General features: G+C 44.3%; 2 protein-coding genes and 1 long non-coding RNA gene across 4 annotated transcripts; 1 reads left to right on the top strand and 2 right to left on the bottom strand.

Moving 5' to 3' along the window:
- Positions 1-7,807: 7,807 nt before the first annotated feature.
- Positions 7,808-44,622, top strand: LOC102413537 (C-C motif chemokine 3). Of its 2 annotated transcripts, XM_006048054.4 has the most exons (5): positions 7,808-7,963; positions 12,693-12,794; positions 14,258-14,359; positions 43,620-43,734; positions 44,137-44,622. In XM_006048054.4, the coding sequence occupies exons 1-5, from the start codon at positions 7,897-7,899 to the stop codon at positions 44,225-44,227; spliced, it is 477 nt and encodes a 158-aa protein (XP_006048116.1). In that variant the 5' UTR covers positions 7,808-7,896; the 3' UTR covers positions 44,228-44,622. The 2 variants fall into 2 exon arrangements, with proteins under 2 accessions (XP_006048116.1, XP_025136893.3); XM_025281108.3 differs by lacking the exons at positions 43,620-43,734; positions 44,137-44,622 and adding an exon at positions 17,640-20,594.
- LOC112583796 lies at positions 18,412-43,744 on the bottom strand. Its single transcript, XR_003108037.2, has 3 exons — positions 43,618-43,744; positions 27,681-27,689; positions 18,412-18,424 (listed from the first exon to the last, which is right to left on the bottom strand). It is a non-coding gene; the product is annotated as an uncharacterized LOC112583796 (long non-coding RNA).
- Positions 44,623-53,841: 9,219 nt separating the features above from the next.
- Positions 53,842-56,483, bottom strand: LOC102414053 (WAP four-disulfide core domain protein 18-like). The gene is made up of 3 exons (XM_006048056.3): positions 56,327-56,483; positions 55,315-55,463; positions 53,842-54,077 (listed from the first exon to the last, which is right to left on the bottom strand). Exons 1-3 carry the CDS (start codon positions 56,415-56,417, stop codon positions 54,030-54,032), a joined length of 288 nt encoding a protein of 95 aa, XP_006048118.2. The 5' UTR covers positions 56,418-56,483; the 3' UTR covers positions 53,842-54,029.
- Positions 56,484-61,536: the final 5,053 nt, after the last annotated feature.

Here is a 61,536-nt window from a genome sequence, read left to right as displayed (position 1 = left end):
AAATTAGACTAAGGTAAGGAGGATACCTTGACATATTACTTGTACAATTAACAATGAAAGATGGAAGAAAGAAAAACTCCCTAAAATAGGAAGACTAGATTGGAGAGTTGCAGGACTAGTGTCATGAAGTGCTGTTAGGAGGGCTTATTAAACATATCATATTGCAACATAGAGAAACATATCTATCCAATCCGTCTCCCATACCCCTGACTTCCCCTAAACTCTCTGATACTGTGTTTACCCTACAGGACTTAAGAATCCACCAATCAGAGCTCTTCGTGATGCTGGGAGAGAGATGAGCAAACTTGTCCCTGGTTGCCAAGCCCTCTTTCTTCAGTCTGGGTGCCACTGAAAGGCATTTACTCTCTCTTCTCACCTTCACAAATTCTGAAGAAATAAAATTGGAATCCTTCTTGTGCAATCAGTTGAAAAAATAGCTGAGCCAAGTCTCATGCATAAACAAGTTTTGGCTCTCCCCTCTTGCCCCAGCTGTCCTGCACAGAAAGTACCACGATAGGGTCAGAATGCCTCAGCTTTTGCTTTCTTTATCTGGGAAGATGGGACACTGGGGAGATGAAAACCCAGATGCTCGTTCTAGTAAATCACATGGTTGTAAATCAGGGCAAACTCCTCTCCGCTTTCGATTTCTCTTTCTAACCCCTTCAATACCTTGAAGTACCCTCACTCTGATCTCTGTCAACAGCATTTACTGGCAAAACCTGCACTGTTGGAGACACCTATGGACTTTATGCTTCCCTGCACCAAAGTACCACCCAGCAGGGATGGGTTCCACCATAAATTCCTGATCAACAGCTTCAACGATGCCCTGCAATTTTAGTACAATTTCAACACAAGCTCCCACTCTTCATAAAGTGAAGTGAAGTGAAAGTCACTCAGTCGTGTCCAACTCTTTGTGACCCCATGGACTATATAGTCCATGGAATTCTCCAGACCAGAATACTGGAGAGGATAGCCTTTCCCTTCTCCAGGGGATCTTCCCAACCCAGGGATTGAACCTAGGTCTACTGCATTGCAGGTGGATTCCTTACCAGCTGAGCCACAAGGGAAGCCCATTCTTTATCAGGATTATTGAAAGTCTTGTCCATGGTTCTCAAACCTCAGTCTCTTCCAGTCCTTCATACTCAGAAGTTGACCTTGACTCCTCCTTTACAGGAAAAAAATTCAAACTACTAAATCAATTTCTTTAAGAGATATAGGACACTTAGTAGCAAAGTGCCTCTGTTAAGATACGTTTTGGTGAACAATTTCCCCATCCCTATAGGGTGGATTTCTGTGGGTTCTGTGGGTGCAGCACCCAACTGACCATGATCCCATGAATCTGATCTTGTCTTCTCCAAGAAGGTTCACATCTCATCCCTGGGGGTAAGGATGCCTTGGGCACTCTATCTTAGTCCTAGATTTAGTGGCTGTTTCTTATATCTGCCACCCTCATACTCTTTAGAATTCTCTTTACTCCTGCTAGTCAATCCCTCAGTCAACAAAAGAGTCCAAAATGCAGTACTTGGGTGCAGTCTCAAAAACAACAGAATGATATTGGTTTGTTTCCAGGCAAACCATTCAACATCAGAGTAACCTAAGTCAATGCCTCAACTACTGATGCCAAAGAAGCTGACGCTGACCAGTTCTATGAAGACCTACAGCACCTTCTAGAGCTAACACACACACACACACACAAAATGTCCTTTTCATCACAGGAGATTGGAATGCAAAAGTAGGAAGTCAAGAGATACCTGGGATAACAGGCAAGTTTGGCCTTGGAGTACAAAATGAAGCAGGGCAAAGGCCAACAGTTTTGTCAAGAGACCATGATGATCATACCAAACACAATTTTCCAACAACACAAGAGATGACTGTACATATGCACCTCACCAGATATCTGGTCAACATGAAAATCAGATTGACTATCTTCTTTGTAGTCAAAGATGGAGAAACTCCACACGATGAATAAATACAAGACCTGGAGCTAACTGTGGCTCAGATCATCATTTCCTTATTGCAAAATTCAGGCTTAACTTGAAGAAAGTGGGGAAAACCACTAGGCCATTCAGGTGTGATCTAAATTAAATCCCTTATGATATGCAGTGGAGGTGATGAATAGATTCAAAAGATTAGATCTGATAGACAGAATGTCTGAAGAACTATGGACCAAGGTTCATAACACTGAACAGGAGGCAGTGACCAAAACCATCTCAAAGAAAAAGATGTACAAGAAGGTGAAGTGGTTGTCTGAGTAGGCTTTGCAAATAGTTGAGGAAAGAAGAGAAGTGAAAGGCAAGGAAAAAATGGAAAGATATACCCAACTGAATGTGAAGATCCAGAGAATAGCAAGGAGAGATAAGAAAGCCTTTTTAAGTGAATAATGCAAACAAATAGAGGAAAAAAATAGAATGGGAAAGACCAGAGATCTCTTCAAGAAATTGGAGATATCAAGGGAACATTTCATATAAGGATGGGCACAATAAAGGACAGAAAAGGTAAGGACCTAACAGAAGCAGAAGAGATTAAGAAGAGGTGGCAAAAATATTCAGAACAACTGTACAAGAAAGGTCTTAATGACCCAGATAAACTCAATGGTGTGGTCACTCACCTAGAACCAGACATCCTGCAATGTGAAGTCAAGTGGGCCTTTGGAAGTACTACTACAAACAGAGCTAATGGAAGTGATGAAATTCCAGCTGAGCTATTTAAAATTCTAAAAGATGATGCTGTTAATGTGCTGCACTCAATAAGTCAGCAAATTTGGAAAACTCAGCAGTGGCCACAACTGGAAAAGTTCAGTTTTCATTCCAATTCCAAAGAAAGGCAATGTCAAAGACTATTCAAACTACCATACAATTTTTCTCATTTCAATGCTAACAAGGTAATGCTCAAAATCCTTCTAGCTAGGCTTTAGTAGGACATGAACTGAGACCTTTCATATGTACAAGGTGGATTTAGGACCTAACGGAAGCAGAAGAGATTAAGAAGAGGTGGCAAAAATATTCAGAACAACTGTACAAGAAAGGTCTTAATGACCCAGATAAACTCAATGGTGTGGTCACTCACCTAAAACCAGACATCCTGCAGTGTGAAGTCAAGTGGGCCTTTGAAGTCAAGTGTTAGAGGGACCAGAGATCAAATTGTCAAAATTTGTTGGATCATGGAGAAAGCAAGGAAATTCCAGAAAAACATCTACTTCTGCTTCATTTACTACACTAGATCCTTTGACTGTGAGGATCACAACAAACTGTGGAAAATTCTTTAAAGAGATGGAAATATCAGACCACTTTACCTGTCTCATGAGAAACTTGTATGGGGCTCAAGAAGCAACAGTCAGAACAAGACATGGAACAAGTAAATGACTGGTTCAAAATTGGGAAAGGAGTACATCAAGATTGTATATTGTCACCCTGCTTATTTAACTTAGATGAAGAGTAAAGCATGCAAAATGCTGGGCTGGATGAATCACAAGTTAGAATCAAGATTGCTGGGAGAAATATCAACAACCTCTAATACACAGTTGATACCACTCTAATGGCAGAAAATGAAGAGGCACTAAAAAGCCTCTTGACGAGGGTGAAATAGGAGAGTGAAAAAGTTGGCTTGAAATTCAATATTAAAAAGAAAATTAAAATCATGGCATCTAGTCCCATCACTTCATGGCAAATAGAAGGGGAAAAGTGGAAACAGTGACATGTTTTGTTTTCCTGGGCTCCAAAATCACTGTGTATGGTAACTGCAGCCAGGAAATTAAAAGATGCTTGCTCCTTGGAAGAAAGGCTATGATGAACCTAGACAGCATACTAAAAAGCAGACATATCACTGCCCAGAAAGGTTCATATAGTCAAGTTCAGTTCAGTTGCTCAGTTGTGTCTGACTCTGCGACCCCATGGACTGCAGCACGCCAGGCTTCCCTGTCCATCACCAACTCCCAGAGTTTACTCAAACTCATGTCCATCGAGTTGGTGATGCCAACTCATCCATCTCATCCTCTGTTGTCCCCTCCTCCTTCTGCCCTCAATCTTTCCCAGCATCAGGGTCTTTTCAAATGAGTCAGTTCTTTGCCTCAGGTGGCCAAAGTATTGGAGTTTCAGTTTCAGCATCAGTCCTTCCAATGAATATTCAGGACTGATTTCCTTTAGGATGGACTATGGTTTTACCAGTAGTCATGTATGAATGTGACAGTTGGACTATAAAGAATGCTAAGCACCAAAGAATTGATGCTTTCAAAATGTGGCATTAGAGAAGACTCTTGAGAGTCCCTTGGACTTCAAGGAGATCAAACTAGTCAATACTAAAATGTATCAATCCTTAATACTCATTGGAAGGGCTGATGCTGAAGCTGAAGCTCCAATACTTCGGCCACCTGAGGGGAAGAGCTGACTCATTGGAAAAGACCCTGATGCTGGGAAATATTGAGGGTAGAAAGAGAAGTGGGCAGCAAAGGAGGAGATGATTAGATAGCATCACTGACTCAATGGACATGAGTTTGAGCAAACTCTTGGAGGGAGAAAGTGGAGGACAGAGGAGCCTGGTGTGTTGCAATCCATGGGGTCGAAAAGAGTTGGACACAACTTAGTGTCTGAACAACAACAAAGTAAATCCTTTGTTACTCTAATCCCTCTTGCAGTTAGTCATTCTTTATATTAAAGTTACTCTGTTCAAGTGACAGAATGGTCCCTTTCTCCTGGTTGAATCCAGATTGGTACCCTACCAAAGCTAACTCAAGAAGAACTAAATAACCTGATAGCCCTATATTTCTTTGAAAATTGTACCAGTAGCTTAAATGTTGTTGTTTTTTTTTTTTTTTTCTGTAAAGGGGGAGGCAAGTGTGAGGGACTGAAAGAGATTGATGTTTGAGAAACACAGACAAGATTTTCAATAGTCCTTTGCAAGAGTGAGAGTTTGTGTTGAAATTGTACTAAAATTGCAGGGCAAAGTTGAAGTCCTATATGAAGCTGTTGATCATGAATTTATGATGGAATCCATCCCTGCTGGGTGGTACTTTGGTGCAGGGAATCATAAAGTCCATAGTTAGGGGTCTCCAACAGTGAGGTTTTACCAATAGGTGCTATTGACAGAGGCCAGAGTTAGGCAACTTCAAGGTAAAGAGGTTAGAAAGAGAAATAGAAAGCAAAGAAGAGTTTACATTGATTTTCAACCACATGATTTACTTGAATGAGCATCTGAGTTTTAATTCATCACCCTAGAGCCTTGTCTTCCCGGAGAAAGTGAAAGTTTGGGCATTCTAACCCCACTGTGGTACATTCTGTGCAGGACAGCTGGGGCAGGGAAGGAAAGCCAAAACTTGTTTACACATGAGAGCTGGAATAGATATCTTTTTGACTGATTGCACAAGAAGAATTCCAATGAAGCTTGGAAGAGTGAGTAAATGCCTTTAAGTGGCACCCAGACTGCAGAAAGAGGGCTGCCATTCAGGGACAGGTTTTTTCATCTCTCTCCCAGCAACGAAAGGAGTACCAGTTGATGGATTCATAAGTCCTGTAGGGTAAACACAGTATCAGAGAGTTTAGGGCAAGTCAGGGGTATGAGAGACAGATTGGATAGATATGTTTCTCTATGTTGCATTATGATAAGTTTAATAAGCCCTCCTAAGCTGAGCACCAAAGAACTGATGCTTTTGAACTGTGGTGTTGGAGAAGACTCTTGAGAGTTCCTTGGACTGCAAGGAGATCCAACAGTCCACTCTAAAGGAGATCAGCCCTGGGTGTTCTTTGGAAGGACTGAAGCTAAAGCTGAAATTCCAATACTTTGGCCACCTCATGCGAAGAGCTGACTCATTGGAAAAGACTTTGATGCTGGGAGGGATTGGGGGCAGGAGGAGAAGGGGACGACAGAGGATGAGATGGCTGGATGGCATCACTGACTCGATGGATGTGAGTCTGAGTGAACTCCGGGAGTTGGTGATGGACAGGGAGGCCTGGCGTGCTGCAATTCATGGGGTCGCAAAGAATCGGACACGACTGAGCAATTGAACTGAACTGAACTGTACTTCCTGACCCTAATTGTGCAACTCTTCAACCTAGTCTCCACATTTTAGGGAGTTTTTCTCTCTTTTATCATTAACTGTTAATTATGCAAGTGATATATGAATGTCTCTTCCTTACCTAAGTCTTATTTCAGTTGAAATTAAAGACCTCTTGATTACCTAAAGCCCCCAACTCACTCAGTTATTCCTAAGAGGTAGTAAGTGGTGTTACTACTTGAGAGGTTATTGTTCCAGAATTTTTCTGCTACATGCATATAGATGCACAAATATTTAGCACCGCCTTAGGAAAGAGAGAGAACAAATGTGACCCCTAACAGTATCATACGATGCAATACAATATTTAGACCCAAGTGCTGATGCAGAGACAGAGGGTTACAGGAAAGGAGTCATGAAATATGAAGCCAATAATATCTGAGTCTGAACCCCATTTTGTAGCTTTGTAACCTCAAACAAAAGAGTTGGGGATACCAGACCACCTTACCTGTCTCCTGAGAAACCTGTATGGGGCTCAAGAAGCAACATTCAGAACCAGACATGGAACAACTGAGTTATTCAAAATTGGGAAAAGAGTATGTTAAGGCTGCATATTGTCACCCTGCTTATTTAACTTATATGAAGAGTACATCATGAGAAATGCCAGGCTGAATGAGTCACAAACTGGAATCAAGATTTCTGGGAGAAATATCAACAACCTCAGATATACAGATGATACCCTTCTAATGGCAAAAAGTGAAGAGAAACTAGAGAGCGTCTTGATGAGGGTGAAAGAGGGGAGTGAAAAAGTTGGCTTAAAACTCAACATTCAACCAGTTGAGTTTGGTTGGCAACCAGTCCCATCACTTCATGGCAAATACATGGGGAAAAAATGGAATCAGTGACAGGTTTTATTTTCTTGGGCTCCAAAATCACTGTGGATGGTGACTGCAGCCATGAAATTAAAAGATACTAGCTCCTTGGAAGAAAAGCTATGACCAACCTAGACAGCATATTAAAAAGCAGAGACGTCACTTGGTCAACAAAGTTCATCTAGTCAAAACTATGGTTTTTCCAGTAGTCATGTACAGATGTGAGAGACCATAAAGAAGATTCAGCACCAAAGAATTGATGCTTTGGAATCGTGACGCTGGAGAAGACTCTTGAGAGTCCATTGGATTGCAAGGAGATCAAACCAGAGGAAATCAACCCTGAATATTCATTGGAAGGACTGATGCTGAAGCTGGAGCTCCAATATTTTGGCCACTTGACACAATAAGCAGACTCATTGGAAAAGATCCTGATGTTGGGAAAGACTGAGGACAGGAAGAGATGGGGTGGGGGGCAGATGATGAGATGGTTGGATGTCATCACTGACTCAATGGACACAAATCTGAGCATACTCCAGGAGACAGTGAAGGACAGGGAAGCCTGGTGTGCTGCAGTTCACAAAGAATTGGACACAGCTTAGTGACTGAACAACAACCTCAAGCAAGCTATTTAATCTTGTCATACCTCAGTCGTGATGCTTAAAGAGGAAAGCATTTTGCACACAGAGGTTGTTGAGTTACCTCTTCTATATATCATCTGTCTATCTTCTCTTCTCTCCTTGTCTTTCCCTTTCTCCCTCTCTTACTTTCTCTCTCTCACCTGATATATTTATTTATTACTAAGGAGATATAGTCCCCTTGTCTCAAAAACTGGTTTGGAAAACAAACATTGCCCAGCACCACAAAGTTTATGAGTTTGTTTTTTCCCAGAAAAGTTCACTGCTTGACAAAGTCCAGGATTCAAGTTACCTAAATGTTGACGGTGGCCATGAACTCTGGCCCAGCCCTCTGTTTAGGAGGGTATAAATCTCAGCTGCTTGGGTCTTGCTCCATCATCAGCACACAAAGGCCTCAACTAGCAACATGAAGTTGGGTGGTCTCTTCCTCCTGGCCGGTCTCCTCACCCTCAACACAAGGCTCCAGGCAATTGGTAAGTCTTGTCCCACCTTTCAGAACAAGAGAGTCAGGAAGTGGGGAATCTAGGACTGTCCTGTGCAGTCTAAAGAGGGGATGGAGCGGGGATGGGTAAACATGGAGAACAGTCCACACAAGAAGACCCTGAGGCACGCTTTAATTTTCCCCACGAGTCCCCATGCCAGCATCCCTCTGTGTCTGCCGACCTCCTCTCTTCCTTTCTCCAAAGGCCAATGTCTCCATTTGTACTGCCCTCACCTCCTCCTCTGACTCTGCTTCATCAGCTTCTGGGTCTCTCCCCAGTATTTCTAACCCTCTTCTCTCCATTTGATTCTGCTGCTGCTGCTGCTAAGTCACTTCAGTCATATCTGACTCTGTGCGACCCCATAGACGGCAGCCCATCAGGCTCCCCCGTCCCTGGGATTCTCCAGGCAAGAACACTGGAGTGGGTTGCCATTTCCTTCTCCAATGCATGAAAGTGAAAAGTCAAAGTGAAGTCGCTCAGTCGTGTCTGACTCTTAGCGACCCCATGGACTGCAGCCCACCAGGCTCCTCCATCCATGGGATTTTCCAGGCAAGAGTACTGGAGTGGGGTGCCATTGCCTTCTCCGCCATTTGATTCTACCTACAAGCAAATAAATTCCCGCATTGCTGAGACAACATTTTTCTGAACCCTCTTCTGTGTTCTCTTTCTTTCTTCCAAACCACTGAGCCCTGAGCCTTTCCAATGTATCTTCAACTACCACCATTACAGTCAGCCCTGATACCAACCCCCCCCAACTCCACTCTCCAAAGGCACCAGTACCTTCTTGGTTGACAATCTAATAATTTTTCTCAGTTGTCAATCTCTTTGGTATCTCTGCAGAACTGACGCTGTTCAGGATCTATTCAGTCAGAAACTCTCTTTGCTTTCTGATGGCTTCTCTCTTTGCTCCTCCTTTCCTGTGCCTTTGGCTTTCTTTTCTTTCTACCAACACCACCCCCCCCCACCCCCAACCTTACAGACTTACAGTCAAACATGATTTCTCTGGTTGCCTTGCTCCTGCCTTGAGCTCAGTCACTAAGTCGTGTCCCACTCTTTGAGACTCCATGGACTGTAACCCACCAGGCTCCTCTGTCCATGGGATTTTCCAGGCAAAAGTACTGGAGTGGGTTGCCATTTCCTCCTCCAGTGGATCTTCCTGACCCAGGGATCAAATCCATGTCTCCTGCATTGGCAGGTGGATTCTCCACTATTGCGCCATCTGGGAAGCCTGCTCCTCCCACTCCGATGTAATCAATGACCAGTCTTTGTGAAATCTTCTTTCACAACTTCTCTTCCAGCCTTTCCAAACTGACCTGTACCACCCTAGTTACATACCTGGACCCTTGCAATACTCTTGGAACTCTCTCTCATCCAAAACACGTATTGTGTGTTGAATTCCAGCCAACTCTATGCATGAATGTGAGATTGTTCTTCCCAAAGTGAAGCTCTAATCAGGTGACTGATTTCCTCAAAATGCAAATGTGTTCTCTTATGTGACGACCTCCCCAACTCCTGCCTGTGGAAATCTCCTTAATCCTTGAAAGCCCCACTGTACTGGCTATTTCCACCATAAGCATAATGGACATACTCATTCCTTCTAGATTAGGGCAGTAGTTCTCAAAGTTTAATATGACAAGAATCATCCAAGGGGCCTGTTAAATTGCAGACTGTGATTCAGGTCTGGAGTGGGGCCCAAGATTATGAATTTTTAACAAGCTTCACGGTGATGCTAATAACCCTGGCCAACAGACTACATTTTAAGTAGAAGAGACTCTGCCAGCACTTTTGAATCACCCCAAAAAGCTTGTTAAAAGAGACCAATGCCAACATCCTCTGCTCAGGCTCTCTGAGGTCTCTAGCTTTCTCTGTGTGGGGTGTGTGTGCTTACTGAGATAAAATTTACCATTTTAAGGTGTACCACTCAGTAGTTTTCGTATATTCACATTGTTGGGCAGCCATCTAGCTATCATCTAGCTGTAGCTCATTTTCATCACCCCCAAAAGAGATCCCATGCCATTATCCAACTCCCTGTTCTGAACTTCCCCCACCCCTGACAACTTCTAATCTACTTTCCATCTCTAAGCATTTTTCTATTCTAGATATTTCATATAAAGGAAGTCATTTAATAATGTGATCTTTTGTGTCTGGCTTCTTTCACTATTTTCAAGGTTCGTTTAAGTTGTAGCAGCTATCAGTACTCCACTCCTTTTCATGGTTGGATTGTGTGGATCTACCAGATATGATTTATATATTCATCAGTTGATGGACACGAGTTATTTCTACTTTGTGGCTAGTATGAAGTTAATGCTACTACGAGCATTTGTGTGCGAATTTTTGTGTGAACATATTTTCAATTCTCTAGGGTAAAATTCGGAGAAGGCAATGGCAATCCACTCCAGTACTCTTGCCTGGAAAATCCCATAGACAGAGGAGCCTGGTAGGCTGCAGTCCATGGGGTCGCTAAGAGTCGGACACGACTGAGCGACTTCACTTTGACTTTTCACTTTCATGCATTGGAGAAGGAAATGGCAACCCACTCCAGTGTTCTTGCCTGGAGAATCCCAGGGGCGGGGGAGCCTGGTGGGCTGCCATCTCTGGGGTTGCATAGAGTCAGACACGACTGAAGCGACTTAGTAGTAGTAGGGTAAAATTGCTAGGAGAGGACAAAAAATTGCTAGGAGTGGACATAGTTACATAGCACGTCTATATTTAATTTTTTGAGGAGCTGCCAAGCTGTTTTTCACAAAGCCTGCACCAATTTAACCGCGATCAACCATCGAGAGTTCCAATTGCTCCCATATCCTTGCCAAAGCTTGACACCTGACGTTTGATTATTGCCATCATAGTGATTGTGAAGTGGTATCCCACTGTGGCTTCAATTCACATTTCCCCAGTGACTAATGATGTTGGACACTTTTTCATATGCTTAATGATCATTTGCATATGATGTATTCAAGAAATAGCTATTCAAGTCCTCCTTTTGCAAAATACAAGTGTTTGTCCTTTTCTTGCTGAGTTGTAGGAATTCATGATATATTCTGGATATTAGACTGTTATTAGATATATGATTTGCAAAGATTTTCTCCTAGTCTATGATTTGTCCTTTCATTTACTCGATAGTGCTCTTTAACGGAAAAAAAGTCATTAATTTTATGAAGTGCAATTTCTTTACCGCTTTTGTTGCTTGTGTTTTGGGTGTCATTTCTAAGAAATCATTGCCCAATTCAAGGTCACAAAGATTCACACTGATGGTTCCTTCTAAGAGTTTTAAGTTTTAGCTCTTATAGTCAGGTCTTTGAGCCATTTTGAGTGAATTTTTGTGTATGTAGGTATATACTATGTATGCATGCATTTATGGTTTGAGGTAGTAATCCAAATTTACTTTTTTGTATGTGGATGTCCATTTGTCCCAGCATCGTTTGTTGAAAAAAAAAATCCCATTCTTTCCCCATTGAATGGTCTTTGTCAGTGTGTGTGTGTGTGTGTGTGTTTAAATCCCAGCTAATTCTCTAGCACAGTAATGGTTAAACCACTTCTCTCCACTCTTTTCAGTACCTCTTTCATGCCACTTTCTATCAAACATGTTTAATGTTGTGAATTCAGTCTGTTGAGAGCAAACTTTGATTTCCCATCCTGATTATTTCTGCCTTGCTGATAGGAAACCTGACTCATACCTCTATTACTGCAAATATCTAGTCCCTGTTCTTTACATATGGTAGGTATTTTTTAAAGAATAAGTTGATGAATTAGAAACAAGAGAATGAATGAGTAAATAAACTATGAACGAATGAATAAATGGCTGACTGTTAATAAAGGGTTATGATCCCCAGCCTTCCTCCACAAATTGGCAACAGCTTATGAAATCCTAAAATGTCAGAGACATGATGTCTCTGGAAGAATCTCTAGTCCAGCTCAGCATCCGCGTCATCTGGAGCCCTCATTAAAATATACACATATAGGATCAACCCTGGAGAACCTGAGTAATCAAGTCTGGACCAAGTCCTACTCTCTGTAGTTCATTTGAAAGCTCCCAGATGATTCTGATCATCAGCCACATTTGAGAGACTCACTCATCTAGTCCAACCTCTCTTTGCTTGCTCAAGCCACACACCAGACAACCCCCATTTACAGATGATAACAGGGAAAGTGAATGAGATTCATGGTGAGGGTGGCAGAAGCAGGTCAGTCACTGGCAGGACCCACAGTGAGAATCCTCTTGTAGATGGTGATGTGCTTGTTGGTTGAGATGTTCTTTTGCCCAAGACTTTGAAGCAGCTTTGAGGATCTGCCTCCGTCTTTCAACTCTATCTCTATGAGTATCAAGACTAAAATCCAATAAGTGCTTCCATCAGAAATAATTTCTTTGTTGATGTATGGCAGAAACACAATATTGTAAAGCAGTTAACCTTCAATTAAAAATAAATATTAAAAAAAAATAGTTTCTTGACCTCTAGGAGCTCAACTCTGTATTCAAGGTTAATTTCACTGAGTTGCATAACACAAGGGACCTGTGTGTTAATGGTAAACAACCCTGAATTCAGATCCGAATAACCCAGATCTTATTTACTGGAAGGGTCAGATGAGGTTCTATTGGAGCTCGTGTTTACACAGTGAAAGTCCTAGATCAAAGTGTATCCTGATGTTATTAGGACATGGTCATTCACAACATAAATAATCATGGTATTTAAGTGTCTCAACCCAGTCTTTTCTGATTGTGAAGGTGTCTGTGTGGAGCAGTGCCAAGAAGACTGGGACTGCACGGCAGGAGAGAAGTGCGTCAGCAATGGCTGTGGCCACGTGTGCTCACCAGCCCCACAAGCAAGTAAGGCTGAGCGCCCTGCCCGAATTCCTCAGCTCCACAGGAATATGCTTGGTCCCGCCCAACCTTTCAACTGCTTAACATACACACACCCGAATAGTTCAAACAGTTACCTTATACTAAGTTCTTTGAGTACTACCCACTACTCTGTGTGCTAAGCCTCTTCAGTCATGTCCCACTCTGTGCGATCCTATGCTCTGTAACCTGCCAGGCTCCTCTGTCCGTGGGATTCACCAGGCAAGAATACTGGAGAGGGTTGCCATGCCTTACTAGTCCTCATTTTGCTATCTCTCCAGTACTTGGGTTAGCTGACAATCCATTCTTAGTAGATTCCTCAGGAAGTTCCCATGGAAACAATGTCCCCAGTCTTCTCCATCAGTCACTGCATTGCTTCCCACAGATTTCTGCAGAGGCAGACACCTCACTGCTCTGGAGAATTTAGTGTTGTGTCTCCTTTCATCCACTCATATTTTGGAATTTGAGGGGATACCTTATTCTGCAGTTTTGTCGTCTGTGTGTTTTAAATGTGGCTATTTTGATAGCTTTGTGTGTGTGTTTATGGGGAGATTTTAGAAAATTCAAAAATGTATGCAATCTACACAATTAAAACCATTTTTCCAGAATCTGGCATTATTTTTGTTGAACAACTTCTTTTGCCTTTATGAAGTGTTTGCTTGATCCTTTTGCTCATTTTTCTGTTATGTTATCAGTTGGTGCTATTGATTTATGAGGAATTCTGGATGCAAGTTGTTTGTTGTATGCATGGATTATAAACAGTTTCTACTAATGTGGCTTTATTTTCACTCTCTTAATGCTCTCATTCAATGAAGAAACATTACTAATTTTAATGAGATTCCATCTGCCTATCTGTTTTAATGGTCAGTAATACTTCTGTGATATTTAAGAAATAATTGCCTATCCCAAGATCATAAAGCTGTTATAGTATCTTCTAGAAGCTTTATTGCTTTACCTTTTAATTAGGTCTATAACCTATTTGGAACAGATTTTGTTGTGTGGTATGAGGTAAGAGACAAGATTCCTTTAAAAAATATATATATATATACATATATATGAACAATCCAGTTAACCCCATTGCATTTCAGTTCTGCAGCTTTGCTTAAAATTATCTTATTTTCTTGATTATTGTTGGTTTGGGGGAAGCCATATAAACTTTTAGAATAAGCTTACCCATTTTTGTGAAAAATTCTTCTATGATTTTGACTGGGATAGTATTAACTTTATTGGGGTGGGAGAAATGATATGTTTATAACACAATCTTTTCATCCATAAACATGGCATCTCTCTCCATTTATAAAATAGCTAATTTTTTTTCTTAGTAGTATCACATACATTTCTGCACATAATTGGTTAGATTTATTTTTTGAATGTTATTGTAAAGGCATTTAAATTATTTATTTTCAAACTCAAGACTTCAACGTTTTTAACTGCATCTTTCCTCTTGTCAGGCACCTGTATTAATGAGTGCAGAGAAGACAGGGACTGTGGGGTAAAAAAAGAGTGCCTCCAAGTGGGCTGTCGGCATGTCTGCCTGCCTCTAGCTACAGCAGGTGAGTCCTGACTTTCTCCACCACCGTCTGTCCTGCGAGAGTTAGGAGCTTGGGGTTATCTACAGTTGCACAACTGTGTGGTCTCCCAGAGAAACACTGGAATGCCTGAGGAGTCTCTCTGTTCTTGCCCTTTGAGCAAAAGACTGGTCACCGCACCCTTTCTCCCTACATTGTGAAGTCTGGGAATGCTGGAAAAAAAAAAATCTCATTTAATTTTGCACAAGGAATGTTTACTTATTACAGAAAAGTCAGGAAGTACGGGACAAATTGATGGCAAGATGTGCCTATAAACATAGTTATGTGTATGCTCATATCCTTCCACATATATATTCTGAGGGTAAGGCCTTTGCACCACAATGAAGATCCCACGTACTGCAATTACCAACAGACGCAGCCAGAAAGAAAAAAAGAATGGAAGGAAGGAAAGAAGATTTTTAAAAAAGAGCAAGAGAAGAACTGGATGGGAGTTGGCAAAGTAAGAATGGGTGGAATAGAAGCCCTAAGAAAGAGAATAGCATATGCAAAGGTCCTGAGGCAAAAATGAGGATCATACATTTGAGATGAGAAAAGAAGATTGGTGTGGCTGGAGCTTCAAAACAAGGGAGAAGGCTGAGCCTCAGGAGACAGGCAGGGACCCAATTATGGGGCATTTGGCAGGACATGCTCCAAGGATTTTGGATTTTATTCTGGGTATAATGGGAAGCTTTGGAGGGTTTTCAGGTGGCTGCAGTGGAGAATAGATGGGATGCGGGAAGAATGGAAGTGGAGAGACCTAGTGGAGCATATTGTGGTTGTCAGGGCAGGAGATAAGCACGATTTCTATTGGCGTGAGTTTTTTCATGTCTGCAGGTAAAGTTTGTGTGTAGGAATCTGTTGCAGTTACTTCAATTTTTAAATGAATATTCAGTAAAGCAACAAATTAAAAATACAGCTTACCAGTGGATAAAGAAGATGTGGTACATATATACAACAGAATATTACTCAGTCATAAAAATGAATGAACTGATACCATTTGCACCAACATAGATGGACCCAAAGTCTGTCATACCGAGTAAAGTAAGTCAGACACAGAATCAGAAACATCATATGGCATCCCTTAGATGTGAGATCTAAAAAGACATGATGCAAATGAGCCTATTTACAAAACAGAAACTGCCTCACAGACTGAGAGAATGAACTTACAGCTTCTGGGTGGAAGGGGGAAAGGGATAGTTAGGGAGTTTGGGATGAATAGGTACATACTGCTATATTTTAAAAGCGTAACCAACAAGGACCTATGGTATAGCACAGGGAACTGTGCTCAATGTATGTGGCAAGCTGGATGGGAGGGAGGGGAGTTTGGAGGAGAATGGATACATGTGTTTGTATATGTATGGCTGAGTCCCTTTGCTGACCTCCTAAAACTATCACAACATGGTTAATGGGCTATACTTCAATATAAAATAAAAAGTTTTTAAAAAGGAAGAAAAAATATAGCTTCCCATGTTTCACCCATCTTAGCCTACTTATAGCAAAATTTAAGAAGTCCTTAATGAGTGCTTAATCAAGTAGAACAGATCAGTCTTGAACAGATCAGTCTTAAACCATCAGTCCCATTTAAATTTTTTTCGATTAAATTTTGATAAACAATTTAAGCTGCTTTAATTAATTTATTCAATTTTAAAAAGTACTTTCCACACCCGATCTAACACTCAGAACCTTCCAAAGTACTGCACTCCTGTAATAACAAATTAAACTTATGACTATAGAAAAATCAAGTTGTGTTAGACATGTCAATGTTCTCTGTTAACTTAGCCAAGTTCTCTTACATCTCTCAACTCAAAAATCACAAGCACAAAATAAATTGTTTAATTACACATTTTATATTAGAATTACAAGGATTATCTGTTATATACCCCAAGAGGCCATTAAAAAATGTAAGTGCTCTAAGTTCAAAATTATATACATGATTCCAGTGATTACAAATTTATGGCAATTCCCTGGTGGTTCAGTGGTTAGGACTCAGCACTTTCACTGCAGAGAGCTGGGGTTCAATCCCTGATTGGGTAACTAAGATCCAGCAACCTGCATAGAGCTGCCAAAAAAAACAAAAACCTTTTAATTAATCTCTGTGTCTGAATATTAATATTTTGGACCTGATTTATATATTTTTAAAATTAATTAATGAATTGTTTATTAACTTATTTGGCTGAGTTGAGTCTTAGTTGGTCCGCAGGATCTTCCTTGTATCACGCGGGATCTTTCCTTCAGCGCACAGACTCTAGTTGGGTCATGCGGGCTTAGTTGTTCCAAGGCATGTGGAATCTTAGCTTGCCACCCAGGGATTGAACCTGCGTTCCCTGCGTTACAAGGTGGATTCTTAACCACTGGACCATCAGGGAAGTCCCCACATCTTTTTAGGTTTAATTACCACCTTTGTGAGGCTTACCCACTAAGGTGCAGCGTTACTGTCTTATGCAAATTGAGATTACTGGGCCAATTTTATACGGTCTCCACCAGTTCATCATCCCAGCACTGGAGGATGCTTAGTAGACAGAAGCCAGCACCTCCACTGAGGGTGTAGCAAACATTCCTAATGGCTATGCTAGATTTTTCTCCTGTCTTTAGCTCTTTCAGGACTTCCCTGGTGGCTCAGATGGTTAAGCATCTGTCTACAATGCGGGAGACCTGGGTTCGATCCCTGGGATGGGAAGATCCCCTGGAGAAGGAAATGGCAATCCACTCCAGTACTACTGCCTGGAAAATCCCATGGACAGAGGAGCCTGGTAGGCTACAGTCCACAGGGTCACAAAGAGTTGGACACGACTGAGTGACTTCACTTCACTTAGCTCTTTCAGGACGTTCATTACCCTCCCCTCTGGCACTAAGGACACTTTAAGCCAATCCATCAGCCCTTTAGATCCTTCTGTAATTCTCTGTGTTCTGTGTGGATGGAATCTTGCATCTCCTTCTAAGGTTACAGCTGACGCCCTGCAGCAATTTCTTCCCACGTAATTCAGTTCTGAATGCCTGTGGTCTTCCTGGTGCTCCGCCTTGACTCCGGGTGCCTTGTTGGATTCTGCGCACAGGCCAAGCTCTCACTCGCTTCTGAGGCACATCAGGAGGTCATGCGGATGAGAGCTTGGATGAGGGTGGTGGTGGAGAAGCCAAAGTGGCTGGAATTGAGAGAGGTTTTGAGAGAGTTGACAGGATTTGTTGATAGACAGGGTTTGTTGATAGATTGGATGGATGGATCAGGGAGAGTGTTTCAAGGGTGACTTCCTGTTTTCATCTTGAGCAGCTTGGAGGATGGAGGTTCCATTCCTGAGGAGCGGGGCTCAGAGAAGGAGTGCAGCCGCGGTAGTTATAGCTCCACATTCAGGGGACGCTCGGTATCCACCCAGCTCCCCGCAGGCCCGAGCACCCCAGTGACTCAGGAGGAGAGCCGACCTGCCTGGCAGCGGGGGTGAACGGCCACGGCATGCCACTTGTGGAGCCTGTTCTGCAGAGGTCGTCAGTGGCCCCTGCCGTGCCCACCTCCTCCCTGCCCTTCGCCCCTGCACTCCCGCCCGTCCTTCCCGGAGACCCCAGGTCTCCCCACCTCCTCACTCATTCTAGTCTCTTTGCCTTTGAGATTTGAGCTTCCATCCCACTTTAGTGTGGATGGAGGTGCAGAAAACTGGTTTTCCAATGGGATTTGTGTGAGCCCAAGAGCACAGGGGCGCTGAGGACTGGAGTTTGGAAGAGGAGGGGGCCGTCCAGTGAGGAAATGGCCTTGGCCAGGGCAGCCGTGGGCTCCGAGGATAGACTGTGCTCTTTTCCTGACTTTGCCCCTGACAGTAGGTGGTCGTCCGCTCCCCACCACTAAACTCATGGATGGACAGAGACCTCTGACCTCTGGGGTCGAAGAGCATCCTTCCTGCACAGGAGTTTAGGGTTGAGGCCGACAGCCATGGCGTGCCTTCCCCAAGGACTGAGTTGGAGGGCATGTGCTGGGCCACACTGGTGTCCTTGAGGCCCTTCTGCAGTCTGTGTCCAGTGGCACACGGCCAGACTGGCATCAGCCTCTGCCTCCTGCCTGCCTCCCTTTCTTCCTCACCCCACAGAGCACTGCCCTGTACTTGCCTCTGTCTTTAGTTGAGGAGGTGGTGAGGAGGATGGCCACATTTCCAAGGTCACTTTTACCCCAGGTGTCAAGGATAAGGGTCAGGCAGCATCTAAAGAGACTGTAGGACTTCAGTGTTGGGGTGCATAGTTTGGGGACGGAGCACGGATTTGGGGGAGAGCACAGATGTGATTGAGGGATTGGGGGCAGGAGGAGAAGGGGACGACAGAGGATGAGATGGCTGGATGGCATCACCGACTCGATGGATGTGAGTTTGAGTCAACTTCGGGAGTTGGTGATGGACAGGGTGGCCCGGCGTGCTGCGATTCATGGGGTCGCAAAGAGTCCACACGACTGAGCAACTGAACTGAACTGAACTGAACAGATCTGATGAGCGAGCACAAGGGGGCGCTATTTATAGGCGGTAGAGGAGGGCACAGAGAAGTAAATGTTTTGAATGGCAGAGACCTGGGGAAGAGCTTTCTAGGAAGGGTGAGCCGCTCTGCCCACTTGGACGAGGGAGTGACCAGGTGTGTTTGCTGTGCACCTGAGCTCTGCACATGCAGACAGATGGTCTCCCCAGGGTCGTCTGCATTCACACTGTTCGCCTTGTCTAAGGACCCTGAACTGGGGTCACAGTTCGTCCTCCTCCTGGTCCACTATTTACATCTACTCCTATTGAAATGTTTACAAGGCCCCAGATACGCAGTAAATACCATAGAAGTGTCTGGAAAATCAAAGAAATGACCAGGCTGTCTGTGAGAGAACCAATTTAAGCCACCAGTCCCTTTCTGCAGCACGGATTTATTTCAAGACCTGAGCGCCTGCAAGGGGACAACAGATGCTGTCTGGGGGCCACAGTCTCCTCTGGCCCCAGAAGGCGGAGCTTCACGGCAAAGCTTCAGGAGAGCGCAGACCATCAGAGCAGGAGCACGGAAACGCGAGCATGGGCTTTCATGCGGGCAGGACTCGCCCAAGGCCCATCTCGGGTGAGGGAGCTGGTTGGGGAGGGGGGGGTGGCTCTGTGGCCTCTTCTCATGGTCCCTCGACTGTGAAGGTCCCACTGCTCCCAGCTTCCTTGGACGTTTGGTCCAGGTATTGGATGTACTTCTGCACCCAGGCCTGGCCTGGGTCGGCACAGATGGATCGCCCACTTCTGGTCTGGAAGCTGAGGAGCAAGAAGGAGAAGATGAGAAACGGAGAGTCAGCAGGCAAAGAGTCCGTCCCACCACCCCAGCCTCTCCCTCGACCCCCACCAGCAGCTGCCTCCTGTATCACCCCCATCCCAACCCACTCTTGTCACTGTTCCTAGAGAGTCCCGCCCCCTTCCCTCTCCCAGCCCTACTGGTTCTTGAGATTGCACCCTTTCCATTGTTGGGGGCTGTACTTACATGATCCCTGGCTGGGGGCACTGGTCCTTAGATAATTTTCCACACGAGAGTGGGATTGCCATTGACATGTAGGAGAAACAGGAGATTATCAGCTGGTTCTGCCACACCTAGGGCTGTAAGATGCTGGAAACTTCTCCATGAGAACGCTTAGATCTCTATCTGCACCCCCACAGCCCCTGAGGAGGGGAGCGGGAGTGTAGGGCGGGAGACATGAGACAGGAGCATCTGGCAGGAAATGTTCTGATCTTCCTCCTCCCCACCCCACCCCCTTTTTAAAAATCTTTTGGCTGCACTCCCAGGCATGTGGGATCTTAGTTCCACAGCCAGGGGGGAACCAGTGGCTCTGGCAGGACAGAGTCTTAACCACTGGACCACCAGGGAAGCCCCCTCCCAGCCCTTAAATTGTCCTCCTCTGAGACATCTCCTCCCTCCCACTGCCAGCCCCTCCCAGCCTCATCTCCCAGACCCTCTCCAGGGCTGGGATGAGATTCTGTGGTCCTAGTGTTTCAAATTTCTAATTGTCCTCAGGTTTCAGAAATAAGAAATCAGAATTCTTAGAAAATCTGAAATCATACATTATTTCATATTTGTCTTTTTTGAGATATAAATGGATGTATAACATTGTATTCATTTTAGGTATACTGTATGTTTAAATTAAAAATTTTTTCATTTTATTTGAAATTACTTTATTTAAATTTTATTTTATTTTGAAGTATGGTTTCTTTACAATGTTGTGTTAGTTTGTATATTTTTTGCAGCACTTTATTCTCACTTTTTAAAAATAATGTAACTACATAGTAAACAATGAATATTTTTTGCTGATAGGTTTTTTTTTTTTTAAGTTTCAGGGGTTTTCTGTAAAAATAAATAAATCCAAGGTAATAATAAATGATGTTTCTATGTATAGTGACAAGATGATAAACTTGGTAACACATTGAATGTTCTCTAGCAGATAGAGACAGTTGATAATAAAAAACATGAAGAGAGAGTCCATTAACACATAGTAAAGGGTTAATGAAAATCATTTAAAAATTGAAAAAAGTGCTTTAACTATTTGATATTTAAAATATTTAAAATTTATCATTCAAAAGTAAAAATTTTAAACATAGGAAGCATTGAGACTTCTCTGGTGATTCAGTGGTTAAGATGCCACACTCCCAATGGGGCCCAGGTTCGATCCCTAGTCAAGGAACTAGATCCCACATGCTGAAATGAAGACCTACTGCAGCAAACAAAAAACCCTAAACAAACAAAATAAAACACAGGGAACGTTAGGTGCAAGCTATTTGCAGTCTTTACTTACCTTTGTTTAGCCTCAAATATTTCAGACATAGAACATTTTTTTCATATTGGGTTAGCCAAATTGTTGAAAGTATGTCTAAATGCATTTTCAAGTTGGAGTTTGAATACTAAATGCTTCATATAATCTCATTTCCTATTTTAACGATGGACATGTCTGCTTGTCCTGAATTTAGTTTCTCCTTTCAAATTGGTGTTGCTTTGGAAAATTTAAATTTTACAGAAAAATTAGCCAATGTTTCTGCTGTCGTGTTTAGTATTCTGTGACATTTACACATTGACTCTGTGTATTTCTTCTGTCAAAGCATTTATAAAGAACTATCATATCACCTTCAGCAATTATTCAAACCCTGGGCAATTGAACATTATGGGCAATGTCAGTGAATATTATTATTCAAATAACATAATATCCACATCTCTGAGCAAGAATCACAGCTGGAGTTGCCCAGTTAAGGACATAATTTGCTTCTCCCAACTTGTTCTTTCTTGAAACACCACTTATATGATTGTGAAAGTATATGAGTTTTACAAACTCATTAGCATTTCTTAGCTGTGAACTCACAATTTTACCAGTGCAATGGTCTCAAGCTACCAGATGGGGACGACCTCTCCCCTAACTGCTCCCAGTCGCTCCACGTGCTGATCTTAGCCTTGAACCTTGAATCTTAACTTACCGCTTTTGTTCTTGATGTCAGCAAATTCCTTTAAGTCAGTAACATCTCTCTGTTGAGTGTCATGCGAATTCTATCAGAAAATTAGAATATTTTTTCCCATTTTCCCAATTGTTCTACTGGGTTTTGGGGGGACTTGTAATTTAGAAAAAAGCATATAATTTCCTGAGAAATATAATTTCCCACATGAAGATGTTAGTGGATGCCTAGGGTGGGCCACAGCAGGGCGGGACCGTTCCCCTGCATCTGAGAGGACCCTCCCTCACAGGTCTGGCAGTGGTGGGGACTGTTTAAAGTGGGAGGTTTGCTCGGCTCAGAGGAGCAGGGCCTTGGCTAGGAGGCAGGAAAGCTCCATTAGTCCTTGTTTCTTCTCCTGAAAGCTGTGTCACTCCAGGCAGGGCACCTACCCTTTTTGAGCCTTTGTCCTTAAAATGGCAAATAGTAGCCTTAGGGCAATTACTGTGCAAACTGATATTCATACTGATGATTGTTTTGTGCAAAAAAGGCCTTATTATCCCCACGGAACAGATGAGGAAGCTGTGGGTCAGGAAAACTAGACAAGACACAGAAGGTCACAAGCTGGCCAGAGCAGAGTTTCCAGACCCAGGCTCCCAGAGGGAGAGATGATCTGCTTCTGCCCCCAGTGCATTCCATCGTGTTGCCTGAGCGAGTGGCACAGAGTCATCTTTTTATGTATATACGGGATAGATCCTCTCTCATGCTGCTGGGCAGAGCAGCTGCAGCTCCAGGTTGGGCTTGGGGTCACCAGGTCAACACTGACACACTTACCACCACTCTGGACCCAGACAACCATTCTGTGGGTCATTTTTAGTAGTGTTCAAAAACATTACCTGTGTTAGACAGCATTCCATCATAAAATAGGCCTGTGTTGGATGATGTTCCCTGACTGTCGGCTAAGGTGAGTTCTGAGCACCTTTGAGATGGGCGAGGCTAAGCTATAGTGTCTGGGAGGTTAGGTGCATTATATGCATTTTCAAATTCTGGTATTTTCCGTTTCCGGTGTGTTTATAGGGAGGTAACCCCCTCGTGAGTCAACGAACATGTGCGCTGAGACTCTACTACAGGCCTGGTGCCTGGCTTAGTTCCTGAGGTGGCTCATCTCCCTTCCTCACAACCACCCTTTGAGAAGTTATCACTGATCCCATTTGCAGATGAGAAGTCATATGACAATAACTGAAATTATTGGAAAGCAGTGAAAAGCTCTTTTGCAGTCAAAATTCCTGGAAAATAACTGTCAAATATGCCATTTGACATAGTAGGGTGTCAAATGATAGTCCTAGCGTGGAGTGTTGTTCAGTCTTCGATTTTGGCTGACATTCATCTCAGGAGAGTTGTTTCCTGGGAAGCCTCCTCCCAGGTCCCTCTGTGCCACCTTCTCCCCTGGCTCCAGCCCCCCGCAGTGAGGCAAGCAGGCCTGCTGAGGGCAGTGAGCTGGGGGTCAGGACACTGGGGTTTAGCCCTGCCTCCTCTTCCTGTAGCACAGGTATTTACTGAGAGCTCAGTACACGGCTCTGTGCTGTGTACACACTGGATAGGTCTTGCAGGGAGAGGAGGGAAGCTGACCCTGGTGTCTCAGGCTCAAATTCCCCCGAGACCACGCAGACCACAGCTGGGTGTGGCAGGCAGTGGGGACCCTGAGGCCTGGGCAGCGCCCCCTGTCTAAGGGACAGCACCTCCACCTCAGTCCCATTTGGAGGTGAGCTTGTGGAAACTCGGGCTCATGTCTGCTTGGTCTTCCATATTTGTGAAAGAAATGGGCAATAGGGATTTTTAACGTTTCCAGTTTTTCAATGTTGGCAACCATCCAAAGATGGTCAAACCCCATCTAAGCCGTGAAGAGAACGTGATCCTTTGTGGTTTCCTCTCGCCCAGACTCTGCTCCTGCCCGGAGGCAGCTGAGCAGACACCTGGAGGGCTCTGGGTCAGCTTCTCGAGGCTGGGGACCAAAGGCCAGGAAGGCTGTTTTCAGAGGCAGGTTTTCCCTACCCCAGGGGAGGCAGAAGTGAGCCTCAACCAGAAATAGGGAGACACCCTAGGGAAAGATGCTGTTTTGCAGGAACCCCAGACCGGTTTTCTAGACCACCCACAGCTCCTCACTGCAGCCCCGCACCCTGCCCACCCCTACTTTCAGTCTCCAGCCCCTGTGTTCTCTTTGTTCAGAGCAGTGAGAGTAGCAGGTCTCACCTTAATTAGCCTCCGAGTGCAGGACAGCAAGAGTGAGGAGGAAGGCCAGGGTGGCCAGGTTGAACCTCATCATTCTGGGTGCCGACCAGCAACAGAAACAGGGCTGGGCTGAGGACTACTGGATTTTCTGGCTCCTTGAAAGCTGGGCTCTGATCCTCCTTTATAAAAAGTTGCTGCTCAGGAAGTCAAAACATACAAAAATTTGAGATTGCATGGCAGTTTTGATTCCTTGGAGTTATAATCAATGCTGCTGTGCAGTGCATGTGCTCTGTGACCCCGTGGACTGTAGCCCATCAGGTTCCTCTGTCCATGGAATCTTCCAGGCAAGAATACTGGAGTGGGTTGCCATTTCCTCAACCAGGGGATCTTCCTGATCCAGGGATTGAACCAGCGTCTCTTATGTCTCCTGAACTGGCAGGCAGTTTTTTTTTCTTTTTCTTTTTAATATAAATTTATTTATTTTAATTGGAAGCTAATTACTTTACAATATTGTAGTGGTTTTGCCATACAGTGACATGAATACCAACAATGAGAAAACAGAAAGAGAAATTAAGGAAACAATCCCATTCACCATTGCAACAAAAAGAATAAAATACTTAGGAATATATCTACCTAAAGAAACAAAAGATCTATGTATAGAAAACTATAAAACACTGATGAAAGAAATCAAAGAGGACACAAACAGATGGAGAAATATACCATGTTCATGGATTGGAAGAATCAATATAGTGAAAATGAGTATACTACCCAAAGCAATTTATAGATTCAATGCAATCCCTATCAAGCTACCAACGGTATTTTTCACAGAACTAGAACAAATAATTTCACAGTTTGTATGGAAATACAAAAAACCTTGAATAGCCAAAGCAATCTTGAGAAAGAAGAACGAAACTGGAGGAATCAACCTGCCTGACTTCAGGCTCTACTACAAAGCTACAGTCATCAAGACAGTATGGTACTGTCTTGATGTTCCATACTGATAGATCTTGATAGATCAATGGAACAAAATAGAAAGCTGAGAGATAAATCCATGCACCTGTGGACACCTTATCTTCGACAAAGGAGGCAAGAATATACAATGGAGGAAAGACAATCTCTTTAACAAGTGGTGCTGGGAAAACTGGTCAACCACTTGTAAAAGAAAGAAAACAGGTAGATTATTTACCAACTGTGCCACCTGGGAAGCCCTGTGACCAATGATATACCTAAAATATGAGAACTCAGTCAATTTAGACAAAGAAAAGAGGAAGGCAGAGAGTGACCCTGGCTTTCACGTTTGGCTGATGTCTTGAGGGTGGTGGTGGGGGAGGCCCAGAGACCAGGAACTGTGTCAGAAACAGCCCCCCTCTCCCGGTCTCCCCTGGGACCCTGGTTAAGCCCCCTCGGTGAGCCTGACCTCAGGTGTGGACCATGAGCTCAGAGGCCGGGTGACTGTCTCAGGATCAGCAGCTCCAGCCCAATGCTGGAGACAGATGTGGGGGTGAATGCAGGGTTCATCCTGAGCACAATGTCTAGGCCTGATGGGGGCTGGTGGGGATCAGGGTCCAGGGGGTTCCTGGAACAGCTGGGCCTCACCAGCCAGGGTGGACTGGAAACCTTCACCTACATGGAACAGAAGGGCCCTGCCCCCTGCCCAGCCCAGGGAGCTTTCATCAGACTCTTAGCTACCCAGGCAGGGGCTCCGGCTCTCTGCTCAGCTAGGCCAGCCTCCAGGACAAGACTGACTGACAGTTTCTTCTGGACAGAGCTGAGGGAGCCAGAGGCAGGGCAGTGTTGTCCACAGAATACAGTTGTGTCTTGTCACCCTAAGTGTGTGCTGCAGGGGCCATGCTCAGGATGCCAGGATGGTTTAGTGACCAAAATGGAAGATGCCAACCATCCTGGGTGCCTGGGACCAAGGAGGTTCCTGGGATGTGGGACTTTCAGTGCTGACACAGGGATGATTGGTTATCCTACTAGGAGGTCAGGCAGGGGTGACTGTCCCCACCTCCAATCCCACCAAATTCAGATCAGGCACCTGTGTGGTTTTTTCCCATTTCTTTTCATTGTGATTACAATACATGTAATGTAGAATTTGCCATCATAAACATTTCTAAGGGTACAGTTCAGTGGTGTACATTCAGTGGTGTTAAGTACATTCATACGTTGTACAGCCTACCCCCATCCATCCACAGAACTTTTTTCATCTTGCAAAACAGAAACTCTATTCCATTCAACAGTGACTTCTCATTCTCCCTCCCCAAGCCACTGGCAATCACTATTCTACTTTCTGTTTCCATGAATTCGACTATTCTAGGTATCTCACACATGAGTGGAATCATACAGAGTTAGTCTCTTGGTGACTGGCTTTTTTTCTCTTAGTATAATGTCTTCAAGGTCGTCCATTTTGGAGCACATGTCAGAATTTCCTTTCTAAGCCTGAATATTACTGCACTGTCTATATACCATGTTTTGCATGTCCATCCATCTGTTCATGGACACGGAATGCTTCCACCTTTTAGCTATTGTAAATAAATGTTGCTATGAATGTGGCCATACAAATACCTCTTTAATATCCTGTTTTCAATTTTTTTAAATTTTGAATTTATTCATTTTTTAATTGAAGGATAATTGCTTTACAGAACTGTGTTGGCTTCTGCCAAACAGCAACATGAATCAGACATAGGTATACATATGTCCCCTCCCTCTTGACCCTCTCTCCCACCATCCTCCCCATCCCACCCCTCTAGGTTGTTACAGAGCCCTGGTTTGAGTTCCCTGAGTCATACAGCAAATTCTCCCTGGCTATCTATTTTACATATGGTAATGTAAGTTTCCATGTTACTCTCTCCATACATCCCACCCTCTCCTTCTTCCCCCTGTTTTCAATTTTTTTAGCCTATACACCCAGAACTGGGACTGTTGGGTCATATGGTAAATACATTTTAAATTTTTTCAGGAACTACCACACTGTTCGACAGGCATTGCATCATTTTATATCCCCAACAACATTGTACAAGAGTTCCAATTCCTCCACATCCTCACTAACATTTGTTATTTTCTGTATCTTTGAGAGTAGCCATACTAATGGTGTGGGGTGATATCTTGTGGTGTTAAGTATCTGTGTTTTTACCAGTTTTACATAGTAGGGTTCCAGTTTGTTTGCAAAGAAAATGTTCCCTACTAATAGGAAAAATGTCAACCCCCTGTTCTTATGCAAAAAGCAGGAACTTTTGATCTAGTCAGAGGCATTGTTTCAAGCCCAGGAATTCACCACTTACAAGCTATGGGACCTTTTGGGTAATTTTGTTAAGCTGTTAAGCTTTTAGAGATTTGCATGCTTACTGAAAGGTGTATGTGTTACGGACAGTGAGGTTCAGCTGCTTGCCACTCAAAAGCCAATGAAGAGGCCAGGTTGGTGGAAAGTAAAATTTGCTTTGTTTCGGATGCCAGCAACCAGCAAGAATGGACATCTGTTCAAAGGCCACCTCCCCACCACTGACAATCAGTGAACAAGAGCTTTTATAGACAGAGGAAGGCAGATACATGCAGAAATAGCACAGGCAGCTCTGACAGTCATGTTGAAATTGTCCTCAGTGGTCTGACCTGCGTCATCTTGATTATTTTATGTACTGTTAATCTTCAGTTCCAGGGTTGAGTCTGGTTCTCAGAATTGTGGCAGCTTATGTCACAGCTACAGCCTGGTCATCACGTAGTTCACGTCTTCCACCTGGTGAGAGTTTCAGTATCTATTAATAAAAGACAACTCACAGGATATGGATCATAATATTATCTATGGCCCTTGAGAAGGAGCTAAAGGTCCTTGACTATGCTTAATGAACACACTATTATTACATAGTCTCCTGTGACTATTTTCCTTTGTTTCTGCATGTTCTTACTTCTTTAAACTTATTCTTTGGCAAAAGTTTTTCCACAGACAAATGGTAGGTAGAAGATATGGGGGACAAGAACCATAGGTCCTGCCCCATTGCATATGTACCCTAACAATCTAAGTGAGTGAAATTTTCCCATGTGCCCATATTGAGACCTTCCTTAGGGCTGAGGTTCATTCATTCAGTAGGGTTTTTTTTTTTTTAATGTTACTTTATTTTTAATTTTTAAAATTATTTTATAATTTAATTTTTTTTAACCTATGTTTATTGAACTGCTACTGTGTTCCAGGCACTTTCTAGAACTTGAGGATACAGCAGCAGACAAGAAAAGCAAGGCTTTTGCTCTTCAGGTGCTCAAATTCCAGAGGGGAATCAGACAAGCAACGGAGAGGGAGATGGAGGTATAAGCTAGGAAGAGAATGAGCCAAGGTGTTGCGATGGAACCTGAAGGTTGAGTGAAGGTTACTTAGTAAGCCAGTTAGGGGAAGCTCTTCAGGGGGGCTGTCATTTCAGCTGGGACTGGCTTGTTGAGAAGGAGCTGGGCTTGCAAAGATCAGGGGAGGTGTGTCCTGGGAGTGGGAACAGCAAGGCCAAGACTTAGAGGTGGAAATAGGTTTGGGACATTTGAGGAATAGATGAGCAGGTGACTGAAGAGAAGGGAGGTGAGGCCATTGTCCAGGTCCTTTCTGTCTGGTCACTCTACAGTTTACTTTCCCTTGTATCCATGTGGGCCCTGAAGGTAGCTGCATCCTGGAGAACAGGTGGGTGGATGTAACAAGAGCTCTTGTCAGCTGCTTTAAGGGAAAACAGGAAGAGAAGACTGTGGATTCCTCCCCCTGAGACTTCAGTCTCCCCGCTGTAGGTGGATGGAGAGGGTCTGAGCTGCCTGATTTCTCCCAGCAAACCAGAGCCCAGCGGGGAGCAGGGCCTCTCCCAGTTCTTTTTAAGTTCAGAGAGATGGAGAGACATGTGGTGGATGCCTCTGATGGCTGCCTTTGTCCTCCCTGCTGACTGTGGGTTCCTGGGTGTGCACCAGGAAGGGGCAGGTGGCCGACACTGGCCTTTGTCCCTTGGTGAGCAGAGCATCAGATGTGGGGGAAGTGGGGGACACACGTGGGCAGAAGGAGGGGAGAAGCTGATTCGTTCGTACCATCTCTTGCGTTCCTGTGCCAACTTCTGGACTCTTGAATCTAAGTTCCTGGTAACACTCAGGTATCTGCCTTCCATGCTTTTGTAAGCAGCATGCATCCGTATCCTTAAGCTTTATTCTTGCATAAGTGACCCTACTTATCTACTTAAAAAAGAAGGGTTGGAGTAAGAGAGGGGTCTTGAGGAGGATTAAGGCGCCAAGAGATTTGAAGTTGGGGGTAAAGTTGCTGTTTTTGTTTTTACGCTAGCACAAAGGATAATATGCCAGCCCACAATAGACTGTACGTGAGTTTCCTGAACTTTACTGTTTTTCCAGCTGGTTCTGGGTTACTTTTGTTAAATGCTAGAGATCAGAGCCTTTGTTCACAGCTTTTTCCAGCTCACATTTCCTCAGATGTCCACTGCTGCCAGAGATGGAAGTAGAGTTAGTCCAGCTTCACTTGCCCTAGCTTCACCCGTGCTGACTTGCAGTGAACACTTCCTTTTCAAAGTGCCAACAAAGGATTTCTCACCAAGAATTGCATAGACATAGAATCTTGCCCTTAATGAGATGGGGTGGATGACCCCTCTCAAGTTCATGGAATCCATCTTCTTTACTATTCCTTTTTTGGAAAGTCAAAAAAGCACTGAAGACGGAAACTGAGGGTGACAGGAGGGGAATATTTTAATGACAGTGTTGATGTCATGGTGTCAGTTGCACAACCCAGGGCTGTCAACACCCTTTGGTTAACAGAGGGGTGTTCAGAGTATCTGTATGAATATCTCAGTTTCTCCGTTGGTTGGAAATACTTCTGATGAAATTGCTTGTTCTTTGAGGTCCTTCTCAAGAAATGATTTCCTAGTTAGGGGGTGGCCAGGAGCTGGTATTGCAGCAGGCTTCCTTCCAGGACAGATAGATCTGTGAAGTGTGTGCTAAGTGCTGCTCCCCACAGAGCAGAAGGTGCTGATGTTCTTTCACAGCTGATCTGACCACACAGATGTGGTATCAGCGATGATGCCACCAGCGGTCCAGGTCAGAAATAGACCTCACCATCTGGGCTGGAAGATCCACTTCTAAGACGGCTTCTTCAGTCACATGCAGTGCCTGGGCTGGGACTTTCACTGGAGCTGTGTACATATGGCCCTTCTAGATGGCAGTCTTAGGGGTCAAAGATGAGTGTTCCAGGTGAATAAGGAAGAATCTGCCTGGCTTTTTATGACTTAATCACAGAAGTCCTATTATATCTCTTGCATCATAACCTATTGGTCAAAGCTGTCACAAGCCTGATCAGATTCAAGGAGAGGGGACCTAGATCCCTGCCTCTTCTTGGGAGGAGTGTCAAAGAAATCATGGCCATGTTTTAAAATCACTATAGTATCATTTTATCTGTAAATGTGTCTATAAGCTTCTTACTTTTTATTTATTTAAAAAATTTAATTTAATACAGTTGATTTACAATATCATGTAAGTTTCAGGTGTTCAGCACAGTGTTTCAGTTGTATTAGCTTCTTTTGCTGCTGTAACAAATGAACCTCAATCTTAATGGCCTAAAACAGCACAGATGTATTCTCTTACCTTTCTGGAGGTCAGAAGTCTGAAATGAGTCTCTACTGGGTTGAAATCAAGGTATCTGCAAGGCTGCCTTCCTTTTTTGGAGGCTCTAAGGGAAGATCCATTTTCTTGTCTTTTTTGACTTCTAGAGGTTGTTCCACATTCCTTATCTGTAGCCAGCAATGGACAGTCAAATCTTTCTCACATTGCATCACTCAGACACTGACGGTCTTGCTACCCTTATGAGAATCCTGATAATGACACTGGCTCATGCAGATAATCCAGGATAATCTCCCTATTTCAAAATCAGTTGATGTCTATCTTGATCCCTCTTTTCTGTGTAATGTAATATATTCACAGGTTACAGTGATTAGGACATGGCCTCTGAGAGAAGGGTCGTTATTCTGCCTGCTTCAGTCTATATCTTAAAAAAAAAAAAGAATTAAAAAAATACAGTCACAGTACCATTGCTTATTGGCCATCTGTATGTACTCTTCCCTGAAATGTCTGTTCATGGCTTTGGTCCACTTTTTAATTGAATCGTTCATTCATTTGTTTAAGGTTGAATTTTGAGAGTTCTTTATATATTCCAAATACAAGAGCTTTGTCAAATAAGTCTTTTGAAGAGCAAAACTTTAAAATTGATGTGCTCCAATTTTATCAATTTTTCCTTTTATGGGTTGTGCTTTGGGTATCAAATTTGAGAACTTTTTTTTCCTTGTCTTAGGTCTAGAAGATGTTGCTCTTATTTTTTTTCCCAAAAGTTTTGTCATTTTATGTTTTATGTTTAGGTTCATGATGTATTTTGAGTTATTTTTTGGGGGTAAGGTATGAAATTAAGGTCAAGTTTTCTTGGTTTTGTTTGTTTTTTTTTGTTTGTTTGTTTTTGGTCTATAGATGTCCACTTACTTTGGTACCATTTCTTAAAAAGTTTATTCTTTCTCCATTACCCCTTCTATAAATGTTTGCTAGAATTTGCTTTTGAAGGCTATGAGAATTTTGGTAGGGAGGAGGACTTAAATTACTTAATAGAAATAATTCCTTAATAGATATAAGACCATTCATATATTCCATATATTTTTGTTACATAGTCTTCTCATGTCAGTAAATTATATTTCTGATAAGGGCGAAAGAGACTATACTCCAAAGAAACAACAAAATTTAGCAAGCACGTACCAGCCTGAGCTGGGAGAGAAACGTGGGTCTGGATTTTGAGGGTGATTTGATCAAGGACGAAGCACAAGCAGGAATCAAGATTGCCAGGATAAATATCAATAACCTCAGATATGCAGATAACACCACCCTTATGGCAGAAAACAAAGAGGAAGTAAAGACTCCCTTGATGAAAGTGAAAGAGGAGAGTGAAAAAGCTGCTTTAAAACTCAGCATTCGAAAAGCAAATATCATAGCATCTGGGGCCATCACTTCATGGCAAATAGATGGGGAAACAATGGAAACAGTGACAGACTTTATTTTCTTGGGCTCCAAAATCACTGCAGATGGTGACGGCAGCCATAACATTAAAAGACGCTTGCTCCTTAAAAGAAAATCTATGACCAACCTAGACAGCATATTAAAAGGCAGAAATATTACTTTGCCAACAAAGGTCTGTCTAGTCAAAGCTATGGTTTTTCCAGTAGTCATATATGGATGTGAGAGGTGGACCATAAAAAAAGCTGAGTGCCAAAGAACTGATGCTTTTGAACTGTGGTGTTGGAGAAGACTCTTGAGAGTCCCTTGGACTGCAAGGAGATCCAACCAGTCAATCCTAAAGGAAATCAGTCCTGATCATTCATTAGAAGGACTGATGTTGAAGCTGAAGCTCCAATACTTTGGCCACCTGATGCAAAGAACTGACCCATTGGAAAAGACCTTGATGCTGGGAAAGATTGAAGGCAGAAGGAGAAGTGGACGACACAGGACAAAATGGTTGGATAGCATCACCAGCTCAATGGACATGAGTTTGAGCAAGCTCCAGGAGTTGGTGATGGATAGGGACGCCTGGCGTGCTACAATCCATGGCGTCACAAAGTCAGACACGGTTGTGCGACTGAACTGAACTAAACTGATCAAGGAAGCTGGAACACAAGAATGGATTAGGAGGAATTTATTGACTTGGGGGCACTCTTTCTGGATATAGGCTATAACTTCCTGGCAAGGATCGCAGAGGTTGGTGCGATTTTGCAGCCAGGAAATCTCCAGAATGCTGGAGAAGGCAATGGCTCATGCTGAGTGAAGTTAAAATACTTGAATTGCCATGACAGGTGGAGAAGAAAGGGATAAAAATGACTATGGAAGTGGGCATGACGGAGTAGATAAACCATGTGAGGCTGAAAGATCCTCCAGATTATATTCTATGAAAAGTCCCAGAAAACGCATTATTCATCAAAGCCATCAGGATTGGCTGGTGAGACAGGGACCAGCATCAGTGGTATTTCTCCTTTTCCAGCTAGTACTGAGAGTAGGAGTGGCTGATACAAAACTTGGCCCATTGATAGCAATGGGGATAATGCCCTCTGTCCTTGAATCTTCAGAATTACATCTCTCACCATTTTGTAAAACTGTTAGCCATTATCTCTTCAGATCTGTTTGCTGTCTCATTCTCTCTTTCCTCTTATTTTGAGATTCTAATTAACTAGATGGTTAATTAACCAAATAGATGCCCTGCTCTATTCTCTATGTGCTCTTATCCGCTCTTTTGTATTTTTCATTCTCCTGTTTCCCCTTGGTTCATTTTGGTATGTTTGAACTTGACCAATATTTCTTCAGTTGAGTTTAGTCTACTCCGAGGTTTTATTTCAGTTTTTGCATTTTTTGGACCCAAAATTTGTATTTTTACTTTTACAAATTTGCAACAATATTCGTGGTAGTTTCCAGTTCCTCACCAAAAAGCTCAAGCTTCTTCTCAAGGCATTTGTGGCATCAGCATCTGGGATCATGTTTAAAAATGTTTTAGAGTTTGAGATTTTCTAAACCACCCGGGTGATGGGGCCTGGCCTCCACTTTGTTCAAGGAATGGTTTTCTTCTCATTTACTTTTCCTCCTATAAGCCCAGACAGAGGATGGTTTCTTGCAGTCCCTTCACTTGGGCAGCACTGGACTTTGCTTTCCTCTAGCCGAGAAAGGCTGTGAAAGGTTCAGTTCATCTTCTCAGCCACCTCTTCTGAATTGCAAACATCCTCAATCTAGAAGAGACTGCACTGCCAGGCTCAAATTTCTGGATTTCTATCATCTCTGGATAGAGAAAGCCTCTTGATGAGGGTGCAAGAGGAGAGTGGAAAAGCTGACTTAAAACTCAAAATTCAAAATACTAAGATCATGGCATCCAGTCCCATCATTTCATGGCAAATAGATGGAGAAAAAGTAGAAACAGTGCTTGGGCTCCAAAATCACTGTAGATGGTGACTGTAGCCTTGAAATTAAAAGATGCATGCTCCTTGGAAGAAAAGCTATGACAAACCTAGATAGCATACTAAAAAGCAGAGACATCACTTTGCCAACAAAGGTCCATATAGTCAAAACTATGGTTTTTCCAGTAGCCATGTATGGATGTGAGAGTTGAGCTATAAAGAAAGCTGAGGGCCAAAGAATTGATGCTTCTGAACTGTGGAGCTGGATAAGACTCTTGAGAGTCCCTTGGACTGCAAGGAGATCAAACCATTCAATCGTAAAGGAAACCAGTTCTGAATATTCATTGGAAGGACTGATGCTGAAGCTCCAATACTTTGGCCACCTGATGTGACGAGCCGACTCATTGGAAAAGACCCTGATGCTGGAAAAGATTGAAGGCAAGAGGAAAAGGGGACGACAGAGGAAGAGAGGGTTGGATGGCATCACCAACTTGAAGGACATGAGTTTGAGCAAACTCTGGGAGGTAGTGAAGGACAAGGAAGCCTGGCGTTCTGCAGTCTATGGGCTCGCAAAGAGTCGGACACAACTTAGTGACCGATAGCAACAACATCCTTTCTGGGGTCTTTAAGCAACAATTCCTTACTTCTGACTTGCTGAGGTAGGTTGTCTCTTGACAGAGAATTCTACATTCCTGGTAAATCTGCTTCATGTGGAACACTGAGGAACAAATTCCTAGTGTTTAATTAAGAGTGTGGGGCTTGCTCTAGTCTGCAGTTTTGATCACAACATTACCAATTGTGTGACCTTGGACAATCTCACTGAAACTCTGTTTTCTCATTTCTCAGAGTACACACAACACAGTGATTTTGAAGAATAGACCATGCATGTAAATCCCTTAGTTACCAGAGAGGTTTAGGGTGTACATAAGAATCGTTCAGTTGCCAATTTGCGTGGTTGCTTATGAGGAAAGAGGAGAGTGAAAGAGTTGGCTTAAAACTCAACATTCAAAAAACAAGGATCACGGCATCTGGTCTCATCACTCCATGGCAAATAGATGGAAAAACAATGGAAACAGTGACTGACTTTATTTTCTTGGGCTCCATAATCACTGCAGATGGTGATGGCAGCCATGAAATTAAAAGACACTCGCTCCTTGGAAGAAAAGCTATGATAAACCTAGACAGCATATTAAAAAGCAGAGACATTACTTTGCCAACAAATGTCCAACTAGTCAAAGCTATGGTTTTTCCAGTAGTCATGTATGGATGTGAGAGTTGGACTATAAAGAAAACTGAGCACTGAAGAATTGATACTCTTGAACTGTGGTGTTAGAGAAGACTCTTGAGAGTCTCTTGGACTGCAGAGAGATCCAACCAGTCCATCCTAAAGGAGATCAGTCCTGGGTGTTCATTGGAAGGACTGATATTGAAGCTGAAAATCCAATACTTTGGCCACCTGATGCAAAGAACTGACTCCTTGGAAAAGACCCTGATGCTTGGAAAGATTGAAGGCAGGAGGAGAAGGGGACGACAGAGGGTGAGATGGTTGTATGGCATCACTGACTCAATGAACATGAGTTTGAGCAAGCTCCAGGAGTTGGTGATGGACAGGGAAGCCTGGCTTGCTGCAGTCCATGGGGTTGCAAAGAGTTGGACATGACTGAGAGACTGAACTGAGCTGAACTGACTTATGAGGAAATTGTTTCTCCAGATGTGGGGCCAGGAGTTGGCATCACCCAGGGATCAGCTTGGGCTTCCCTGGTGGTTCAGATGACAAAGAATTTGCCTGCAGTGTGGGAGACCTGGGCTCGATCCCTGGATTGGGAAGATCTCCTGGAGGAGGGCATGGCAACCCAGTATTCCTCCAATATTCTTGCCAGGAAAATCCCCATGGACAGTGGAGCCTGGCAGGCTACAGTACATGGGGTCACAAAGAATCAGACACGACTGAGTAATGAAGCACAGTACACAGAGCAGGGATCAGGCTTAGCTGTTTCCTTTCCATGTGACAGATTTCTCTCTAAAGTGAATGATCACAGCCTTCTTCCATAGAGCCGGAGGCCCTGATGGACTCCCACAATTGTCCTAACTGTATAAACGTGACATGCAAAAACACCAAAAAGGATAAGCCTAGCTTAACCACGCCCTAGATGGAAAGAACGGAATTGGAAAGCCTGGAGGTACAAGGATGGTGAAACTCAGGATTATCTTTCCAGTAATTTGTCTATTTGTTGAATACTCACCATAGACCTACAAGTCTGGATTTAACGCTTTAGGAGGGTCAGCAGCTGTAAACATGGCCATACTCTTTGATCCAGAAATTCTATTTTTCAGAACCTATTTTATGGAAATTAACTTACAAATGGGGAAAATTTTAAGCACAGTGGTTTCTTTGTGGTAGTTTATCTATGATCATATAATTGATAGCCAACTATATAGTCTACATTGCTAGACTGGTAAACTGACAGACATAGTGGTTAATGTTTAAGAGCCTAATGCCAGCCTCTTACACAAATAGAATGACATGGAAAGACTTGATTTTTAATATTATATATGAATAAGCAAGATGCAAAAAATGCAATCCTGGGAAGAAGAGAAAAACAGAAAGAAATAAACCACCTTTTTTTGCCGATCCACTCCTCACCCCATGTCCCATGGGCTGTCTCCTCTCCACAAGCCCAGCCTGTCACTAGAAAGGAGGAATGATTCTGATATTACACCAGGATAAGAACACATGATCATCAACAAATTTTTGACAGGTCTGGAGAGAAATGAGAGAAACAGCAGGCTCTGAGGTGTCTGCCCTAACCATGAGGAAGTGGCAATCAAAAACCCCAGAAAAGCCAGGTCAATTTCTTCCCCCCTTGGAGGATGGCTGGCCAGAAGTTGGTGATGTTAGTGCTCAGGGCTGCGGAGTAGGGCACAAAATGAACCAAGTAAATTGAGCATTTCTTCTTGACCGTGAATTACTGTTTTGAATCTCTGCCTATCTTGCTCTCAGTCTCTGTCTCCCTCTTCAGAGAATATAGCTATTGGGTCAGGGAGCCCTTGTTCCATCTCTTTTGGGGAAATTCATCTGGTCCACAGAGACAATCACCAGCAAGATGCCACCTTCTGTACATCACCCAAAGGGTGGAGCTCCTTGGGAGAGCCAAGGGACTCTGTCATTTTGTTCATCCTAGGAACCAACTGGACCTGGCATTTGCATCTTATTAGTGAATGCTGGAGAAGGCAATGGCACCCCACTCCAGTACTCTTGCCTGGAAAATCCCATGGACAGAGGAGCCTGGTAGGCTGCAGTCCATGGGGTCGCAAAGAGTTGGACACGACTGAGCGACTTCACTTTCACTTTTCACTTTCATGCATTGGAGAAGGAAATGGCAACCCACTCCAGTGTTCTTGCCTGGAGAGTCCCAGGGATGGGGGAGCCTGGTGGGCTGCCGTCTATGGGGTCGCACAGTCGGACACGATTGAAGCGACTTAGTAGTAGTAGTGAATGCATTAGACCTCAATTTTCCCCACTAACAATGGGTCTACCAGATCCAGAGACAAGATAGTTAAAACTTCCTGAGAAGTTTGGGAAATAGCTCAGAATGTTTTAAAACCTTCTGTGAAGTTCTTTGCTTTCATGTGAGAAATCTCAACCATAGAGTTTAAATGATGTGGTTTAGACATCCATCCAGAGCATTGAGAAACAATTCTAAGAGAAAGGAAGGATGAGAGTCTTGTGATACAGACAAAACTCATGAGCTGAGGGATGTAGTGAGGAGATGGTTGACCAGAGCAGCATGGGAACTCATCAATGATAGGCAGGAAGAGGGCAAAGTCAAGATAGAATGGGGCAAGTGCTGCTGCCTCCATCCTTTGGGAGTCCATCCTGTATCCTTGTCCCTTTATAGGCAACTCTAGAGCATGAGAAACTGGAGGCTGGGCATGATCAGAGGGGAAGTTGCTGCATGGTGTCTTGTTATGAATTGCACATGTTGGGGTCCCTGGGGGTCACACAGAGGTTCAGAGCATCCAAGAAGAGCCCAGTTGCTCATTTGTTGGGGCTGATTGGCTGGAAAGGTTTTGCCAGTGACAGGAGGTGAGATGATGCTAGTGTCAGAGCCGTGAGGACATGGAAAGATCTACAGATTAATAGTTCCTCCCACAGAGCACATCTGATGCTCTGCTGCAGCTGTTCCGATCACAGAGGGTGACACCTACGGGTGATACCACAGCACCCCGAGCACACAAGTCCCACTGGAAACCGCATCCTGGGTGAAAAGGACCATGACATCATGTTGCTCGGACTGCTTCTGAGGAAATGATTCACGAACAAGGAGGTGGGGGAGCCAGGAGTTGCCGTCACTAGGGGACCAAGCTTAGCTGGTCTTCTACCACGAACAGAGCTTTATGGATCATACCATTACCTTTTGCTTTTCTCAGAGCAGACATTTCTAATGTTCTTCAAGGTGTTTTGACTGTGGCATATCTACTGATGCTGTAGAGTCTTCAGTAGCCTGAGCTGTGTTTGATCAAAACTCAGAGGGACAGAATGAAATTGGGGAAGTCTGGGACATGACAGATTTGATGTGATAGATAAATCTGGCTTTTAAATCACTATTTCATTCATCAAACATTCACCAGTCCCTACAATATACCATTAAAATCTTGTTTAACAGTTGGGTATATAAATGAATGCACATTAGACATGGGGTGTCTCTGTAAAGCAGGAGTCCTAAATGTCCTTATTTTTTGGCCCAGAAAGTCTACAGCTAGGAAAATATCCTATGGGGAAAAAACCTCATTTGTTGAAAAAGGTTTATGCAGATAGATATTTGGTGAAGCATATTTACAGCAATTAAAAACTGAAAACAGTCCAAATGTGCTACAGTAGTGGATGACAATATTAATACACTAGGCTGATGGATGAGAAAATTAGGCAGCTCTTAAAAATACTGGAATGATTTGGAAAAGTCTTGTACTGTTAAGTGTAAATAAGAAAAATAAAATTTGCATTCATATCATGGCTACAATTATGTCCCTTCCCTTTCCCACATACACGGTAAAAAGAGATAAAAAGCAAATAAGTAAATGGAACTATCATAAGCCTAGGAGAAAATGCACTTGAAAGAAATAAACCAAATTAATAGTCATTTGCTAAGTCACTTCAATCGTGTCTGACTCTGTGCGACCCCATAGATGGCAGCCCACCAGGCTCCCCTGTCCCTGGGATTCTCCAGGCAAGAACACTGGAGTGGGTTGCCATTTCCTTCTCCAATGCATGAAGGTGAAAAGTGAAAGTGTAGTCGCTCAGTCGTATCTGACTCTTAGCGACCCCATGGATTGCAGCCTACCAGGCTCCTCCATCCATGGGATTTTCCAGGCAAGAGTACTGGAGTGGGGTGCCATTGCCTTCTCCGTTAATAGTCATTAGGTTTGGATAATAGAACTTTTCCTACCTTTAGGGAAAGACATTTTATTCAGATTGTGCCTGAGTTCATTTATGTCACAATAAGACAGGAAGAATGTAGATGAACACCACCCCCCAACCCCGGCTCCACATCCTTACTTGCATTTGCCACTCTGCCTACCCAACTTTCAGAAATGAAACAATTCTCTATTCTTTTCTGCATTTTATATATATTTAAAATCAGCTTTAACTACTTTTGAGCGTATTCTATAGTCAACATTACAAATTATGATTTTAAAAAAGCCCAATTGCAATTTAAAACACTAGCAACATTACTTTCTCTCCACTCCTGTGAGACTCCCTCTTATGCAGTGGATGAGACTTTTTGAGAAGATGTGATGGCTGAGTAGCGGCAGCTATTTCCCCACCAGGAGGTGACAAGCCCAAAGAAGAAAAGCCAACAAACTGTTGAAGGGAGATATTTTCAGAAGAGTCGTTAATGATATCATTGAAGTGCTAGACAAACCCTGGAAATGCCTTGACTTTACAATAAGGAAACAGGAAATGTTCTAGGATTCTTTAATAGCAAGGACTTCCTCTAAAATTTATTTACCTCCACAGTTTCTAAGGGCAAATTATTACTACAAGAGGTGAATTTGTTATCATATTTAGTTGTAAGTGATCTTTTAATTTGGAGAAGGCAATGGCACCCCACTCCAGTACTCTTGCCTGGAAAATCCCATGGACAGAGGAGCCTGGTGGGCTGCAGTCCATGCATCGCTAGGAGTCGGACACAACTGAGAGACTTTACTTTCACTTTTCACTTTCATGCACTGGAGAAGGAAATGGCAACCCACTCCAGTGTTCTTGCCTGGAGAATCCCAGGGACGGGGGAGCCTGGTGGGCTGCCGTCTCTGGGGTCGCATAGAGTCAGACACGACTGAAGCGACTTAGCAGCAGCAGCATCTTTTAATTGTTATAAATAAGCTGTTATACAGGTGACCTCATCATTGTGCTTATGTCCATAGGCTAGATCTCTGGCAGAGTTTTTCTGTTTAAAGGGTAGCAACAGTTTAAGGGTCATCATATTAGCTCCCAATTAGCCCAGCTAGAAGGTCTTGTAGGTCTTCATAGAACTGTTCAACTTCAGCTTCTTCAGCATCAGTAGTTGGGACATAGACTTGGATTACTGTCATATTGAATGGTTTTCTTTGGAAATGAACCGAGATCACTCTGTCATTTTTGAAACGCAAGTACTACCTTTTGGACTCTTGTTGACTATGAGGGCTACTCCATTTCCTCTAAGGGATTCTTGCCCACAGTGGTAGATGTAATGATCATCTGAATTAAATTCACCCATTCCCATCCATTTTAGTTTACTGATTCCTAAAGCGTCGATGTTCACTCTTGGCATCTCCTTTTTCAGTTCAGTTCAGTACAGTTTAGTCGCTCAGTCGTGTCCTACTCTTTGAGACCCCATGAATCGCAGCATGCCAGGCCTCCCTGTCCATCACCAACTCCCGGAGTCCACCCAAACTCGTGTCCATCGAGTCGGTGATGCCATCCAGCCATCTCATCCTCTGTCGTCCCCTTCTCCTCCTGCCCCTAATCCCTCCCAGCATCAGGGTCTTTTCCAATGAGTCAACTCTTCACATGAGGTGGCCAAAGTATGGGAGTTTCAGTTTCAGCATCAGTCCTTCCAATGAACACCCAGGACTGATATCCTTTAGGATGGACTAGTTGGATCTCCTTGCAGTCCAAGGGACTTTCAAGAGTCTTCTCCAACACCACAGTTCAAAAGCATCAATTCTTCGGTGCTCAGCTTTCTTCACAGTCCAACTCTCACATCCATACATGACTACTGGAAAAACCATAGCCTTGACTAGTTGGACCTTTGTTGGCAAAGTAACGTCTCTGCTTTTGAATATGCTGTTTAGGTTGGTCATAACTTTCCTTCCAAAGAGTAAGCGTCTTTTAATTTCATGGCTGCAATCACCATCTGCAGTGATTTTGGAGCCCCCAAAAATAAAGTCACTATTTCCACTGTTTCCCCATCTATGTTCCATGAAGTGATGGGACCAGATGCCATAATCTTCGTTTTCTGAATGTTGAGCTTTAAGCCAACTTTTCACTCTCCTCTTTCACTTTCATCAGGAGGCTTTTTAGTTCCTCTTCACTTTCTGCCATAAGGGTGGTGTCATCTGCATATCTGAGGTTATTGATATTTCTCCTGGCCATCTTGATTCCAGCTTGTGCTTCTTCCAGCCCAGCGTTTCTCATGATGTACTCTGCATATAAGTTAAATAAGCAGGGTGACAATATACAGCCTTGACGTACTCCTTTTCCTATTTGGAACCAGTCTGTTGTTCCATGTCCAGTTCTAACTGTTTGACCACTTCTGATTACCTTGATTCATGGACCTAACATTCCAGGTTCCTATGCAATATTGTTCTCTACAGCATCAGACTTTCACCATCAGACACATCCACAATTGGGTGTCGTTTCCACTTTGGCTCAGCCTCTTCATTCCTTCTGGAGTTATTTCTCTGCTCTTCTCCAGCACTTTGGGCACCTACCAACCTGAGGGGTTCACCTTTCAGTGTCATATCTTTATGCCTTCTCGTACTGTTCATGGGGTTCTCAAGGCAAGAATGTTGAAGTGGTTTGCCATTCCTTTCTCCAAACCAGGGACTAGATATTCTGTGTCCATCAGCCTGTTAATGGTGATGTCTGCAGGAATTTGACTGGACTGTTCTTTTTGTGGGGGCCCCACAGATATTTCCCCAGCTGGAGCCAGTGTTCAAGCTGGACGGGCCATTAAGGTTCTTATTATTAGTGTAAGATGAACCTCAACAACCATCAGGGGACTTTGAAAGACAAGTTTTGTTACTAGGAGTTCCAGAGGGTAGACAGCACGGCTGCAGCTGCACAGTGAGGTCTCAGAGGGAGAGAGCTCAGACCTGGGGCTCTGCCTTTATTGGGGTGAGGGTGGGGTGCCCAGAGTTTTGCAGGTTCACTCTTTATTAGTGAATTTAAAAGATAAGAGAGAAAGTGTGGAAGGGAAAAGGGAAGCCACTCAAATGGTCAGTTATCTAGGTCATCCAGAACTTTCTAAAAGGGGAACTCCATGGGTAGGGCGGCCTGGCCCATCATCTAGTTCTGTATCGGGGGATGTGCTTATTCAAGATGGATATCTTCGAAATGGATGCCTCGCAATCAAAAGCTTAAGGTAGACTGTTTGAGGAATGAGCCAAAGTCTGCAAGGCCAGCCTCACCCTGGCCCCTTCTGCAGCTGAGTATTCCCCAGATCTGTCCCCACCCAGGGTGTGCTTTTAGCTTGGCTCGGGGGGCTTCTCAAGACTCCGTGGTATTATCATCTAGGTCAGAGCTGTGTTGTCGGGACAGCTGGGGGTGGGTCCCAGAAGGTTCAGCTCTGTGGGGAGATGCTTGGTATACAGACCTGCCCTTGTGAGAAAGCACCACCTAACCTTGTCACAGGGTCACACCAGCCTCTCACCTCCTCTCACTGGGGAAACCATTTCCCCATCAAGTAAGCAACACAAGCGTTCCTGCAAATACGCTGAGCCTTTGTGGTGACCCAAAGCTTTGCTGGCTTCTGCCACTCACAGCATGATACCAACGCTGTGATGAAAAATACACCCCCCGCCTCGGTCTCCACAAGTTTCCATCCTCTAGTGTCCCAAGGCTGCCTATAAAGAGAGGACACAGCCCGGACCCCAGCAGGAGGCTGCAGCTTCAAGTCTCCGAGTCCAGCTCCACTGGGCCCACCTGACTCTCTCTCATCGTCCTGCATCATGGAGGTCCCCGGGGCCGCCCTGGCTGTCCTGCTGCTCACCGCGGCCCTCTCTGCCCACACCTGCTCTGCCACCTGTGAGGCCTGTCCCCAACTCTTGGCCAGGGTCTTTCACCTGAGCCCTTAAGTAGAGAGCTTCAGAGAGACTTCAGACACTATTTCCTGAGAAGAACTTTCCTTCCCAGGGTGGTTTTTAGCAATTCTATTCTCTAGCTCTGAGAGACAGTGGGAGGGAAGCCCATTTTATGGATTCCTGGGAAAATGAAGCCCAAGTGGGATTCTGACAAAAGCTGGAATCTGTGTCCAGTGGGCTCCCAGTGTAGCCTTTGGTCTCCTCTGGAATCCAGTTGAAATAACACCACTTCCTCCTGGATTCCCCCACCCCCACCCCCCACTCCCCACGCTGCCTCCTTTAGGTCTGCCTGACCCTCGAGGGGCCGCTTGGCTGCCTTTCCCCATGAACAAGGACTTACCACGGTCTGTCCCTCTCTCACAGTTGGTACCAACACCCCGACCGACTGCTGCTTCTCCTTCGTCTCCCGGCAGATCCCGCGCAAATTCGTGGACGACTATTATGAGACCAGCAGCCAGTGCTCCAAGCCCGGCATCATGTAAGGGCCAGCCTTCCTGCCCGCCCTGGGGAAGGAGCCTGGGGGTCTGAGGCACCTCCTCAGAGCTCAGGACACCAGGGGGGCCCCTGCCGTGTTTTCTCACCTGGTTTGGGGCCTGCAGAGGGTCCTGGGGGTCTGCCCCTGGGCAGAGGGAGGAGAGGGAAGGGGTGACAGCAGGAAGCTGTCCTCTCTCTCATTTGCCAAACAACAGTGCTGGCTTTCCGAGGGGACCCCCATAGGAGACCCAGGAAGGTCTGTGAACCCAGGGTTAAAGGGACATGATTTGAGCATGTGGACAGGCCCTGAGATGTCCGGGGCAGAAGGAGGGAGGGGTCCCTGGGGGCCCAGGATCCCCCTCATGCTGCACTCACCAGTGTGTAACCCTTCTGCTCCTCTCCTCAGCTTCAAGACCAAAAGAGGCCGGCAGGTCTGTGCTGACCCCAGTGAGGACTGGGTCCAGGAATACATCACCGACCTGGAGCTGAATCCCTGAGTGGCCTGGGAGCTGCAGGGAAGACGTTCCCTCTATGGACAGTCGGGGAAGCAGGGCGATGACCCTGGGACTCCAAAAGGCACCTCTTCTGTGGGTCACACCCCATCCCCAGCCACTCACTTCACTTTAATGTCTCCTATTTAACTTTTGTCATTTATTTCCACCGTGGAAATGCGCGATGTCATGAATATCTGCTCTGACCCCCTCTTCCCCACCCATCCCTCCCCCTTCCTCGGTAACTGTCCTCACTCTCAGTACGTGGATCAATCAGTGTGATTGGCGCTCTCCTGGCACCACTCGTATATTACATGCCAAACAACAAACGCTGGTTGAGTGGTTTTGCCCAGGACTGTGATTCAAAATATTGAACGCTCTTCCATAAAAGGTAAACCAGCCTTTTCCTTGTGGTGACTCTCTTGATTTTGTCTTCCCAGCAGCCAGAATCACGGGTAGAGACTAATACGGGGTGAGGGGGGGAGAATAGGGAAATATGAAAAGGGGCCGACCACGAGTAAGGAAAAACATCCTAGAACAAAAACACCAGACATTCCCCTGGAGATACTGTCCAGGAAAGTTAAAACTGGCACATTAATTTTTTAAATTTATTTTTATTTTTAAAAAATATTTCTTTGTTTTTTTTTGATTGTGCGGGATCTTAGTTGCAGTGTGTAGGCTCAGTAGTTACAACACAAGGACTTGTTTGTTCCATAGCATGTGGGGTCTTAGTTCCCCGACCAGGAATTGAACCTGTGTTCCCTGTATTGGAAGGTGGATTCTTCACCACTGAACTGCCAGGGAAGTCCCGACATGTTATTTTATAACCAAATCATAATTTACCTACTTAAATGAAAACCAAGGTGGTGTGTATTTTGTGCACACAATTGCATTTTTGTATGTGATTTCCTCAAAAAAATGGCTCACACTTGTTGAGGTCTTATCAAGTGCTAGGTTTTATGATCAGTGCTTATAGTAGTGCTGTGCTAAGTGCTCACCTTGGTGACAGGTAAGCCAACCCTGCCTGCCGTCTAAGAAGAATACCCTACCCGCCAGTTGATGGAGAGCCTTGCTCACCTTCTCCATTGTTCTAACACTCTGCTTTTTGGGGGAATATTCTTCAAGCCTATATCTGAGCTGAGACTTGGGGGCTAGAGTGGCCAGAGTTAAATTTAAAAATATGGGATGAAGCATTCTTTAGCATAAGGATGTCCCATGCAATTGTTGGGACATACTCATACAAAAATTATTTGTTGGGTATCTGAAGTTCAATTTTAACTGGGATTACTGTATTCTACCCGGTGACCCTACTTGGGGTACACACCTCTCATTAAGGCTGCCTGTTTCCTGTTGAAGTTGGGTACCTAAGGATTGGCTTGAATGCAAGTACTTTTCAACATTGAATTCACATTAGAATCACTTGGTGGTGGTTGTTTAGTTGCTAAGTCGTGACTGATTCTTTGCGACCCCATGGACTGTAGCCCGGCAGGCTCCTCTGTCCATGGGATTCACCAGGCAAGAATACTGGAGTGGGTGGCTGTGCCCTTCTCCTTGGGATCTTCCCAACCCAGCGAGCGAACCCACATCTCCTGCACGGCAGGCAGATTCTTTACTGCTGAGTCACCGGGGAAGCCTCAGAATCACTTGGGAGAGCTTTTTGAAAACTTCATTGCCAGGAGCTCACCTCCAAAGTCAAGGCTCTAATGACATCTAGGTGAAACCTGGACATCAGTAATTTTAAAATGTTAATAATGCACATCTAGTTTGAGAAGCGACGTTGGGGTGTAGCCTTAGCCTGTTTTTGCCTGGTCTTGGGGTTTCAGAGGTGATACAACTCTCTTCCAGTTTTTCAAGGCTTCTGATCTGTTTTTCTTGTCAGGTTCGTTGGATGGTTAATTAGCAGAAAATCTGTCAGCTACTGTTACTTTTAGAACAGAGATTTAGGACTCCTCCTCTCTCATAGCACTGTGCTGGGAGCTCTGGGCCTCCGCTTTCGCCACCACACGCCTCTCCCCCATGTAACTGGCTCTGGGCTCCACACTGCCCTCTGCTGATGAAACGATGCCACAGGCGGGGAGGTTGCCCTGATCAGCTCTCTGCCTCCAAACGCATCCCACCAGCCCACCTTCTCATAAGGAACAGGAGGGTTGGTTTTGTTCACAGGATGAATTTCTTAAAGGAGGGGTCTGAGAACAGGATGAACCGGGCTGTTTATGGATTCCACGTTTTGTCTTTTCTAGTCTTCCATCCTGTCATTTCTGCTTATACTAACCTTAGCTTGGAGGGGAGAATTCTGCTTTTCCAGATGACTGATTTTCAACCAGCAAGCAGAAAGGGTTTATCTTAAACAAGCTATATTTTTCTTCCTTCTCTGCTATCGGAGGAGCCAATTTCAAGGTGAGCTAATCTCTTTCTTAAAGGGCTTTGCTGATTTATGCAAGAATTAATCATTCTTCAACACCCTGAATTTTCCTTTTTGATGTAACCTTGGTGATGCAGATGGCCTTGCTGAAAATATATAAGAAGCCATGGGGATGACCAGCTGTCCTGCTGGTTAGAGATGTCCTCCCTGACTTTGACCTCAGCTACTGCCCTTGGCCAAGTCCACTTTCGGGGTCTGTTGCCTGCAACACTGCAGTCTACGTCAGTTTGGGGTATTTTGAGTTGCTGTATCAGAAAAGCTGGCTCAATCTGGCTTAACTGATAAAGGGAGCTTGTTAGTTCACATAACTGAAGTTTCAAGAAATGGATTACCTTCGGGCAAAGCTTGATCCTGTGGTCCATAAAGTATCACCATAAACCATGTTTCTTTATAAATTTTTGATCTCCATTCAATTTGGGAGCTTCATCTTAGGACTTCTACTGTAGAGTGAGTCAGCTTGCTTGCAGTCCCCACCCCCCTTGAGACCCCTTCATGGGGTTTCAGGAGAAAAAGTAATGACCTCTCCGCACAAAGGCGGAACCCGCCAGGTGGGCCACTCTTTCTTCTTCCTGTAGATGTCGACTTTCTGAGCCAGACTGAGCAAGAGAGAAGAAATGAAGATCAGAGGCAGGGCAGAGAAAGGAGTGTGCAGCAACTGTGCTCTCACCACGTGGAATGAGTTTTCTCGTGGCCAGACCACCCTGTGGAAGGTTCTGGAGCTTGAGCCTTCTTCTCAGTGACACTGCACAGATTGGGGAATCATTATCCTACCTTGTCTGGGGAAGACCCAGTTTTTGCCAGTGTACCAGCATATTATTAATAATAGTATCCTCTTGGACTCTCAAAATGGTCATTTTATCAATAGTAGGTCTACTGCTTGAAGGGTCTCTAACAGCAGAAGCTGGTGAGATGGTCTCGGGATTGACGTACACAGAGGTCCCTGACTGTGTGGGCAAAGGATGCTGAAATCCAGTCTGCATGTCACCTCTACAGTCTTACGCCCAACACAGGGCCAGATGTGCTCCAAGAGGGAGCCTTTTCTTAATGTCCTCAGGCTAGCAAAGGCCCAGGTGTGCTACGAGTGGGGTGGGTGGAAGGAGAGGTGAAGGATGCAGGCAAAAGTGGGGTGTCGACATCAGGGAACTAGGCAAAGAAAGGACCCACAGAACCCCCTCCATGCAAAGAAATGCATGTGCTGCCCAAGAGAGCATCAGTGGCTTGTTGGAATTAAAAAAAAGAGGCAGAGTTAACAAGCCAAATGAAACAGGGACTACATCTGTGTGCAGTTAAGAAAAGTTCTCTTAACTCCATTATCATGCCACATAGACCACCCTCTCCCCAGGACCCCAGAAGAAGTAGGCCTTTAAAAGAGAAGAGAAGGCATCCAGGACTAAAGCCTCCTCTTCCTGCAAAACCCCTGAGTCTGATTTGCAGCAGTGGGGGGTGTGGAGGGGGCAAGAAGTGGAGATGAGATCAAATTTGAGGCTGAAATTATAAACTGAAAGAATTTTTATTACTGTATGTGACCAGAAAGTTGTGGATCTGCCAAAAATGCTGTTAAGGTGAAACCAGTGGTGGGAGAAAAGTTCAGCATTTTATGTTTATTTTCTGTAAGCATCAGGATAGGACAGGCTATAGCTGAGTAACAAACGACCCCTCAGTGGATTAACAAAATAAAAGTTTCTCACTGGCACCAGATTTGATGTAGGTCAGGTCGCTGGTTCTCAAAACTGAGTGAGCACCAGAGCCGCTGGAGGGCCTGTGTAAGCACAGAGTCCTGGTCCCCACGCGAGAGACTCTGATGCTGCGTGTCTGGGGTCCGGCTCGGCTCTGCTTTCTCATGGGCTTCCGGTGATGCTGACGGTGCTGGTCCATGAACCGCACTTGGAGTAGTACTGACCCCAGAGCAGCTTGCCTCTAGGCAGTGACGCAGGAATCCAGGCTGCTTCCATCCTGTAGCTATTGATTCTGGAATGAGAAAGGAGACAGAAAAGCCATACTGCTTTTAACTGTCCTGGCCCAGAAGGGACACACATCACCTCTGCTTACAGTCCATTGACCAGAAGTAGTCATAGGAGACCAATTCATCTGCAGTGCAGGGAAACACATAGGCTATTAATGTTTAGGGAGCGCTAACGTCTCTGCCAGTTACTCTCAACAAGAGGTTAACCAATGAAAGGGGGCTTACCAAGGTGAACCTTTTTCTTGATACACCAGGTGGCTAGCCGGATCTTAGTTCCCCAATCAAGACTGAACCTATGTTCTTGGCAGTAAGAGCTGACTCCTAACCACTGGGCCATCAGGGAACTCCTGACCAGTGTAAACTTGCAGTCTATGCGGGTACTTACAGCTGCCCAAATGAAAGGTATATTCCATACTCAGAGTTTTAAATTAATATCATTGACATCTTTTCATCTCAGCACATTCATATCAATACTTCTTCCTTTTCAGTGGTTTCATATGTATTATGTGTGTGTACTATGGTATTTTTAACACTTAGAACGCTTGTACACTGGTTTTGTTAGTTCGGCTGCACTGGGTCTTTGTTGCTGAGAGCAGGCTTTCTCTAGTTGGAGCCGTCGGGGGCTTCTCTTCATCGCGGTGCACAGGCTTCTCACTGCAGTGGGTTCTCTGGTTGTGGAGCGTGGGCTCTAGGCTTACAGGTGAAGCGTATGGGCTTCAGTAGGTGCAGCACACAGGCTCTCAGGAGTTGAGGCTTGCAGGCTTAGTTGTTCCTTGGCATGTGGGGTCCTTCCAGACCAGGGATCGAACCCTTGTCCCCTGCATTGGTAAGCAGATTCTTATCCACTGTGCCACCAGGGAAGTGCATGTGCAATGATGTTTTAAACTAGTCTCTTTCTCTCTCTCTCTTTTTGATGAATATCTTTTTCTTTCATTGTTTTCGCAAGCTGGGCTGCAAAGAACATCTGTGTGCCTGTACCTTTATATCTTTACATAGTGTTTCTTGAAATAATTTTTCAAAATAAGATAGATTGAAGAGTATGTACATTTTAAAATTTGCTAGAAACTGTCATTATGCTTCAAAAATGCTTAACATCAAAATTCCACTTTTTTAATACTAAAAAAATTGAGTGCTAGTGCCAAGTAGCTTCAGTCCTACCCGACTCTTTGCAAACCTGTGGAATGTAGCCCACACGGCTCCTCTGCCATGGGATTTTCCAGGCAAGAACACTGGAGTGGGTTGCCATGCCCTCTTCCAGGGGATCTTCCTGACCCAGGGATCAAACCCTCATCTCTTATGTCTCCTGCATTGGCAGGTGGGTTCTTTACTACTAATGTCGCCTGGGAAATAGAGTTTAAAACAAAACAAAGTAAGTAGGGCTTAACAAAAATTAATACACATTTGCATTTCTCATATGTAGAATTTCTCCCTCTTGACTTTTACAACAGAAACTCTGATTTAGTCTAACTTTCTTATTCTTAAAAACATAATCTAGGCCAGGACTCAGGAAAGTTTTCCATAAAGGGTCAGATAGTAAATGTTTTGGGCTTTGCCTTCATACAGACTCAGCTGCAAGTATTTAACTCTGCCCTAGTAATGGGAAAGCAGTCACAGACATACCATATGGAATGGAATGGTCAAGGCTGTGTTCCTCTGAAATTTTATTTACAAAAAAAAAAATTTTATTTACAGAAATTGTGTTGGATTTAAAAAAAAATTTTTGGCGGTGCCACATGATGTATTGGGATCTTAGTTCCCCAACCAGGGAGTAAACTGGTGGCCCCTGCAATGAAAGCTTGGAGTCTTAACCACTGGATCGCCAGAGAAGTCATAGTATTGTGCTGGATTTGTTCTGAGAACTCTAGTTTACTAACCCTGATCAAGATAATTGATCTAATAAATCATTTGTCCTTCATCATAGAAGTCTTATTGCTTGTATTGGCTGATTATCTTTTTCTTCTCTAATGTTAGCCACTGATTTTGTTGAGTCATGAATTATAGGAAAATAATATTCAGGTATCATGTTTATTGCCACATGGATCTTATCAAGAAGAGTGGTAAATCCTCATTGACCGATTCCGTGGTTTTCGGTCTTTTGGCTTCATGTAAATCACTTGGGAATTTGGAAGAAAATCTATATTTCCCAGATCCTAAGAAATTCAGTTGTGACCATTTTAAGCAACTCTGCCAGATGGTTCTGGGCTGCTTGGAGAAATGCTGATATCAGCTTGCATTTTAGTTATATTATTTATTAGCTGTAAGACTGTGGGTGAGTTGTTTTAACTCTCCGAGCTAACATTTTTGCTTCTCTCAAATGGGGATACTTTGCTCTTAGTGAAATTGTTAAAACTTAGAGAACAATACATAGTTCTTAAGAAAGCATGATTTAGGAGAAAAATAGACTTCAACTCATGAATATATATCAAGAATGAATTTACCTAAAGCATAGATTAAACACTAGGTACACTCCAGTATTCTTGCCTGGGAAATCCCATAAACAGAAGAGCCTGAGGGGCTACAGTCAGTGGGGTCGCAAAGAGTTGGGCATGACTTACTGACTAAACAACAGTAGAAACTGTGTCATTACTCTTCTAAGACCCTGACTATCAAAATCTCACTTTTTGTTACTATAAAAATAGAGTTTAAAACAAAACACAATAAATAGGAACAAAAATTAATATACATTTGCATTTCTTATAAGAAATGCCTTATCAGTTTCCATAGGGAGACATAGAATTTTTCCTTAAATATAAAAGCAGTTTAAATGCAGGTGAGGGACGTTCCTGGTGGTGCAGTGGTTGAGACTCCACACTTCCAGTGCAGGAAGCACAGGTTTGATCCCTGGTTGGGGAACTAAGATCCCACACGCCAAGCGGTATGGCCAAAAAACAAAAACAAACAAAAAAAGAAAAAGTAAATGCAGATGAGAAAAATGTGTTTACTAAAAAGTGCAAACCAATTTCTAGGAGCATCTGGACTGTCTGGAGGGCAGAAACGTACGTGGAAGTTGTAGGATGCCATCCTCAAGTATCTTTGCAGGGGTGGGTCGTACCTTGGTGTTCAGAATGGCAGATAACAGGTGAAACTGATTGGGAACATTTTAGGGATACTCTCATGAACCCGCATAAATGACCGAGGGAGACAGGAGCCTGGAATGGTCTGGGATGGGGATGACCAGCCAGTGAAAGAGGATTTCAATGCGATTTTGCCCTCATTCTGATGCACGGACAGGTGAGGCCACAGGACATTGGGGTTATAAGATGTAAAGAGCAGTGCTGGCGACCAGGACACACAGATACTAAGGACCACACTGAGCACGTAAGTGCAAGGGTCTCAGTGGAAAGAAGAGACACAACGTGTAGCAGTCAAGGCCAGTTCATCATATTTGCCAGAATCTTTGAGAGACCAAGTTTTATCCTCTTCCTCAGGGAAAGTCTGAATCGAAGGTTCCAGCCCCAGAGCCCATCTCCTAACTCTATCCTAACTGCTCATCATCCCAAGACAGCAGTTGGCATTTCCCAACTCATGTCACCCACATCCCAAGGATCAGGGTCACTCCCCCGGAGTTAGGCACCCGGTCCTGCTGTGTGCTGCCTTGGAAGGGGGTATCCCCACGCTTACTCCTGCTCCTCTGGAGTCTCGCCCTAATAAAGGCTACTGCAACAGGCCTCCTATGTGCTACATCAGTCATTCATTTATTTTTTTGCTTGACCAAAATCACATTCACAGAACACTTGAGAAAATATTCTCGTGCCTTCTGCCCTATCTAGAGACAGAGACATAGAAGGAGGAAAGGAGCTAGCTGGGAGGAATTTGCCTCTGATCTATTGGTTTCCTAAGTGTCCTGTTGCCGGGAGCCGGCGAGAGACATTCCACTCGTGACAAAGGTCATGAGGAAGGGGGCTCGGCATACGCAAAGGCGGGATCGAGCCTCGGGAGTGCCCCCGGATATTCTCGAGCATCTACCCCCCAAAAACCAGAGTCTGCCTACTTTATTGCTTTGTGCTCTCACCTCTGACTTTACTGGGGGCTGTCCCCCACCACCATCTCGCTCTCTCTGTCAAAGAGTTAACTTACAGCTCCAATTAATAAAGTTCCTGGGCAATTAGGAGTGTTTAAATCCAAACCCCTCAGATGGCTCTCTAACTCGCCTGACAAGTTTACCCGGACACCTACAGCTATGCATACGATTGTTTACAGTCTCCCAGCCTCCATAGGCACGGGAAGCTTAAGATATTCAAATAGCTTAGAGCCTCTCAGAGAATTAGAAACTGTCAGAATAAAGCTAGTAAAAGATTTCATTGATGAGCCAATGTTTGTTGCCAAGTTTTCACATCCCCTGAATTGTATCCTTGAATGTGCATTAATTAATATAGTTGGTATGTAGAAAAAATAAGTAGTGGCCTGGTGTTAGTAACTTTAGACCCTTAAGGTAGTAAATTCTTTCCTTTGTAAACCCATTACACATCCACCCTATAGGAACGTAATCTTATCTTCGGAAGATGGCGCCAAACCTTAGAATAATTACTCTTAGAGAAAATAAGTCTTTGTTGATAAGTCCTTGTCAAGAGTCATAAAATGTTAATAGGCCTCTGGCCAGAAGATGATGTAAATCACCTAAACCATTTGTATACGATAAATCTGCAGGAAAGAAACCCTGGTTTTTGATAAGCATCAAAGACTGCTGATTTTGCATCCCCTATTGTCCTCTATGTGTAACTTAGGGTATAAAAGCCCCTGTTGAAAATAAAGCTATGGGCCTTGCTCACCAACGCTTGGTCTCCCCATGTCATTCTTCCCTTTAACTTCCAGCTGAGTGTCCATCTGGAGCGTGGATATCCTCTGCGACCATTTATTTGCCTGGGCTTCTAAGACCCACTCGAGAAGGTGTCTAAGGTGGGGCACCTTCCGCTATTCGAGAGGGCGCCTGCGGCCTCCGTGGTCAGAGCTAACCTGGTGTCACGGGTTATATTGATTTTCCGCGTAAACCAAGCCACTCAGCTTCTTTTCTCCACTGAATTTTCCTACTGAGCTATCCTCATTCTATTCCTCTTTATTATCTCTAATTAACATTTGAATAGGTCGCCTAGCCGTCTCTCCTTCGAATACCCTGGATCAGCCGGGGCTGGACCCCGGCATCCTGTATTCATGGCCCCACTGCAATGTAAACATATGGTCCTGCTAGCCAAAGAAGGTCCACCAGATGCCTAAATGGAAAGAAGGACACAACCTGAATAATGCCACAGAAACAGTTTATTTTGGACACAAGCTCTTTAGAAACCAATCATTCCACCACTTTAGATCTTCATCTTCCAGGGCTCCAATTCCAGGAATAGGAAATAGCCAGGAATGTTTTGTCGCCATGCCAAGCATCGAATTCATGGATTCATGAGAAATCTTCTGGTGCTGGTCTCCAGGCATGCTCAATAAACCTCCAGTCCAGCTTTCCCACGGCCGCCAGAGCCATCCTTCTAAAATACAGATTTGATCATGACGTTAACCGTGCATGGGCTTCCCTGGTGGCTCAGCTGGTAAAGAATCTGCCTGCAATGTGGGATCCCTGGATTTGATCCCTGGGTTGGGAAGATCCCCTGAAGAAGTGAACCACTACCCCCTCCATTATTCTGGCCTGGAGAATTCTATGGACTAGTCCACGGGGTCGTGGCTGAGCAACTTTCATGTCCACTTAACTGTGCTTAGAAACATCCAGCAGTTTACCAAACCCTTGAGCGGGAAGCTCTCTCTCTTCACTGGACTCTGGCATGGATGGCCCTCCACCATCCCCCTGAGATGTACAACGCTTTTCTACCACCATCACCTCCCCATCTCCAGTGGAGGACCCACACTCCTTCCACCCTCTCAACTGCCCTGTCTTCCTCCAGCTAATTTCTGCATCCTTTATGCTCCCTCGATGTTCTCCACTCTCCAACAACTTTCCCGATCACTCTCCCTCCAGGCAAAGCCAATGACTTCTGTCTTTGCTCCCACAGATCTTAGGCAAACTATATGTAAAACACTCTGCACACTAGGCTGTAATTATTTATCTAGCTATGTCTCCCTCACCCTGTTGCTCTGGTCTTTTTGTTGCAACTCTAGCGCCACACCTGCCTGACACAGGAGATACTCCGTCCCATGGGGTTCACTTTCCCTTCCTTCCTCCTCCAAGGATGACCCATTTCCAGGAAAACTTTAGCCCCTTTGCAGGGGTGGGGCGAGAAGGAAAGTGGGATGCCCTTGGTTAAGAGTAACCTGTGAAGGACTTCCCTGGTGGTTCAGTGGTTAAGAATCCAACTTCCAATGGAGGGGACCAAGGTTTGATCCCTCGTCGGGTAACTAAGATCCCACATGCCCTGGGGAAACTAAGTCGGCACGCTGCAATGAGAGAGAAGCCCAAACACCACAACAAAAATCCTACATGTGGTAATTGACTCGATGCAGCCAAAATAAATAAATATATATTTTTAAAATGACCTGTGCATCTAGGATCATGGATACATATCTCATCTGAACTCATCAGGGCTCTCCTGGGATAGGGCTCCTCTTCAAGGAGGAGGCCTTAGATGATGCAGCCTGCTGTCTCCAGCCTCTTTCTCTTGGAGTTTTCCGGATTCCCATGTGTGGTAGACATGTGAGCAGCCCTCTGTTCCAGCAAAGTCCACTGGGGTGCTGTTGGCAGCCTTGGCCAACTCTTGGCTGATTTGTACTCACCTTGAAAACAGGCTTTTTGCAGACGTAGCCACATCCATTGCTGCAGCATTTCATTCCCTTGGGACAGGAATCATCTCCTGAGCATCCATGAAGACAAATCCCCGGAGAATCTTTGGGCACCTTTGGGCAGAATCCAGGTCTCTGCTGTCCTGAAACAAAACACAGAGTGGTTTTTGGGGAGCCTGGAATGCAGACTAAGACAGGTTTGAGAACTGAGGCTGAGAATCTGAAACCCTCGTCACTGGCAGGACTCCCGCCTCTTCCATTGCTTCCTTTGTGCTCTGGACTCCTCCTTCAGCCTCCACTGCTCCTCTCTCGCTCGTAAGGCCAGAGTCTGTGCCTTCAGAGAGAGGTCTTCCTCCTCCCAAAGCTACACAGACTCATAAGACAAGAAACCTGTATAGTCATAGCTCTCTTTTTCTTGCTTCGTAAGAAGATCTTAGAGAAGTCCCTGCTTACAGAGATCTCTGTCTCTCCACTCACACATCCTGTGTTTGTTCTGCAGGTTCCTGTGGAGTCCCGCTTCCAGGCATGTGTCCTAACTAGAGAGAACCTTACACTTTACCCACAACTTTTTCAAAAATTAAATTATTTCTTTTTGATTGAAGGATAATTGCTTTACAGTATTGTGTTGGTTTTTGCCAAAAATCAATACGAGTCAGCAATAGGTATACCTATGTCCCCTCCATCTTGAACCTCCCTACCCGTCCCACCCCTCTAGACTGTAACAGAGCCCGGTTTGAATTCCCTGAGTCATAGAGCGAATTCCCATTGGCTACCTATTTATCTATTTTACCAACAGAGGGGTTGGTAATCAGATCCAACCCAATCTGATAAAGAGAATTGGAAACAGGATAAATGCTCATTTAGATCAAAAGAAATGTGTCTGATCCATGTTGACTCTCCCCTCTGTAGTGGGGGCACAGCCGCTTCCAGGCCAACCATCTCCAAGTCTACCACTGGGCTCTGAGCCTTCTCTGCTGTCAGGAAGGATTCACTTCAGCACCCTCACCTTTGATAGGAAGTCTTTGATAGGTGGCACAGGCCACCTCCAGCCCCATGATGATGAAAGCCACCAGAACGAAGATGGTGCCTGTTTTCATGTTGGCCTCTGGTGTGCTGCAGGGGCAGATCCCAGCCCCAATTTATACTCTCAGTGTCATCAGAAAGGAGGGTGGAGCAGGAGGCAGTAAAGCAGGAAGAGTATCAAATAGAAGCTCTCCAGAGAGTGCCTGCAGAAGTTCTAACTGATTGTTCTATTTCACAACTGGTTTCTTAGACTTGGGAATGGTTTCTCAGATATGCAAATACCAAACTGGAGAGTTTGGAAATAGTTTTTAACCCATCATTTATTACTCCATCACAACTTGGCCCTGGTTTCCCTGGTGACTTTGAGGACCTGTGGTCAAAGTGTTGCAGGAAGGGGGACCACTTCCAGGATCCGAAAGTGAACTCTTGTCTAATACTCGAAAATGAATTGTCTGAGGAGACACGCATGCTGGCAAAGCAAGAGACTTTATTGGCAAGTGGTGTAGAGCAGATGTAGAGCAGGAGAGTAAGGGAACCGGGGATCACTGCTCTGCCACTTGACTCGAAGTCCTGGGTTCTATGGTGATGGGGCGAGTTTCTGGATGGTCTGGCCAATCATTCTGACTCTAGCTTCTTCCTGGTGACACAAGATGAATTTCAGTGAGGAGGATTCTGGGAAGTATGTAGGACTTGTGGTGCCTCCTTTTGTCTTTTCCCGAATTCTCCCTGTCGGTGATGGCGTGTTAGTTCCTTGTTCCTTACCAGGACCTCCTGTCATAAAACAACTCATGCAAATGGTTACTATAGTGCCTGGCTAGGGTGGGTGATTTCAGTCAACATTTCCCTAATGACTCTTCCCTGAAAGACTTCATACGCAAGATACTTCTTGGGAATTGGGGTGGAGGTTTCTTTCTTCCATAATTACTTGCAGCTGAGAATGGGTATGCTGCTGCTGCTGCTGCCACTAAGTCACATCAGTTGTGTCTGACTTTGTACAACCCTATACAGGCAGCCCACCAGGCTCCTCTGTCCCTGGGATTCTCCAGGCAAGAACACTGGAGTGGGTTGCTATTTCCTTCTCCAATGCATGAAAGTGAAAAGTGAAAGTGAAGTCACTCAGTCGTGTCCACCTCTTAGCGACCCTGTGGACTATAGCCTACCAGGCTCCTCCGTCCATGGGATTTTCCAGGCAGGAGTACTGGAGTGGGGTGCCATTGGCTTCTCCGGAGAATGGGTATAGTCCTGCCTAAAAACTAGCATTCATCCTCATAGTAATAGCAATTTAGTCTGAAACTGTCAGAGATGAAACAGGGGCCAAACAGAAGGGCTAACAGGAGAGTGAACGTCAACATTCTAGGAATCACTGAACTAAAATGGACTGGAATGGGTGAATTTAACTCAGATGACCATCATATCTACTACTGTGGGCAGGAATCCCTCAGAAGAAATGGAGTAGCCATCATGGTCAACAAAAGAGTTCAAAATGCAGTTCTTGGATGCAATCTCAAAAATGACAGAATGATCTCTGTTCGTTTCCAAGGCAAACCACTCAATATCACAGTAATCCAAGTTTATGCTCCAACCAGTAACACTGAAGAAACTGAAGTTGAACAGTTCTATGAAGACTTACAAGACCTTTTAGAACTAACACCCCAAAAAAGATGTCCTTTTCATTATAGGGGACTGGAATGCAAAAGTAGGAAGTCAAGAAACACCTGGAGTAACAGGCAAATTTGGCCTTGGAATACGGAATGAAGCAGGGCAAAGACTAATAGAGTTTTGCCAAGAAAATGCCCTGGTCATAACAAACACCCTCTTCCAACAACACATCACCAGATGGTCAACACCGAAATCAGATTGATTATATTCTTTGCAGCCAAAGATGGAGAAGCTCTATACAGTCAGCAAAAACAAGACCAGGAGCTGACTGTGGCTCAGATCATGAACTCCTTTTTGCCAAATTCAGACTTAAATTGAAGAAAGTAGGGAAAACCACTAGGCCATTCAGGTATGACCTAAATAAAATCCCTTATGATTATACAGTGGAAGTGAGAAATAGATTTAAGGGCCTAGATCTGATAGATAGAGTGCCTGATGAATTATGGATGGAGGTTCGTGACATTGTACAGGAGACAGGGATCAAGACCATCCCCATGGAAAAGAAATGCAAAAAAGCAAAATGGCTGTCTGGGGAGGCCTTACAAATAGCTGTGAAAAGAAGAGAAGTGAAAAGCAAAGGAGAAAAGGAAAGATATAAGCATCTGAATGCAGAGTTCCAGAGAATAGCAAGAAGAGATAAGAAAGCCTTCCTCAGCAATCAATGCAAAGAAATAGAGGAAAACAACAGAATGGGAAAGACTAGAGATCTCTTCAAGAAAATTAGAGATACCAAAGGAACATTTCATGCAAAGATAGGCTCGATAAAGGACAGAAATAGTATGGACTTAACAGAAGCAGAAGATATTAAGAAGAGGTGGCAAGAATACACAGAAGAACTGTACAAAAAAGATCTTCATGACCCAGATAGCCACGATGGTGTGATCACTCACCTAGAGCCAGACATCCTGGAATGTGAAGTCAAGTGGGCCTTAGAAAGCATCACTATGAACAAAGTTAGTGGAGGTGATGGAATTCCCGTTGAGCTCTTTCAAATCCTGAAAGATGATGCTGTGAAAGTGCTGCACTCAATATGCCAGCAAATTTGGAAAACTCAGCAGTGGCCACAGGACTGGAAAAGGTCAGTTTTCATTCCAATCCCAAAGAAAGGCAATGCCAAAGAATGCTCAAACTACCGCACAATTGCACTCATCTCACACGCTAGTAAAGTAATGCTCAAAATTCTCCAAGCCAGGCTTCAGCAATACATGAACCGTGAACTTCCAGATGTTCAAGCTGGTTTTAGAAAAGGCAGAGGAACCAGAGATCAAATTGCCAACATCTGCTGGATCATGGAAAAAGCAAGAGAGTTCCAGAAAAACATCTATTTCTGCTTTATTGACTATGCCAAAGCCTTTGACTATGTGGATCACAATAAACTGTGGAAAATTCTGAAAGAGATGGGAACACCAGACCACCTGACCTGCCTCTTGAGAAATTTGTATGCAGGTCAGGAAGCAACAGTCAGAACTGGACATAGAAAAACAGACTGGTTCTAAATATGAAAAGGAGTATATCAAGGCTGTATATTGTCACCCTGCTTATTTAACTTCTATGCAGAGTACATCATGAGAAATGCTGGGCTGGAAGAAGCACAAGCTGGGATCAAGATTTCCAAGAGAAATATCAATAACCTCAGATATGCAGATGATACCACCCCTATGGCAGAAAGTGAAGAGGAACTAAAAAGCCTCTTGATGAAGGTGAAAGAGGAGAGTGAAAAAGTTGGCTGAAAACCCAACATTCAGAAAACTAAGATCATGGCATCTGGTGCCATCACTTCATGGCAAATAGATGGGGAAACAGTGGAAACAGTGTCAGACTTTTTTTTTTGAGCTCCAAAATCACTGCAGATGGTGACTGCAGCCATGAAATTAAAAAACGCTTACTCCTTGGAAGGAAAGTTATGACCAACCTAGATAGCATATTCAAAAGCAGAAACATTACTTTGCCGACAAAGGTTCGTCTAGTCAAGGCTATGGTTTTTCCTGTGGTCATGTATGGATGTGAGAGTTGGACTGTGAAGAAGGCTGAGTGCCGAAGAATTGATGCTTTTGAACTGTGGTGTTGGAGAAGACTCTTGAGAGTCCCTTGGTCCCTGCAAGGAGATCCAATCAGTCCATTCTGGAGGAGATCAGCCCAGGGATTTCTGTGGAAGGAATGATGCTAAAGCTGAAACTCCAGTACTTTGGCCACCTCATGCAAAGAGTTGACTCATTGGAAAAGACTCTGATGCTGGGAGGGATTGGGGGCAGGAGGAGAAGGGGACAACAGAGGATGAGATGGCTGGATGGCATCACCGACTCGATGGACATGAGTCTGAGTTAACTCCAGAAGTTGGTGATGGACAGGGAGGCCCAGTGTGCTGCGATTCATGGGGTCGCAAAGAGTCAGACACGACTGAGCGACTGAACTGAACTGAACGTGATAGTCATCACTGGGCCCAGAAAAAGAAGGCAAAATTTGGGGTGAGGACTGCAGGATGTACAACTTCCTTCTGATTTGTTGCTGGTGAGGTAACAGGGTGGTGCTCCAGGAATCTTGCCTTCTGCCTAAAGTTACCATCCCCCACCTGGGTGGGGGCTCAAGTTCAGCAGAAGAGCTCAAAGATATTGTTATGCATATTCCTTGAGTAGGAACCAGGACCTGCCCCCAGTTAAGAACCACCTGACTGCTCCTTCTCTGTTTCTGCATTCCCTGCCTTCCCTGATTAGTAATTGTCTGAATCTGCCCTTCAGAACTCAGAGAAGGTCAAGTAGGCAGAATAAAGCTTATATCCTACAAACAAGAAATGGGACACAGAAAGCATTTGTACTCCAGAGTCCCAGAGCCCTGCTCAGTTTTAATTCAGAGAACTGAACAGCTATAGTTCCGATAGCTTCTTGTCAAAATGGAGCACAGTTCTGCCTCAATTTGGAGAATAGACACTGAATTGAAAGTATGTCTGGGTTCCAAGTCCTGGATCTGAGTCTTGTTTAATTAAAATCTCAGTCCCTTGGTCTGCCATTTTGATGTAACAGACCCAGTCAGAAGTAGTTGGAGGAGAAATAACTAGAATTTTAATAGGCAAAATAAATCTCCTTCCTTTTCATAAGACTAAGCCTGAAACCCAGTCTGGACCTGGCACTTTGGGAGTACTTGTAGCCAAGTAATCAGTTGTCTAGTTTTATCAAAGTAGGTTTTAACTTTTAATGTGGTGACAGAAGAAGGTGAAGTCGCTTAGTCGTGTCCGACTCTTTGCGACCCCGTGGACTGTAGCCCACCAGGCTCTTCCATCCTTGGGATTCTCCAGGCAAGAGTACTGGAGTGGGTTGCCACTTCCTTCTCCAGGGGATCTTCCCAACCCAGGGATCGAACCTGGGTCTCCCGCATTGCAGGCAGATGCTTTAACCGAACGTGGTATCAACATATAGATAACAGGTGCTTTTGGTCATCATACATGTCTCTTGTTTTTGTTAATGTAAAATTTAAAGCAATTTCCTTTATCTAGAAATGCAATAGTTATAAGTTTGAGTGAACTCCGGGAGTTGATGATGG

Source organism: Bubalus bubalis, chromosome 3 (assembly GCF_019923935.1).
Source record: "Bubalus bubalis isolate 160015118507 breed Murrah chromosome 3, NDDB_SH_1, whole genome shotgun sequence".
NCBI lineage: Eukaryota > Metazoa > Chordata > Mammalia > Artiodactyla > Bovidae > Bubalus > Bubalus bubalis.
The sequence above is the reverse complement of the archived record's forward strand: the minus strand, read 5'-3'. Positions and strand labels throughout refer to the sequence as shown.

Coding starts and splice junctions, on each gene's coding strand:
- LOC102414053 (XM_006048056.3), bottom strand. CDS start 56,417: ATGAAAACAGGCACCATCTTCGTTCTGGTGGCTTTCATCATCATGGGG. Junction 55,464..56,326: donor TCAAAGACTTCCTATCAAAG/GTGAGGGTGCTG, acceptor GTTTTGTTTCAG/GACAGCAGAGACCTGGATTC. Junction 54,078..55,314: donor GCAAAAAGCCTGTTTTCAAG/GTGAGTACAAAT, acceptor TCTGTATTTTAG/AAGGATGGCTCTGGCGGCCG.
- LOC102413537 (XM_006048054.4), top strand. CDS start 7,897: ATGAAGTTGGGTGGTCTCTTCCTCCTGGCCGGTCTCCTCACCCTCAAC. Junction 12,795..14,257: donor CTCACCAGCCCCACAAGCAA/GTAAGGCTGAGC, acceptor TCCTCTTGTCAG/GCACCTGTATTAATGAGTGC. Junction 14,360..43,619: donor CCTGCCTCTAGCTACAGCAG/GTGAGTCCTGAC, acceptor CCTCTCTCACAG/TTGGTACCAACACCCCGACC.